This window comes from Paramisgurnus dabryanus, chromosome 2, assembly GCF_030506205.2.
Source record: "Paramisgurnus dabryanus chromosome 2, PD_genome_1.1, whole genome shotgun sequence".
NCBI classification, from domain to species: domain Eukaryota; kingdom Metazoa; phylum Chordata; class Actinopteri; order Cypriniformes; family Cobitidae; genus Paramisgurnus; species Paramisgurnus dabryanus.
Window position 1 is genome coordinate 57576807 of NC_133338.1, and position 72089 is coordinate 57648895.

At 38.1% G+C, this 72089-nt stretch overlaps 1 long non-coding RNA gene across 1 annotated transcript; it reads right to left on the bottom strand.

Moving 5' to 3' along the window:
* Positions 1-24640: 24640 nt before the first annotated feature.
* On the bottom strand, positions 24641-31524 carry LOC135743979 (uncharacterized). Its single transcript, XR_010530634.1, has 4 exons — positions 31405-31524; positions 26200-26241; positions 25985-26014; positions 24641-24791 (listed from the first exon to the last, which is right to left on the bottom strand). It is a non-coding gene; the product is annotated as an uncharacterized lncRNA (long non-coding RNA).
* Positions 31525-72089: the final 40565 nt, after the last annotated feature.

The following is a 72089-nucleotide window of genomic DNA, read 5'->3' on the forward strand; positions in this document are numbered from 1 at the left end:
GCTGCTTGCCTGGATGTTGGTCTTGACTCTCTTTGCAACAGGTGCCTTATCACTGTCAGTAAATCTGTAAATAAATAAATAAATAGTTTCGGTAAATAAATGGTTTCGGACCAATTTTAACATCACAGTTGATATGCGGCCAGGCCTCTGGATTTTTTAGGCTTCTCCACCTTTATATATATTAATTTAATTAAAAGAAACGTTGAGACATTGATAAATTATAAAAGAAAGACGTTTAACCTATCGCACGAGTCCACCACGCACATTTACAATGCACCTGTTGCAACGGTGTTTAGCGTCTCCGCCAGCAGCAGGACCTTCAGCGCATCGGGGAATATGGAGAACTGAATAAAAACCTTAAATACTGTGCATAATCTAATAAAGACTTCTTACGGTAGTCATGTAAAAAATGCGGTGTAAAGCCTTGAATTTTAATTGATGCAAAGCGAATGTGTAAGGTAAGGCAACCTGCATGTTTATTTCGTTTCATGTTTATTTCGTTTTGTTTTGATTTATTATTTTTCTGCACCTCGCCGCGACTGCGAGCAACAGAGCAGTCCCCCTCCGCTTTTTAAAAAACAGTGTGTTGATAATAAACATTTAAACTAACATTGATATATGCTGAAAATATATATATTATATAGACGTTATTGTAGGCAAGTGAATTGTTGATTTGAGAGGCTCATTTGATCAAACAAGTCGTCAACATGACGTTAGCTGTCGGCCGCTATCCGCTTGGTCATTATCAAAAACCTTAATTTAACAAACAAAAAAGGCTCTAAAATAAATAAAAGATATTTTATAATTTTGACAGTTAAAACTGAACTGCTTTAATTGCTGCAATAGTCATACAGCTGTTAGGAATCTGTGTAAGGAGTTATGTTTGTTATTTCTGCGGATTTCTTTTGCAAAATATATGCGGAATTTTGCGGAATTATTTTAAATGTTTTAAAAAGATCTAAGAGAATGGGAGCTGTGGATATTACAAAACAATAAAATATTTGATAATATAGGCCTATAAAATGTATATAATATTATATAAATGGCTGTAAAGTGTAATAAAAATACAGAAGTAAATAGAAGTTCTTCACTAAAAGAATGATCGTATTTTTAATCGTGATCAAAAGTTTGAGCATAAAACAGAAAATCCCGCAAATGTGACTTACCCTGTATGAATGTCCGTCGCATTTATGCAAATGCCCGCTGAAGAGGAGAGTGATGCTGCCACATTCCTACAAGTTTTTAATAATTAATATAATGTATTCTCCACAGTACCAAACTTATAAAGCAATACTAAGGCGGTAAAGCATAGTTGAGATGCGCTGTATATCTTTGTTAACGGGCCATTACCGGACATATTTATGGCTAAACATTAACACATTACATATCTCCGGACACATTTACAGCACATCGATACTGCATCGATACATTTACACCCGAACAGATAGTCGCGTAAACAAGACTTGTTGAGGCATAAACGCTAGTCAAAATATATTCTAAATAGTGATATTGTTTTATGACATATTGTATATTTACATTACACTATACAATCATACTGTTTAACGCATGACATATCTCCGGGCGCATTTACAGCACATCGTTACACCCGAGCAAATAATCATGTAAGAAAGCCTTATTGATAAGTCGGCATGAACAATAGTTATAGTAGTGATATTGCTTTATAACATATTCCCATTACACTAATCAGCATACGGTTTAATGTAAGAACTATCATTTTAATGTATATACAAGTTACGAGACGTTTATATTAAGTCATTATGAATATCTGCTTGCAAATAGTCAGTATACAGTATATAAAAGTTTACATTACACAACATTTCAACAAATGTAGGTAAAACTTACTCTTCAGAAATATCCTCAGCTGGATCAAGTCGCTCTTCAAAATACAAACGTTCATCGTCGGAGTCCTGCTCTTCGTCTGAAGAAACTGTGAACTCTTCCTCGCTGTCCAGGAGCATCTGTAGAGCTTCCTCACCTGTAAAGCGTGTCATTTCATTTTCCCAGCGCATCGATAAGTGAATGAAACTGTCAAAACTTGCTGCTTCTCAAAGCATTGTTTGGGGGCGTTGATCTTGTTTGCATAGCCCGCATCAGGTAATTTCCATATGAATGGCGCGCACGCGGGTAGGTGGGATCACATTAGTGCTAATGAGGTCGAGCAAGAAAAACTGTACCTCTCTTTACTTACATGTCGATTACACAAACAGACAATGAGTTCTTCAGATTTTAATTACATCATGTAAAAGTAGACATTTCAGGCTTTCTTTAGACATATGTATCATGTTCGTGTGACAAGTATTGGCGGAGTTATCAGTTCATGTTTGTAACGTGTTTGAGGAAGATGGTCAACGAGACAGAGATGTCGAAGTGCACTCCCTGTTTATTTTCTTTATTTGCCAAAAGCACACGGTTTTGTTGTTATTATGAAGGCACTCACATTAAAGTAGACACTTCACAGTTTCTAATGATGTATTACATGTATGTGTATGATTATGAATGACGGAGTATTTTAAGTGGATGTCACAGGAAACAGGAATAAATGCGTCAAAACGCGGCCCCGCGTTTTTGGACCCCAGGGGGTTAAGGTACAGTTGATGCTCTCGTAATTTCTCCAAGACAAGGGTAACATGATGCTGATGTTGGGTAAGTTTATTGGAGTAGATCAGGATATCATCCATGTAGACCAGTGGTTTTCAATCTTGTCCTAGGGGACCCACTGCCCTGCACATTTTGCATGTCTCCCTTATCTAACACACCTGATTCAGATCATCAGCTCATTAAGGGAGAGATCCATGAACAGAACTGGGTGTGTCAGTTAAGGGAGACATACAAAATGTGCAGAGCTGTGGGTCCCCTAGGACAAGATTGAAAACCACTGATGTAGACAATGACGGATTTGTTCAGGTACTCACGGAAGATCTTGTTCATGTATCCCTGGAACACAGAGGGGAAGTTGGATAACCCGAAGGGCATGACATGGTATTCATAGTGACCAGAGATGGTCACGAAGGCAGTGTTCCATTTGTCGCCTCAACAGATGTGAATGAGGTTATAAGCACTCCTTAAATCCAGTTTCGAGAATATACGAGCTCCTCTTTGTTGTTCCAGGGCAGCTGGGACCAGAGGAAGGGGGTATCGAAACTTGACAGTTTGAGAATTGAGGTCACTGTTAATCAATACAGAGTCTCAAGCCTCCGTCTTTCTTGGCCACGAAGAAAAAGCTGGGAAAGTAGCAGGGAAGTAGATGGTCGGATGAACTGTTGCTTTAAAGCTTCCTCCACATACTCCTCCATGGCCTTCTTCTCCGGCATGAACAGGGGATAGATGTGTCCTTTGGGTAGTGAAGCTCCAGGGAGCAGGTCGATAGTAAAGTACCATGGCCGATGTGGAGAAAGTTGAGTAGCCAGTTGCTTGCTAAAGACATCCTGGAACGCCTGGTATGCATCCGGTATGTCCACTTCCTTGGAAACAGGAGGACTTTCGACCATCGTGGATCCGACTGGTAGTGAGGACTCAGACTTGGATGATGATGAATGAAGAGGATGGAGATTTCTTTGGATGGGTAAGAGACAGGATTGGAAACATCTCTCACCCCAGCTGACGATTTCTCTGTTGCGCCAGTCGATGGTGGGTAGATGCTTTGAAAGCCAAGGGCGTCCCAGGATGATCTCTGTGGTGGATTCCTCCAGCACCATAAAGGATATTTCCTCCATGAAGACATCCAACACGAAGGGTTAAATTGGTAGTGTAGTACCTGATGCAACCTTTGCCCAACGGTTTACTTTGGATGGTGTGTACAGTTAAGTCTTGCGGGTATCTGCGTCTTCGTATGTTCAGTTTTTGAAAGAAGATTGTGGAAATGAAGTTGTCCACAGATCTCGAGTCGATTAGACCTTTCGCTGGGACACAAATACAAGAAGTTAGCAGGAGTACAGAGGTACGATTAAAATTTTAATGTTCGGGGTAAGTTGATCTGAGCTTACCATTGGGCGAGGAGGTCGAACTGGACAATCGGCGATGACGTGTTTTTCTCCACCACAATACAGACAGAACTTGTTGCGGATACGTTGTTGCCGTTCAGAGAGAGAAAGGCGTGTGGCATCCACTTGCATGGGTTCTGGTGCTGGAGGAAGCGTGGGTGAAATGGGAGGCGGAGGATTTGTAGCGGTAGGCATTTTCATCACAGGCTGTTAGACTGGCACACAGGCAGCATAATTACTCACGGATAATTTTCCTTGGCGTAAATTGAAGAGTGAATCATGGACAGATATATCAGACATAGTTTGGCCAAACACCTCCTTAAAATGCTGGAGAAAACTGGATAGAGATTGGATTACTGCAGAGTTAGAATTCCAAATAGATTGAGCCCAAAGGAGTGCACGTCCATATAATAAGGAAATTATAAATGCAACTCTTGCGGTATCATTGGAAAATAGATGAGATAGCATCTGGAAATATAGCGATACCTGTAGTCGAAAACCGCTGCAATCCTCCACCTCCCCTGAGTATGTCGCTGGTCGGGCCATGGGACTAGCAGAGGCAGCTGGCGATGCAGCAGGGTTAGGTGGAAGCAAATTTAGCCGGGCTGAGTGTAGGATATCTTCGGGTACTGCAGTAGGGTGACTGGGTGGTGATGGTAGTAATGACAGACGGACAGCATGGACCATCTCCGAGAAGGGATTGGAATCGGATTCCCTCTGGTCTCCATGGTGTTTTGCATTTTTGGGGTCTGGTCTTCTGTCACGTTGTGAACCAGGAAGCAGACTGGATGTAAGTAGAAATGACCTTAATTTGATAACACACACGGTATGAAAGTAAACAGGTGAGTAGAAATTTGGTTCAGTTAACAATGTCTTTGTTTGTAGGAAAGGAGGAGGAACAGACTGGCCGGTGTGGAGAAACAAAGGAGAGTCCAGGTAAGTCTAGTGGAGTCTAGTGATTGAGTGATGAGACCAGACAGGGACTGAGTGAGAAGGTGTTTTAAAGAGCTATGGTGATTGGGCACAGGTGGTGGTGATCAGGTCTCAGGGGAATGTGAACGAGTGGGAGGAGTGAATGAAGATGTTGATGGTTGTGGAGATGGGATCCTGACAGTTTATGTTAGCAAAGAAAGAAAAAATACATTGGCTTTGCAACACCTCGCCTGAGCACTAACACTTCTGCAATGCAGACGTGGCCTACATGATGAAGGTCACCGAACACGTTTAAACAAAACTTCATAGTCAGATGGCGCTGAATCTTCATAAAATATTCGCTGAAATACAGAAGAGGAAGAATCAGCGTGCAAAATGAACACTGGAGAAACACAAAAATTTCGAAAAGGCAGTCAGCAGACATTCTTAGATAACCTTACAATACTTTGAATCAAATATAGTCAGTCAGCATTTGAAGTGGATCAAAAAAGTTTATTAAAGTTGTCCTAAAACAAGAACAGTATTGGTTTTAAGGCAACTTTTTTGAAAGGTTTTGATCCACTTCAAATGTTGATTAGTGTTGTTAAAATGTATACTTTTGGCATCACTGCAGTTAGTGGTGTGTGTGATTAAAATCTAAGATATGCAAACCATGTGGAAAAGAAAACAGCTGTCACCACTCGAGCATCTTCTAAAAACTGAAAGCCAATTGACCTTAAAAGCTCTGCAAGGTAAACTTCATTGGCTATTTTCTGCATCTTAAACAAGACACCAGTGTGAAGAGAGCGTACAGTATGTTCAGTTTGACAGCGATACTGCACAATAAGTTGAGATGGAAATTTACTCACTAATCATCGTGCACAATCCTTTACAGTATGAAGTTTGTCTTAAATACGAGTTGTCCAGTGGTTTTATTCAGTCGAATCATAAAACATCAGATAGTGTTGTTAGCCCAATTATAATTGATATCCAAGACACTCTTATTAAGGTTTTTGATAAAAGATTTTGACCTTAATTTTTAGGAGTGTATGCCACACAAAGTACAAAATATAAGAAACAAAATCACAATGAGTCTTCTTGTGACAGGTGCAAGAGACAAAGACTGCACAGATTTTCACATGAAAGGTAAGGTAAGTTTTTTTTTATAAAGTATTATATATTATTTTATAAAGTATTATTTTGATAACGTATTATACTTTATTTATTCCAATATTACATAATCCAATATTACATATCCTTACACTGACTTTATTGAATGCATGGATTGTATTTTATGTAAAATTTCATCAACTAATCTGCTAATCATAATAATTATCAGATTGATACTAATAAAATATTATGAACAATAATAAAAAAAAACATTCACACTTTTAAGATATGTCAGTGCAAGCTGTTTTCAGTTTGGACAGCTCCTACATTTATTTTAGTTAAGGACTAGTTTAATCCCTGTCCGGGAAACCACCTTATAAGGTTAATAAGGTTATTGGACAAGTTTACTGACAGCATAAAGACTTGAAGCTGGCATGACGCTTTTTTCGTGTCGTGTGTAATTCATTTTTCTGATGATGGACGGGCTTTGGTGACTTAATTATGGACTAGTTTAAATTTTTCTGTGAACTATTTTTTTCTAAGTGTTATTGAACAAAGAACAAAATGTGAAGGACCTGGACAAACTAGTTTGCATGGAGATGAGAAAAAATTATCAACAAATGATTATTAGTTAGGTGTACTGTGAATAGAAAAGATACTGTCACGACCGGAACACGGGGAAGACGAGGAAAAAACCCAAATGCAGACTTAAATAAGGAATACTTTAATATACGCAAAAAACACAGAACCAAAACACCCACGAGGGGGTAAAACATACAATAACAGAACACAAAAACTAAACTAACTAACATCAACACTCGTAAACACTAAACTACATAATTTTACACATGAACAGGATAAAACACGAGGAACTTGAGGGAAACGGAGAATAATACCAACGCACGGAGGACAGGACAGAAGGGTATTAACTCATTCACCGCCATTGACGAGTTATCTCGTCAATTATGAGTTAATATTTAACTAATAAATATGCCTTTCTGGACGAATTTCAAAGTGAAAGTGTAATACCGCTTTTATCCACTAGAAACCGAATTTATCAAAAACGGAAGTTAAAAAGATTTAATGATTTATTTTAACTGCCTCTATGTTTGATAGTCATTCTGTGTCTGATCTCTAACATAAATTCCTTTACAAAAACGCAATTTTTTAAGCTTTTTGCTCAAAATGTTGTATTTTTGAAGAGAAATATCCATATTTCAGTGGTTAAATTAAGTGGAAAAAGTAAATATATAATGAAACGTTTTTTCCCCATTTTGTTTGTTTGTTTGTTTGTTTTTTGTTTGTTTAAAAGCAGAAGGTGTGTTCTTTAATTTGATATAATTTGTATGTTTATATATTCATAGAAGATAATTTTTCCTGCAAGGAATTTTGTGAAACTTTTGTTAAAATCACAAAAAAGCAGGTGGGCAACTTTTCTCAAAAAGGCAGGCGGTGAATGAGTTAAATAGGGAATTCTAACAACAAACACCTGGAGCTAATCACACATAAGGGAGCGGGAAACAGTTCACAAACCCTGAGAGAAACGTGGACAGCGGAAGGGCATGTCGCACAACTCTCTCAGGGCAGACACATACTGTCACAACCTAATTTCTCACAACTCGGATAAGACAGAAATGGAGAGATCAGGTCATGACAGATACTGTCCTCCAAAAAATAACGACCTCATAAGTCGTTTGTGCAAGCACCTTATTGCGCTATAAAGTGACGTATTAAGGCCAGAGATGGGGGACTCGAGTCATATGACTTGACTCGAGTCAGACTTAAGTCGCAAATTTGAGACTTGAGACTTGCTTGACAAATATTAAAAAAGACTCGACTTGACTTTGACTTGACATTCATGACATGAGACTTGACTCGGACTTGAGTTACATGACTCGAAATAACTTGTTTTTTTTTTACAAAAAAATTTTGAATGCACGCAAGAGCGAAATCTAACCACGTGACGCAGCAGGCAAGCAGAGGGAGAGCGCGCAATATATCCGATACAACCAGCACGACGTCGAATTTCATTCGCCACTACAAATCACACAAAACACTGTAAGTAACAAAGTCTGTTCCATTGTTTTCAGCTAACGTCTTAGCCATGTTAGAAGTTGTTAAAAATAATCCAATAATCCAAGGCACTCAAATGTTATTGAGAAAAAAATATATGTATTCTACCGGTAGGTATGATAAACTGGTAGAAATGTGTCAACCAGCAGAGATTTTGGACTATAGTCTCTATCGAGATTAAGCGCCTACGTCACTTGCTGTGTGCATGCATGGTCACGAAAACTTAACATTTGTTCACATATTTAAGCACAGCACGCTGTTTCTGTGTGAGAGGAGCGTTCAAGTCGCGCATCCGCTGCTCATTAAGCTCGTGAGTATTTTTGTCGCTTATTGGCCCTATATACACATATGCATCAAAATTCCCTCCTTTGCAAGTATCCTCATAAATATGGCCATTTAGGTCTTAAGAGAAAGTAAACCGCTAAAAGAGAAACGCATGTGTAACAGTAGCTGTATCCCAATTCAAGGGCTGCGACCTTCTAAGCATTAGACCTTGAAAGGTGAGCACTCGGTCTTTCAAGGTGGCAGCCTCAGAAGTTTGCGAAGAGATAACTGAAATGAGACTGTCTAACCTTCGGAGGACCCATAATTGGCGTCACCTGCTGCACGCGCCCACCGCGCCTGTCAGCAGGACACAGCGGAGACGTTTCTGACTTATTAAAATAAATATGGAATCAAAAAAATATCAATTTATTTAAAAACATATATGACACTTTGATGTAGATTTAACTATTCAACAGTATATCAAATTAATCAACCTTAGAAATATACGCAACATAAACAGAATAATATTAACATAAAACAAAACTTATAATACTAAAACAATGACAAGAAAAACATGTTTTCTGATAAATTCACACTTTTATTTAATAAAGTTTTTTTTGTGCTTATTTTAGAATATTCAGCCATTATACAGTTGTTGCAGGCGCGCACCTTTTAATAATTTTTTGTTGCAAATAAAACTCTCATAGTCCATAACTACTGCCCTTACGAAAATTAACCATGGTTATATTGTGGTAAAAGTGTAGTAACCATGGTTTTTTGGTGTATTGATTACTATCAGCAAAACCATGGTTTTACTACACTAACTATGGTTTAACTATGGTTTTTGAAAACCATGATTGTCAAAACCATGGTTATTTTGTAGTTACTATGGTTTTACTACAGTAACCATGGTTTTTTGGTTTTAACTGTAGTAAAACCATGGTTAATTTTCGTAAGGGTGTAGATTTAACTTTGTTTAATATATACATTTAGTTAAATCATCAGACATCTGTATGACTTGTCAGTGACTTGCTTGACTCTGTAACGACTTGACTTGAATTGCTTGACATAAAGCAGTGACTTGACTTGACTTGACTCGACTCTCACAAAAAATCATTCGGACTTGCTTGAGACTTGAAGGTTAAGACTTGAGACTTACTTGTGACTTGCACATGTGTGACTTACTCCCACCTCTGATTAAGGCATTAGTGTCCTCTAGAGGCAGTAGCTTATAAATACAACCTGTTGTTACGTTTTAAAATGTTTGCCTTTTAAACCAAATTAGACACATTTAATTTAAAGAGTAACTAGACCCTAAACCAACTTTTTTTAGTTAATGATCTGTAAGAATGATGCTTTATTAGTGCTGTTTATTGATTCTAGTAACTTTTTTGACATTTAGATATAAAGTGTTTCAATACTGCAATATATGGTGTAAAAACGTCTGAGTGCTGCCCTCTTCAGGTTGAACGGTGGCTATTGCAGTTGAATTTTCCTATTGGATGTTGGGTCCAAGAAATGACTCGTGACATAAGCAGTTTCAAGCTCACCACGCCCTTGTTACGATCTCACCACACACTAAGTTCGTCCCCTCTATCTCTGTTGGGATCTGCCCACTTTTCTTGCATTTTTCAAATATTGCCAGTGGGTGGAGTCAGGCTCTGACCAGGGGTTTAGTTACTCTTTAATAAATTTGTAAATGTAGAAACGTTTTCATAAACATTTATGGTTTTAAAGATATTTTGGAGCAACTAACCCCACCCTCACCCTTACCCTAAACCCAACCACTTCTCAACCATATAAAACACAACACGCAAGTAAAAGTACAGTCAGGTATTTAGCGATTGGTCACGAGACACACGAAAGCCAATGCCTTTTCAAAATCATAGATGACGTATCATCGCTTCTTATGGCGGCATTTTTTGAATCAGTGAACACCGGATCTGATATTTACAGGGGATTGTCATCGCTTTTGCATCTTTTCTTTAAATAAATTGATCGTTTGACCTCGGTACGCTTGAAATATTTTAAGTACATTTTTAAAAACTTGTGACTGTTTTTTATGTTGTGTTTATATCATATAATAAATAAATGGGCATGTTATTTGCTGTAAATGCCTGAATAGTACAATGCGTAATAAAATACAATTAATCCTGGCAGTTTAAATTGAAAATCTTTTCCCAGTACTTGTCATCATTGCAAAATGATACCCCAACCTTCTGTGTTATTATTCATTGTGCCGCCCACCACGGTCCTGTGACATTAGATCAGAAATATCTTGTCTGCAAGTTTTCATTTATCACAAAATACAGTAACGCGATTAACCAACTCATTTAAATTTCAGTAATTGCACCTGCGTTACTTGATTTAAAAAAAATACTTCGTTACATGTTAATTACCGCTAAAAGTATAGTGGAGTTACAGTAACGGAATTACTTTGTAACGCATTACTCCCGTCACTGTTTTAAACACAGCTTGTGTTGTCCCTTTCATTAATTTTAACATGAAATAATGCCTTAAATGGCATGACACACACAATGTGTAAAAAATTAACACATCATTTTTTGCAGTGCTGCTGCCGGTAGAGGCACAAATTTAGTAAAGGTAACACTTTATTTTGATAGTCCACTTTAGACATTTTACTAACTATTAGTAACTTTTCAACTACTTACCAACTACTAATATTTAAAGAATTAGTTGACTGTCTGCTTAATATCTACTAACACTTTATTGTGATGATATCTCAACAGACATTCAGTTGTCTATAAGTATCTTTGCAGGTGCATGTCAACTTATTCGACTAACCCAAACCTCTTCCCTAACCCCAACCCTTACAGTCTACTAATACTCTAATGACAGTTAGTTGACGTATAGTTGCAAATTATTAAAAGTTAGTTGACATGCAGTTGCAAAGTTATTTATAGTTAGTAGAATGTCTAAAGTGGACTATCAAAATAAAGTGTAACTGTTGATAGAAATGTATCACTAGTTTAATGTTCAATATCTGATGTTCAACTTTTAAGACGATATAAAATAATAAGGCCAATACTATCCACAATATTTATTTTAGATAAAAATCTGGATTAATTAAAATCAAGGAAACTGGGAAGTGTAAAAGTGTTTTTATTTTAAATATAGCTTGACACTTTAAATGAAACATAGGCTACAGCAAAGAACAATAATGAAATTATGTAAATAAACAAAGACATCTTCTGGATCTCTCTGGTAGAAAATTTAACAAGAACCTGTGGATGAAATATAAAGATTCAGTAAATTAACATATGCATTTATTTTATATATCCTTTCACACACATAAACAAACATATATATATAATTGATGTAACTGTAAAACAGATACATTTAATGAGTTGTGACTGTATACTTGCCTGTGTTCGGTTGTTTCACCTTCTCTTTATTAGGGAGTTGTTTCCAGGACAGTTTAAAATCAGAGATGTATAATGACAGAGCAGACTGCAGCTGAAATTCATCAATACACAAATACAACATCAACATGTGATATCACTTTTCTCTTAAACACATTTGTTTTTTGAACTTTAAGACTCTCAGACTCTTTTTCTAACCTGAGAGAGGATTTTGTCATTCAGAGCCGCTGCATCAACACTGGAGAGAAATTTCAGTCTCAAAATGCTTTTTTTATAATGACCTAAAACACAAAAAACAACAACAATCATATACAAACAAAAGTGAAACAATTATAAGCACAAGTATTATAAACAAAAGCTTAAGACACGGCATGGTTCAAAACTTTTGGAGACCATTTATTATCCACAAAGCCTCCCACTTTTGCCATATTTTTATACAGTAAAATAAAAAAGACAACATCACACAGGAAACAAAAACTACAGGTTTACACTACACGAGGGACAGTGACCGTTGGCGACTGGGTGGGGCGTGTCCAGCGCAGAATGAGTTCTGTGTTTAACAAAGGTAAACTTATGGTTCATGTTTTGCCCAACAAAGTAATATTTACATATTAAATTCAATTCAATTTTATTTATATAGCGCTTTTCACAATTGTTAATTGTTGCAAAGCAGCTTTACATGAGTAGATGTAGAGGAGAACACTGAAAATCAATACATAGTATAAGAAGTAGAATATAGCGGCTAAGGATAAACCGTACAAACAAGAGTATTAATAATGTAACGTATACAGTAAAGTGCTAAGTTAAGCCATAGTTGGCTGACTCTCCCTGGGACTAAAAAAACCCCTAGGAGAAAACCCAATGGGAAAAACTCATAGAAGGACAAAAACCCTAGGGAGAAATTAATATATATATATATATATATATATATAAATATATATATATATATATATATATATATATATATATATATATATATATATGTATATGTATATGTATATATAGACACGGTAGGGATAGGAAGCGGGTAAGCGGATTAAAGGGATAGTTCGGCCAAAAACGATATTAAACCCATGATTTACTCACCCCCAAGCTTTCCGAGTTGCATATGTCCATCGTTTTTCAGACAAACACATTTTCGGATATTTGAGAAAATATTTTAGATCTTTCTGTTGATTAAATGTAATGTTACGGGGTCCAGCAATAGTCCACGACCTTCAAGTCCAAAAAAGTGCGTCCATCCTTCACAAATTAAATCCAAACGGCTCCAGGATGATAAACAAAGGTCTTCTGTGGGTAATCCGTGCGGTGTTGTTGTAGAAATATCCATATTTAAAATGTTATTAACGTTATAAACTACCTTCCGGTAGCGCCGCCATCTTAGAGTGATGCGCATTCAGGATGAGAGCTTACGCAGCGTACAGAGTTTCTCTGCTGCTGCTCTGTCCCCCCGCCCTCCGAATTCGTCATACGTCACTAAGAAAAGTGCGTACACTACGCTAATACTCTCTCCTGAGTCTAAGATGGCGGCGCTACCGGAAGGTAGTTTATAACGTTAATAACATTTTAAATATGGATATTTCTACAACAACACCGCACAGATTACCCACAGAAGACCTTTGTTTATCATCCTGGAGCCGTTTGGATTTAATTTGTGAAGGATGGACGCACTTTTTTTGGACTTGAAGGTCGTGGACTATTGCTGGACCCCGTAACATTACATTTAATCAACAGAAAGATCTAAAATATTTTCTAAAATATCCGAAAATGTGTTTGTCTGAAAAACGATGGACATATGCAACTCGGACAGCTTGGGGGTGAGTAAATCATGGGTTTAATATCGTTTTTGGCCGAACTATCCCTTTAAACTGGTTCAGCCGGTGGTCGTTGATCGCGCATCGGCTGGGCATCACGTTGAAGGACAGCCAGTAGATCAGTGGTGCGATGACCTTCACAGCAACAGGAACTGGGTCTGTTTGTCTCATTGTCCTCGGGGTTGAGGACGAGACAGGGAGACAAAAACAGAATTCTATTAGCGTAGGGGCCGTTCGCATGTAATGCAAGTGTCATACATTATAGTGGTTTAATTCAGCTCGGTTCCAGACAGGCTAACTATTGCGGCAAGAGTAAATTACCCATATGAGGTATGTGAGTGCTTTGTTCTAGACAAAATAACTACTGCAGGAAAAGTACATTTACTGGACATTCTATGTGAATGCTTTGTTAAAGAAGAATGTCTTAAGTTTAGATTTAAATAGCTCGACTGTGTCTGATACTCGAACATTATTTGGTAAATCATTCCAGAGCTTAGGGGCCAAGTAGGAAAAGGATCTACCACCTTTAGACACTTTTGATATTCTAGGGATAATTAAGTAACCAGAATTTTGTGATCGCAGTTTACGTGGTGGATTGTATTCTGACAGTAGTTCTTTAATATACGAGGGCGCTCGGCCATTTAAGGCTTTGTAGGTGATTAGTAATATTTAAAATTGTATGCGATATTTAACTGGTAGCCAGTGTAAAGATGCCAAAATTGGACTAATGTGGTCAAACTTTTTAAATCGAGTAAGCACTCTTGCGGCGGCGTTTTGAACCAGCTGTAGCTTGTTTACCTGATTTGCATGGCATCCCCCGAGTAATGAGTTACAATAGTCTATTCTAGAGGTCATAAAAGCATGGATAAGCTTTTCTGCGTCTGATGCAGACAGCATGTGGCGTATTTTTGAGATATTTCTTAGATGGAAGAATGCTGTGCGGCAGACGTTGGCGATATGACTATCGAAAGATAGATTGCTGTCAAACATTACGCCTAAATTCTTAACACTCTGGGGTCGACGGTGGCGCGGGCGCCGCAAACTCTTTATTTTTCAATTACTCCGCAAAGAGACTTAAATTACTCTGCTGATTTTTGACATACAGATATGATTTATACATCATTTCAAACGTAAAAGTGTCTAGTTTTTTTCTGTCCACTCCCAATAAAAACAGAATGTTGTGCTTTTCGCAAAATTAAGAAAATAAACATGATGCACGTTCTGTTCTCTCTCCCTCAGTGAAGTCCTTTCAGAAACGCGTCAGAAAAATAAACTGTAACTTAACGAATTCTTGGTGTAGAAACAAAAGATAAATGTCTACATAATGCTTGGAATGTCTCCTTTTAAATGATATAAGTGAAATTGAAAACAGATATTGTCATTCGGTGTAAACTGTATGAGAAGGAGGAGAAGTACCGTATTTCGCCAGTTACCTCATTATCTGTAATGAGATCGGATCGCCACACCCCCGCGCCATTGAAGTGAACGAGCAGAAACATCCATATGCATGACTCCTGCCTCCTGCAGTCAATGGATATGCAATCCACAATCCAGTCTCTCCATTCCTTGTTGTTCCATCCGATTGCACCAAACATGACATAAATCCTTATTTCCTTGCGTATGTGTGTCAGTATCTCCAGACGCGAGTGTTTTCTTTGTTCTTCCGTCAAACAGTTCACGCGATTGGAACACACATACACAAACACGCGAGTCAGGAAACTCGACGCGCTTTTTGGTATTCTTATATAATGCGCGATTCCAAACAGTACAATCCTTATTTAGTTGCGTCTAAGCGCATATCTCGGCACAGCAAGTTTATTAAACACAGGATCACTCGCGTGTGCACACATTCACTGCTTTCATGATCAACACGTGAGGTAATGGCGGCAGCTGTAAACAAACATTGATACGTTTACCACGCGTGTCCCTTGTTGTGTTTCTACTATAATGATTACAAATACACAAATAAGAGTCCAGACAACGATAGGCAGTTGTTCTTTTGAGCTTTTTACTGCACAAAAGTAAACCTCTCGCTGGCCAACCAAACACTAACCCTGGGTTGAAGTGTGTTCATGTTAAGATGGCCAAACAGTATCTTTACCATGATTAAGCTACTATGGTTTTTAAAAGGTAATTTATACTTGTGAAATTAATAGAAAATATTTCAATAGAAATATATATAAATATATATAATGTGTGTGTGTGTGTATTTACATTATATTGAAAAGTAAACCTTATCATGGTTTTACTACAGAGAAAGTTATTCCTGTTGAACATCCACACAAGGCTCATTAGTGGCTCATTATTCAACTCTTTTGTCTCTCAGCTGTCAATCACTGATTATTCAGGAGCTTTCCCGCCTCCATGCATACAGCCTTTCCCAAGCAAAAGTGTCTTAGAAATTGTAAATCAATATCTTGCTTTATGTGATTGAGTAGGCCATATGATTTTCACATCATTTTGAAGAAAAAACTCTAGACTACTAGATCCAGTTTGGAAAGTCTTGGGAAAACATGTTTAGAATGAGTTTTGTGGAGTTATATCAGTGACTTAAAAATTTTGCTTTTTCAAAAACCACGCATAAACATTTTTCTCTCAAAAATACAAACATGTACATACATGTTGATTATATGATATTGTAGCCCAGTTTGTGATGAACACAGTGTTATGAGACTTTTGCCATTAATATGTTTTTAAGCAACTGAAAAAAGCACAAATGTCAGTGCATGTCAAAACTTCCCAAGGGCCCTAAAAACCCCTTAGACCCCAGAGGGTTAACCGTGGAAGATGGCACCACCGTGAAGCCATCTATGGGCAACTTGTAATCTGACATATTATGTTTGGAGCGATTTGGTTCAATAATAAGTATCTCTGTCTTATTGGAGTTTAGCAAAAGTTATGTGCCATCCAGTCCCTAATATCACTAATGCAGTCTGTTAGCTTATCAAACTGGTGGGTTTCGCTAGGATGTGACGAGATGTAAAGCTGGGTATCATCCACATAGCAGTGAAAACTTATGTTATGTTTTCTGATAATGCATATGAATGCAACTTTTATGAATTTTGACGTCTAAATGCATTTTCTAGAAAAAAAAAAAAACTAATTCATGGTGCACTAACTCATGTTACCAGATAAAACTTTAGATTTATGGACAAAATCTGATTTAATCTGACTATGTAAGGTCACACAATGTCCAGGACCATGAATGCTATTTGATAAAGTTAACTTTAAATGACGGAACCAGACTGGCTGACCCTTACACGCTGACTCAATGGATGGACGATGTGACAGGATTATCCCCAGTTAAGTGCCCTGACATCCACTCCTCTCTCCGCACCTCAGAGAAACCACATGTGTACACAGAGGCGGCCTTACCTATGTTTCACCCGTTTCAATTGAAATGGGCCCGCCCTCCAAGGGGGGCCCCAGCGCCAGAACGCTTGAACCGGGGGGCTATGATTCCTGCACTCTCTGACGTTCCTACGTGCTTACAATAGACATTGGATTATTAATATGAAATGAATGTATTTTATTTAATCTAAAATAAAACTGTAGAACTGCAATAATATGTATTATAGGCCATTTAAATTATGTTTTAAATTAAGTCAATTCTTTCATTTTTCATAAATCAATGTAGAATCGTTTACAGCAGTATCACAATGCTTCATAAAAACTCTCAGAAAACGTGCACATGTAGACAATTCTAGAGGTTTAATTATTCTTTAGCATCAGGATCACTAGACGAGAGCTTAATAGCCTTATTTTTGTGAAAACCGACATTTCTTTAATTGTGTTAGCTGTCGTAGTTAGCCTGTGCGCATTCATACTGACCAATTTTCCGTCACAAATGAAGAGAATACCAATTGAAAGTACTCATCCCTATGCCCTATTCATTCCCTTCGAAGATCAGAGCCGTGCAGAGAGTTGCGCAATTGTGTTTCATTGTGTGACCGCTAAAATACACTTGGAGAATAGAGCAATGAAAACAAATTCATTTTCATTTTATCTGGAGTGAAAGTTTAAACGGTGTTCTCTTCCCGAAGTGCCCTTCAAGGGCGCAAAAACGCAGTTTTGAATTCGACCATGCTCTCTCTCATCAGGCTTGGCTGTGCAGGAGCGATTTCTAGGTTTTTAATAATAGGGTTTTTTAAGGGATAATTTCAATGTTTTTTTTTTAATAATATGATTGGATTTTATACTAACCTTAATGCAGTATTTAATTGTATTAAAATATGTGTATAACATCTGTGTGCATTTACTGACTGCCTTTAATATATTTTGTGCATTACTGCATTTCGCTCCCGCATCCCGTCTGGTTTTGCTCCAGTTTCCTCTTTTAAATTTCTGGGCATCCATATTACAGATCAACTTTCATGGACAACTAACACCACTACAGTTGTTAAAAGGGCACAGCAGCGTCTTCACTTTCTGAGGATATTGAAGAAAAACAGCATGAATTTGATGGTGATGGTGTCCTTTTATAAAGCCACCATTGAGAGCGTTTTATCCTACTGTATCTCTGTGTGGTTTGCTGCATGTTCAGCCGCAGACAAAAAGGCTCTACAAAGAATCATAAAGATTGCAGAAAATATCATTGGTTGCCCTCTCCCTTCCCTGTCAGACATTGCACTCAGTTGTACTCTCTCGAGAGCAAAGAACATCACCAAGGACAATACACATCCTGGACACTACCTGTTTCAACTATTGCCCTCTGGTAGGCGATATAGGTCCATACAAACAAGCACCACCAGATTTAAAAACAGTTTCTTCCCAAATGCAATAGTTTCTCTAAACAAAGGTAGTTAGATTAAACAGTCACTTACTATCATTTTTTGAACTGTGATCATTGTTTTATTCTTATTTTATTATTGTATTTTATTACTGCATTTTTATTCTATTCTATTAATTCTTAGTATTTTATGTATTATAATGATTATTGATTATTTATTGTATTTATTGTATACACCATGTGGAGAGCGCTCCGAATTTCGTTGTGCTGTAAAGTACAATGACAATAAAGGCATTCAATTCAATTCAATCACATTATTCAACCAACTTTAAATTATTGTTTTTATAATAGCCTATTGATCAGCTCTCGCTCAGATTTTAATTGAGCACGAGGTAACAAAATCGCTGGACAAAAATGAACTTATCAGGGCATTCTCAGCACTCAAACACAGAAGGGTGGATTTCTAAAAAGGGCTCAGGTGAAATCTAGGCCCGCTGCCAGGTGAGCTGTCGACTGTGCTGAAAAATGCGGAGCCCATCGTTATTTATAAGTTCGGTTCAGTGTCAGTCAGATACTTTTTCTTGTTTGCTTTTGTTAAATAATTCAAGATGAGGGGATGTTTGAGATGTTTTTTTAAGTCAGACCAGACAGCTGAAAATATACTACGCAAATCAATTAAGCGGAGAAGTTAGCTTCCATGAAAGGGCGAGGCTTATTCCAACTATAATTGTATAGTTTTAATTTAAAGATGGGGTCCATTGACTTTTCATAGTAGGACAAAAATATACTATGGTAAGTCAATGGGCCCCATCTATAAAGTTGACTACTCCTTTAAATAAGGTTGGATCATTTCTTTTGAGCTGCCTGTTCGCGAAGCTAAAAGTGCACATAATAAAATAATATACCATTGATGCAAACCAACAGGAATCCTTTCTTTTTTAGCTCTATTATGTTTTATGTAGGTAGGGCCCCTTATTAGTTATTGAAATGGGCCCCCAGATGCTTAAGGCCGCCTCTGTGTGTACAGTAAGGGAAAAAAAAAATTATAATCTAACCTGCACCTACTTACCACTTTATTTCCAAAATATGGCACATAATTGGTAAAACACTAAAGTACACTATATCTTAAAATACTGCAAATGCAGGCAAAAACCTCAAAAAATAGTCACAAAATATTTTATTTATTTATTCGTTTTCATGGATATGATTTTCCTCTTTTTATGTGTCAATGAGCACCAATTTCTATTTAATGTTTTTTGAGAACCTGAGAATTACTTGTTCGTGAGTATGACTTGTTTGTGAGTCATTTTGATTGGTTTTTTTCAATTTTTTTCTTTTTCTAAACTAGAAATTTAGATTTGGGGTTTGGGTTAGGATGTCTGAAAGGCAACAAAGTCGTTCTAACCCCAACTCCAAGAGACAATAGTTTTAAAATAGAAACATTTTCTAGTTCTACCAAAATGTAAAAAATAGGCTGTACAAATTACGTTTTCCATAGACCTCCACCTCACACAGAGAGAGATAATATGTAAGTCCAGTCATGACCACATTCACATAGCGTCCTTCCATGTTATTACACGAGTAACTGATAGTTTGACCATTAAGAAAACCTGAAGTAACAGCACATCTAGACAAAGAGAAAATCAATCAATCAATTAACCAATTTCTAGTAGCGTCAAACATTGAATATATCCACTCACTGGCCACTTTATTAGGTACATCACTTGTTAACAGAAATTGCTAATCAGCCAATCACATTGCAGCAACTTAAGTCATTTAGGCATATAGATGTAGTGAAGCCACTTGCTGATGTTTAAACCAGCATCAGAATGAGGAAGAAAGGGGATTTAAAGTGACTTTGATCATTGTTATTGGTGCAAGATGAGCTGATCTGAGTATTTCAAAAACTGCTAATCTACTAGGATTTTCATGCACAATCATCTCTAGAGTTTACAAATAATGGTCAGAAAAGAGAAAACATCCAGTGAGCGGCAGTCATGTGGATGAAGATACCTTGTTGATGTTAGAGGAGAATGGGTAAAGTTGTTTGAAATTATAGAAAGACAACAGTATCTCAAATAGGGCTGCACGATAATGAGACAATATGCGATAGTTCTGTTGGTGGGTGCGATGGTGATATGCCTTGCGTTTAGAGAAATTATATTTTTATTTGCTTTTATTTTTATCATTAAGATATGTAATGAAATAAACAGGTAATGCATATTCTTAAGACATAATTAAATCTATTTCAGGCAACAACAACAAAAAAAACTATGCTATACATGTGACAAAAAATGTGTAATGTGTGACCATAACGCAGTACTTTGATTTATTGAATATTTGTATTAATTTCATAAATCCAACCATGCCAAACTCTCTTTGCTTTCTCTTTGACATGAACAAAGCTGAATGAACTTGTGAATATGACCCCCTTTAAAGGAGTTTATTAACATTGTGAGAGGTTTAGAAAGACTAACTTTATACAATAAAATGTATAGTATATTAATGATAGACAATGTACGTTTATAGATTATAAATAGGTCTAAAGATTATAAAGTTGATAGGTTTGTGTAGAAGCAGTAAAAGTGATTCTCTCTTTCTATTCCTCTCTTGCAGATTAAAAGATCTTAGGGGTTGTGTACACCAAAACTTTTACGCCCACGGCCGGCGCATGTTTTCAATTGTTTCCAATGGAAGCTCGGCGTTTTTCAAATAAGCCAGCAGCTAGCGTTTTTTTTCCGCGCTGCAAACCGGCGCTCGGCGGTTTTTCCGCGCTCGGCGCTGAGCGTCGAGAGTTGAAAGAGATTCAACTTTGGGAGAAGCTCCGCTCGTCTATGTGAGTTCTCACACGGCCGCCCAATCACAGTGGAGGAGGGGCGGGACATTACCACAGCAACCAACCGGCTCGCAGCTGAAGTATCACAGCTACCAAAGTGCTTAGCTGAAGAAAGCTGGCACTCAGCTGAAAAACAGCTGGCAATCGGCGTCCTCAAGGCGTTTTCAGCCGCGTTTAAAAGTTTTGGTGTGTCCAGCCCCTTAATCCCTCATTATTTCAGATTCATATACTTATGTAGATTCAGCTTATGACTGTTTGAGCTATAATGGCTCGTTCAGTGCAATGGGCTTGACATTAACATTGGTTATTTACTGCTAACATTTTAGATATAAAAGGACGGTTCATTGATAGTAATACTATAAACTTGGGAGAAAGAAAGTGCAGCACGTGGCCGTGACTTTATATAAACAAAAGTCAGTTTTCATCGCCAAAGAAACCGGAAGTACTCTTGACACTGCATATGCGCTATAGTGCGTTAGCGCTGACTGACTCTTCACGACCCGGTACCTGAAGTAATTAAAATGGGACCGACTTGGACCCGATTGACCTTTCAAAATATAGACCCGTGTCCTTCTGTGAAGACTTCTAATGGATACAACAATGATCAAATTCATGAACATGGAAGGATGCAATGTGATACTGAGCTTTGTGTCGCACCCAATTCATCAAGAAACAGAGAGCATGTGAACGCACAACGAACTCATTGGAAAAGACACAACATGCTCGCATGCATAATGTCATTATCCAGGACAAAAAAAGAAAATTTGATGCCAAATATACGTGGGCGGTTGTTGATATACTTGAGAGAGCTGCCCAAACACCTTCTGATCAGTGTAATTTGGACAATCTAAGCATGCAACACACACATGATAGACAAGTAAAATAAATGCAAGTTATTGCAGCGATACATTTTCGATATACCGTACAGCCCTAATCTTAAATAATCATTTGTTATAATCAAGCTATGAAGAATAGAATCTCTGAATGCACAACACCTTCAAGCAGTGGGGTTAAAGCAGCAGAAGACCACACTGGGTGCCACTCCTGTCACTAAACAACAAGAAACTGAAACTACAATTCACACCGGCTCACAAAAATTGGACAATAGAAGATTGGAAATACATTGTCTGATCTGAGTCTTGATTTCAGCTGGACATTCAGATAGTAGGGTCAGAATTTGGCGTAAACAACATGAAAGCATGGATCTATCTAAATGGGCCTCTAATGGGGATCCTAATAAAACAATAAAACAATATCCTGTTGTAATAGTTTGGGATATAATTTCTTGGTATACATTAGGCAAGTGCCGCAGTAAGGACGCACGTGTCATGGCAACATGAAGTTGTTTCAACTCTTTAAAATGAGGGATTTACAACATTCACAACGAGAAATGTCAGCAAACTGAACTGAAGCAGATATCAGGTAAGTTAGCTTGTTACTTACTGCGTTGAAACGGAGATCATTCAGCAGCATAAAAGAATATCGCGTCACATGCTCATTTGAGCTTATAATAAACGAAAATACCCGCGTGTCATCCCAACAAGATATATCATTCAGCTCCTCAAAATGCAGGTTTTAAATGCATATAAACAATCACAATGAGAAAAGTCTGAAAACTGTATTAAAGCAGAGATCAGGGAGCTCGTCAAATATACACTCTGAAGCTGAGATCATTCACCAGCATTAGAAAGGCGCGTCAAAATGCACGTGAGTGGTTTCTGGAGAGAGAAATAATAAAATTTGTAAACTTCAGACCCTGCGTAGAAGAGAGGGCGGGACTTTCAACAGGTCACGTGTTTTTCCTGGACCATCAGATCCCGGGTAATCTTGGCAGTGTGAATGAACAAAAAATCTAACAATCCCAGAAAAATCCAGGATGCCTTTGCCGTGTATTTTACGGAATGTCTGTGTGAAAAGGGCTTTAGTACCAATTGAGCATTGTTTAAGGCGGTGTTCGAACACATTCAACCACATGTGCGTTTACACTACAAAAGCAATCAAATCGAAAGGTTTTCGACTACCTCTGAATGTTGTTGAAAGTGGTCAAAAGTGGACAAGCTCAAAACTTTTTGAACACCGTTTACACCTGGCATTAACATCGTCCACTTGTGATCCGATCGATGAAAACACATGTTAATGTCAAGTGTAAACAGCCTCTTTGGGATGGTGTGGAATGGGAGATTCACATCATGCTGACAACTCTGCAGGAATCTCGGAGGAATGTTTCCGACACCTTGTTTAATCTATATCTTAAATAATTAAAGCAGGTCTGAAGGCAAAAGGGGGTTCAACCTGATTATTGCAAGGTGTACCTAATAAAGTGGCGGGTGACTGTACGTTAATCTGATTATATTAACAACGTTACCTGGGATTGTTGTTTCCATTGTTTTCCAGGGAGTTTCCAATACGAATCTCTGCTCCATTGGTTTGACCATTACAACAGTCGGATCTACTAGTGATGATTACTGTGCCAATCTCATATTTATACTGAAGATCCAACCTCCACCATGGGTCACTTTGATATCCAGTAACACAGCAGTATGGAGCTTCACCTGGTCCATATCTTTTACCATCTATGGCATTCTGAGCTACAAAGGTAGTATATGTGGATGACTGTATAACTGTTCCCCTTAGAGCCACATTCTCTACAAAATAAAATCAAAGACAATGAATCAGTCATTTTGGATCTCATCATAGTATTGTGACAGTGATTCAATAGCAGTACTGTCGAGTCACTCTTGTGATAGTAATATGTTGATTGATCTGCGCAGTGCTGCATTCAATCCAACACACATCATGGCAAAAAAGTGCATCTTATTAAAACAAGCAGAAGTGTTTGTGGTGTCTAGAATGACTTTATGTTGTTGTTTCTATCAAGCCACTCTGTTGTCTTATGTTATAATGTAATTGTTTTAAAACATTATTTCATTATGTGATTCATGGACATGATTTGAGATTCCTGTCTGACTGATTCCAATCAGCAATGGAGATGAAGACGACATCTCCCATCATTTCATGCCACTACACGGCGTGTAGTTTACTGACCTCTAGTGGGAGTGACAGTAACATATTGTGCCTTTAAAATCAATAGTTAAAAAAAAATCTAATATGTCAAATAAAGTAATTTCCCCAGTGCTATCTAATGGTACATAATTGGGTGTCAGTAATCACCTGTATCATAGACCTCAACCTCACAGAGAGAGAGATAAGATGTACGTCCAGTCATGACCAGATTCACATAGCGTCCCACCATTACACCACATGAGTAACTGATAGTTTGACCACCTAGAAAACCTGAAGTTACAGCACATCTAGAATAAGAGATAATCAGTTAATCTCTAGAAGTGTTTAAAATGATATCTATAAACTGATATCATGAATAACTTTACATGGTATTGTTGTTCCCATTGTTTTCAGGGGAGTTTCCAATACGAATCTCTGCTCCATTGGTTTGATCCGTACAACAATCTGATCTAGCAGTGATGACTACTGTACTAATCTCATAATAATCCAAGAGATCCAACCTCCACCATGGACTCAATTCATTTCCAGTAATGGAGCAGTATGGAGCTGTACCTGATCCATATCTTTTACCATCTATGGCATTTTGAGCTACAAAGGTGGAAAGTGTAGATGACTGTGTGACTGTTCCTCTACGTGCTAAATTCTCTAGAAAATTAAGAATCAAGACCATGATCAGTCAATGTGGAGATGTTAACACATAATTGTCACGGTAGGAATACGGAGAGAACCCAAACGCAGACAACTGTAAAATAAACCGAAGGCTACACACACGGGTATATTTAGAAGTTTTATTTAAGATTGTTATGATATTGGGACTATTTGTCCACCCGCTCCTTCAGCTCTGAAGTTCAAATCCGCATGCAGTCCGGTTTTAACAAATGTAAAAGATATGAAACATCACTCAACAGCCATATCAATTAAGTGCAATCCTAAAATATGATTTAAAACATAACCCTTTCATTGTTAAGTATGAGAAATTAAAATGAATTAAATCACGTTTAAACGCCACAGAGATATCTGAGCCAGCAGTCGATTTCTGATGCGCTTGCCGAGGCGAGGCGAGGCTGCGCTGGGCGGGGTGTGAGCACTTAAGCACCGGTGATTTTCTGGAGCTCATATTGAGCTCATATGGAGCTTCGTCCAAAAGTGTCCCAGCACATTTTTAAATAGACGCTATCTTTATTAACCGACCGCATATTTAAACTTTAAGCACATACATTCACGCCTGAACAACTCTTACAATTACATTTTGTGACCAAATAACAGTAATATTTTGAGCATTTTGTTGTCAGGAAACAAAGCTGTCATAACTCCACATATTAACCTGATTTGTCTTAATTAGTTCAGTCAACACTAGCCATTCTGAATGTTGACTGGATTTGAAAATAACCATTCATTTAATGTTTTAAACACAGATTTATCTAGACTTAAAATAATATGTCTTCTCAACTAGCTCAAACTTATATATTTTTGCCCGTCCAACATTTCATTAATTGGATTTTTTACAGTGCATAAAAGCATGGATGACACTCTCAAAATCAGTGAAAGATACAAATGACTTGACTTTAGATAATTGCCTTAACTGATAAAAACACGATTTAACTACCAAATTAATCTGTTTATCTAGTTTAAAGTCACCGTCCATTAAAACACCCAGGTTTTTTACAACGGGCTTCACATATGAAGTTACACTTAAAATTTGTAAACATTCGTAAATAACCATAAAAAAAGAATCTTCACCAGAAGATAAAGATCAGAAATGATTCTGTAATCTAACCAAGAACGTTTTCCAACTTTACATCACTTTACATTTGTGTGAAATATGATAAAAATGTTACCTTCTAAACTTTCTGGAATGGAAATGAGAACTGTTGAAAAAATAAGAGTATTTAATATTTTTGACAATATTTCATATCTGAAAATCAGTTAAATCAAGTTTATTCTAAGTTGTTATTCTGCAGTGATAAAGACTTTAATGAGGAAATACGGCATCTATAATGTTAAGATCTTGTGTTTTAACATCATCATGATGTGTGTGAGCTGCTGTACTCACCACAAACTAAAATCAGATGAATGAGTTTCTCCATCACTCACTCTATAAAGATCAATAAACAGATGAGGGAGAGAGAGTGTGAGAGAGAGAGAGAGAGAGAGAGAGAGTGTGAGTGAGAGAGAGAGTGAGAGAGAGAATTTTTAAATTGAATCTACTTTATTCAACAAATTTTACACAACAAATATACCTCATATTACAAAAACACTTAAAACCCACTCAACAATTAGAATTATTCAACCCACTTTGAACTAGTTCATTATCTATAAAAGTGCACACAGCATCATTATAATTCCACACATCATTAAACCTTCAATATTCTTCATTAATTTTGCACACTAATTTTGTACATAATATAGTAAAAATTCATATTTAGTACTTAATACTTAAGATGTTATTAAGATCATCTAATTGTACTTTACTGTGCTATTTTGAGACACCATAATTATGAATTAAAATGTGCTAAAAGTGTATTTAAATGTATTTAGGTACCACTTGTAGTAAACTTGAACCCATCTTTGTATGAAAGTTGAGTTCAAGTTTAATACAAGTATTAACTAAATACATTTATAATACAGAGATAGAAAAAAGTGCATTTTAGTTCATTGAAGTACACTTAGATCTTAAGAACATCTTAAGAAGTACTGAAGATGATTTTAAGTATATTAACTACAAAATTAGTGTGTGAAAATAAAACACTTTAAGTACACTATGGAAGTGTATTGCTTTTTTACCTGGGGAGAGATAGATTTTTTTTTACTTTCCTCTTTTTTAACATTGTGACATATCATGTTTGTAATACACACACACACACACACACACACACACACACACACACACACACACACAAATATATATATAACCACCATGTTTCCTTAAACCAAACCAGATTATTTGTCACTTTAAAATAAACAAATTTCGCTTTGATGCTTGAGGTCACAAAAGCACATACGATTCTCTCTGGATTTACTTAAGCTTCTTCATTTACTTTTATTCCTTGTTACCCATACTGCCATTTTGGTTTTATCTCTTTTCTGAAGCCTTACCATTTTGTCCATAAATGAAGACATTTACATTGACTCTTCTCCTAATTGTTCAAACCAATTTTCGGTAACACTTTATTTTACGGTGTCTTTGTTTCACATGTTACATGTAATTATTATAGTAATAACAGTTAATCATGCATAGTTACAAGCAATCAACCCTAAACCAAACCCTAATCCTTACCCCAATCCTATAGTAAGTACATGTTGTTAATGATTATTACTTAGAACTTAAATGTATAATTACACTGTAACAATAAAATAAAGTACACTGTAACTGCCGTAAAATAAAGTGTGACACAATTTTCTTATATCTGAAATAGACCTCTCAATATATAACACGATAAAAAAAGAATATCAATTTATTCCCCTGAATTACAAAGGGACATTTCTTTTCTGCAGTGGGATTGATATGTGCTACGTGTCTATTTGTAGCTATTGCCCAATGAATAATTCTCCGCTGCAAATCTGCAGTTTGTTTTTTAATGGGACATTTATACAATGACCTCCAGATTTTCTAGGAGAAGAGTTTAGCATCAACACATCTGACCACTTTGTTGCTCTACAGTTCTTCAGAACAGATTGCAGAGTAACGTCAAATACAATGGTTTTTTAAAGTCTCTTTGAAGCCGTGTAATTTTGGAGTTCTGAAAGAGAGAATTGAATTCTCTTGTGGTTGTTCACACCCCGCGGTGGTGTGCACCTCACAAATTATGAAAAATATAAAGTACAATCTCGCCTAGTGAGATGTCTTCAGGTTCGTGTTAACGCAAACAGCCAGCAGACGCGAGGTTAGCACTAATTTGCAAGGGAAGGCAACTGATATCAGTGATGACCCGCTGGCTTGGGGGCGGAACAATGAGAAAAGATATTGGCTGTTTCTCAATCCGAAGACTGTAGCCTCCGGATGTCGAATTTGCAAGCTGAATACGTCATCAAGACATATAAAATTAACAATTATAAAGTTGACTATTATTCTTTGTTAATAATACATTGTTGTAATATGCTTATGACTTGCAAATGTCTAAAAATAATAAACCAGGCTTGATGACATATACAGCCGCGACCTCCGGAGGCTGCAGTCTTCAGATTGAGAAACGGCTGTTCTCTCTTGGTCACGAAAAAGTATCAATCTGCGCTACCAGTACACCATCAGAACGCGTTTGCAGCGCAGCTGGAAACATTATAACCCCAAAAAGGTTTCTCACTTGTTATTTCATGAGTAGAAGTGCTACAATAAACACGCAGATATCCGCCGATCCCCAGTGTGCTCAAGGGGCTCGGCTTGAGCAGCCACCCAAATTGCCAAGCACATCCGCACAGTTGCTTCACGTGACCGCGCCGCTTTCCTCCTCTTCAAAACGCGTGGGCGCTTCAGAGCGTCTTTCGATGCTAAGTAACCTAAGCATTGCTTGATGCTGTGACAAGCACCCAGCGGTGGAGAAAGAATTTGGCGCCCATAAATATGCATGTTTGTTAAGAACTATATATCTGATCATCGTTTACATTATTATATTTCAAAATATATGTATGATTCATGTCTAAGACCTATATACATCAATGTGGACGTGCAGGACATTCATTTTGTGTCACAGTGCCAGTGCTGCTAGATTATTTCCCCTATAGGACAGCTTTATTTGCACCTACCGCCACTTTTATAACAGGCTACACATCTTTCCACCATTCCTTCCAAATGATTAATCTTAAAAGCTTTGTCCCTAAATAAACTAAACATTGCAATGCCTCTTTTCTCCACTTAACACCACCTGGGAGCACTGGTGGATTTTTTTACCCTTTGCCCACAATGGAACAACTCACACTCTTTCCAGCTCATTCTTGCATTTCAAAGTTTTTTTTAAACCAGACACATCTCTCTCATTTTTAATGAGACTTTCTAAAGTTTCATTAAGGTTTTAATCTATTGGAAAGACACTTTGACATAATTTTATAGTCCGTGCATAAAACAGCCACTGGCCTACAATTTTTCAACATACCCAGATCACTTTTTTGTAATAAAGATAAAATAGATAATTGTTGTTATTATTATTAATATTATTATATTTATTAATATAATTACAATATGTTATTACTATTATTTATTATTATTTTTATCTTGATAACAAAAATTAAAAACAACTAAACAGTTGTCTTTTAGTAGTTTCCAAAACTACTAGAGGACAGAGTCACCTGTTTATCAGAAAGTTTCATTAAGTATTATGTATCTCCTCCATGCATTTGACATCACATTGCTCTTCTACAAATGAGTCTATATAAATGTCTAAAACATTTTTTTTCTTTCATTTCATTTGGATCTGAAATTACATTCAAATTCATATCTTTCAAATGCAGCATATTTGCCCCTTTTCTTTCTGCTCTAGATTAAAAAAAAAGAAACTTGGTGCATCCATATCTCTAAATAAAAATGTAAAGCGAGCTCTTAAGCAGATAAGGGATAGGGTTCCTCTCCATTTTTGTCTAGAGTAGGGCTGTGCAAAAAATTACCTGGGATTCTCATGCGTGTTCCATCAGTAAAGCCGTTTCCATGATTAGAAGTAAATCACCATCAGCTGCTTTCAGATGGAGCAGCATTTAGTACACAGAGCCGTAGTTCACAGAGAAGCTTGGCAAATAGATTTAATATTACTCTAGGAACCGGCTTTACTGATGAAATACGCATGAGAATCCCAGGTAATTTTTTGGACAGCCCTAGTCTTAAGTGAAATTTAGTGTACAATTCCAATCACCCCCTAAAACCGACAAAACATCTATATTACACTTTTGTTTTAAAAACTAATGTAAAAAACATGTATCCTCTTCACTCCAGTATTAGGTGCATAAATATTAATATGTCTCTTCAAATTTTACATCAATATTCTTACTTTGTATATATTATTTTAAACTTTTACTATCTCTTACCCAATTTTATTAATGGATTCTATTCTAAAGCTCTCCATAAAAAATAAAAGATTAGAAAAAAGAGAGAAGAAGATGACAGACAATGCAAGACACATATTTCACCCATTGTTGTTCCTTCATGACTAATCCACAAGGATTGTTCACACTTTTTTTCTGAAAATTTTTACTTTTCAATCAAAGTCTTTTTCTTCTACGTTACTCTTCATAACTGACTTTTGTATCTTAATAACACAAGCCAAAAACTTCTTAAAATCAGGAAAACATCCTTCAGCTTTTCTTCCAAAGGTTACCCACAAGAAATCATTCATCTCTTTTACAGTGTACAGCTGATTTTCATCTTACATTCTTCCCCGCCACCGAAAACTACCACAGGTTTATCAGTTCCATCAAAAGTATTATTTTGTTTATATAACAAAAACAATCAGATGAGTGCCATGGCTATATACATTTATCCTTTACATATTTATTGTCTTCTATCTAGTTTTCCTGACTTGGGTACCTGCCGTTTAAGACATTTATTCTTCTCTCTCTCTCCCTGCAATGTCTAATGACCCTGCGCATTCTCAAGAACGTTTTTAAGTTGGTTGATTTCACGCAAAGCTGCTAGACCTTGGAAGATAAAGCACATGGTGTCAAAAAGATTAACATGTCGTGCAAATGAGTGGAATGAAACACTCACTTTGGGTCAGTGCACACGCACCAACAGGCACAATGGCACAGAGACCTTTATCCCATTTGTGTCTGGGCTCAACCCCTGCCCACCTAAACCCTAAGTATCATTAAAATACCTGAACATGCTTGGACAGGTTTGATGATGAGTTTTTTAAGATGCAAAGTTGTCACTTAAACATGGTCAGGGTCATAAAAATTGAATTAAGGGTCTGCATCATCTGGCGCCTGTCTCGTCTGCATACATGGTTTGTGAGTTTAGCGCATGGCAACACATGGTTTAAGGCCTTGTTTTTGCTTCCGAGTGGAGTTTATGTCATTCCACTTACGATTTTTCCCAACCTTTGCAGGTTGTTTCACCAAGGGTGAAACAATAAAAAAACTCCACTTACCTAAACACTGCTCCAATTAGTTTACACAAAACTTTGATCCTACAAAAAAATACCTTGGCTTTGTTCATCCTTGATGCGGATACAATATTTATAAATCCTATCTGTTCTTCATTCGTCACTAGCACGTCTCTGACCATTGCATGTGTAACACTATGAGTTTCCTATGGGTTATGATGATAATAACATACCTGTGTAGAGTTAGATATGAAGGTTTCACTCAGTATCTCTCCTTATTCTCTTCTTTACTCTTCAATCAATCCTCTGTCTGCATGAATTTCATTCTCCTCACAACCTCACGGATAGTTTCTTGAGTTCATTTCACATTACTGCACCTGCAGCAAAACTTTCCCCAGCACCTCCAGGTGTCATTTTAAGTCTTAGTTTACAAATCAAATCAGGTAAAAATGCAAAACTGCAAAAAACTTTAAACTGTACCCGTTTAAGTTCCAGACTTGATTTCTAAAGTTAATGGAAAAGATCATCAGGTGTCTGTATGGTTGTTTATTTATGTCAAAAATACAAAACAACGTGCAAACATAAATAAACATAAATCACCTGATTGAAAAAGTCACAATGTAGACACTGATTATTCAGTTCAAGAGTAATATAAATGTAATACATGTACATGAAATGCAGGGATGGGCAGTATTCATGTATTTAAAATACGTATTTGAAATACAAAGAACTATGTTGTGTTTTGCATTTTAAAGCTTTTGGAAAAAAATCACTTGTATTTTGTATTTAAATACACTAAAGATGAGTTTGTGCCAGTCGACCTCTTTATCAGGGAGCTGATATTGTGCATCAGGTAGTCCAAACACAACCTACTTCCCCAACCTGTCATTCATGCACATGAGCTGCCGCTGTCCTCAGATCTCAGAATTGGATCAGCAACTTTACAGGAATAAGGTTAGGATGTCATTTTAAATTTTACTTGTTGATTAAAGTTAAAATAGTGTCTAATTCAGACCTGCCTTCAGTTAACATGAAAAAAGAAAGAGTTGGTAACAAGTGGAAACACAAAAAGACAACCTTAGATAACCTTACAATACTTTGAATGAAATAGTGAGATTGATACTTTTGGCGTTGCTGCAGTAAGTGGTGTGTGCAATTCAAATCTAAGACATGCAAACTGTGTGGAAAAGAAAACAGCTGTCATTACTTGAACATCTTTTAAGAACGTTCTAAGAACCTTGTGGTAATTTTCTCTAAAACCAATCAACCAAGCTCGCAAAGTAAACTTCATTGGTTATTTCAGCATCTTTAAAAAGTCACCAGTGTGAAGAGAGTGTAGAGTATGTTCAGTTTGACAGCGATACTGCACAATAAGTGAAAAGGGAAATTTACCAAAATATAGATAGGGTCTTTGATGGAATATATTGACTTTGTGTTGTTATTGAGCAGAACTTCCTTCACTGTGGGCGAGGCCAAGGAGGAAACCTCTCCTAAGCATTTTTTTTGGGGGGGGGGGGGCAGTAGGCAACAGGCTCCATGTGCTGGAGTGCCAAACCAGTCAACGATGCCTATGTGCACTACACTAACTCTGTCTAGCCCTGTCTTTACAACACCCAAACCAGTTCAAGATGGCCGCCACCATGCCTGAACCAGTTCCCAATATGGCCACCACCATGCCTGTATATTTTACCCAGAATGGCTTCCATGCATGCAACTGTTCACAAGATGGCTGCCACACATGCACCTGTTTCCAAGATGGCCACAGCTCATACACCTGAGCAGAGGCGATTCTAGGGTTAGAGCTTTAGGGGTGCTGAGCACCCAATGAGCTCCGCTGCCACCACCCGCTCTTTTTTCCTACAGAAACCAATAATATGTCTATTGTTAAATAGCTATCATTTTAACATTGGTTCAACTAACTCCAAAATAAAGATTTTTTTGGAGACCTTTCAGGCATAAAAATGGGTCAGGGGTGAAAAAGATGAGAAGAATATTACCCCTCTAGGGTCCGGGAGCATGCTCCCCCTTAGAATTTTTTTAAAATTATATATTTTAAAGCATCAATCTGATGAGTTTTCAAATGAATTTTTTTGCCAACCTTTTTATTTCTAATTAGTGGCGAGCTAGCACATTTTTGCCATTAATGCCATATTAAAGTCTCAGGACAAAAGGTGGGCTACACCAGCAGTGTGGGTATGGTTTTATGTGAATATACAGTGTATCGTTTTAAGCCTTTGTCAAAATGACAAATCTCCTAATTTATAACTTTTATGCCTACAACATATGGTAGGTTTATTAATAGTTTGTTAATTTGCAGCTTTTCTTTTAACAGTCCTTTAATTGAACCATTACCTTTACTATATGTCTAAAACGAAACACTTGTGACTCCTGCACTAAGGGTTAAAAACGTTTTCATGACGACTGACCAGAAAAGACGCACGTGATGTCATGTTTACATGACTCCCGATTGTTAAAATAAGTCTCAAATTAACTATAAATCATACAATAAACTTTAACAACGGAGACACACGCATGCAACTACCCACTGAGACGCACAGCATGCGTCTTGCGGAAGAACATTGTAACCGGCGCTACTTCTCTCCGTTTAAGTCTATGGACGAGTCACCCAGGTACTTTGCTACTCCGCAGCGCGCGGGTACCTGCCGGACTAAAATAATCCGAAAATAAACACTTATTATACGTGTACCATGGTGATTCATTATAAGACAAAAACACGGCTTGAAAGATTGATTCGTGATGTACTCGCTCATTATAAACATAACGTAAACATTTTGTAAGATATGTTTTGGACATTATTTAACCTGGTCAAAGACGAACGAACATTTTAGAATAATTTAATTTCTTGCCCCAAGTTTTAGGGGTGCTGAGCTCATTTTTAGGGGTGCTGAAGCACCCCTAAAAAGGGGCTAGGCTCGCCCATGCACCTGAGCCACTTCACAAGTAGGTTGCCACACCCGAGCCACTTCATAAGATGAACGCAGACATCCCAACCTGCAAAAAGTCATTTCAGGGAGGTATCCCGAAGCCCCCCCCCCCGAAAAAAATAAAAAATAAAGGAGGAAAACTATATGACATTTCAAGATATAAAAGCATAATATTAATTTCTAGAGGCCTATGCAATTATTGGTAACACATTACTAGGTCTCATTTGTTAACATTAGTTAATGTATTAACTAACATGAACTAACCATGAGCAGTACATTTGTTACTGTATTTGCTAATCTTTGTTAACGTTAGTTAATAAAAATACAGCTGTTCATGGTTTGTTCGTGTTAGTTCACAGTGCATTAACTAATGTTAACATGATTTGAATAATGTATTAGTAAATGTTTAAATTAACATTAACAAAGATAAAAAATGCTTTATAAATGCAGTTCATTATTATATGTTAACTAATGTAGTAAACTAATGTTAGCTAATGAACCTTATTTTAAAGTGTTACCCAATTATTTGTTAATTATTTTACAATATGTAGATTACTTTTACTATTTATATAAGCTGCTTATAATATTTATAACTGTTTTATTTATATTCTATTGCAACTTTAAACAGGTCTAAGGAGTTTGCTGTTTTCATGTAGCCTTGGCAACTAGTAGCCAGCCTGAAAAATATGCACATGATATTAAACTTGTTGAACTCACCTCAATGTCAGTTCGGGAGAAGAGATAAAAGCCCGCCCACACTGACAATTGATTGGTTGATTTACCGGAGCAGGCCAATCAGGATGCTCCCTGTCTTACATGCGCTTAATGAGGCACACTAGCACACACACGCAAGGTCTCCCCCTCCCTCTCTGCCGTGCGCGTGCTACTCTTTCTTGCTCGCTCTAGATTCCGGGAGATTTTAACTCATTTGCGGGCATCAGGGAGCCGCTATCAAAATGCGGGAGACTCCCGGAACTTCCGGGAGACTTGGGATGTCTGTGAACGACTCCCAAAGACTCTCTGCCATGACCAATATGGCTGTTTCAGAGTTCCCAGGTATCTCTGTCCCATCCAAAATGACCATTCCTGAGTTCCCTAGTCTCTGTCCTGTCCAAGATGGCCGATCCCGAGCTACCTAAACTCTCTGCCTTGCCCAAGATGGCTGATCCCGAGCTCTTTGAATGCTCTGTCATGCCTAAGATGGCTGATCTCACTGTACTCTCTAATCTGGCTGTAAGGCCTTCTGTATATGCTCGCTCTCTGTTCCTGTCTCTACCCAGAGACAGGTTCCTGACACCACCTAAGCCACAGTGGTTTCTGGCTCCACCCTGGCCTTTGGTTCTGCCTGTGGCTCTACCCTGCCCCCAGTTCTGTATTCTTTGTTTTCTGTATTTTTTTATCTCTGCCTGTTCCTTGGATTATTCTGCATCTGTTTTGCCCTTGTCTGCCTAGTTTGCCTATGTTTGGATTGCTCTCCTGTGTATGACCTTTTGCCTGTACTACTGAATTTATGATTGTGGATTACCCTTCCAATAAAACATGCATTTTGCATTTGGATCCTCAACCCTTTGTGTCTCGGAGAAGTCATTATCATATTATTCTAATTTGATTGAATGTAATTTTCATAGTGTTCAAACTGTTTAGAAAATGTTGGGGAAAAAACAATTCAAGTTTGTACTGTCCAGTTGCTTTTGAAACATTTAATGAAACAAGACATTTAAAATGAAAATGTAGAGATGCAGTGGCATAGGCTTTTTTAATTGGTTGCTATGGTACCTCTGTTTGGTTGCTAGGGAGTTTATTGGCATCCACCAGTAACTATAGTATAAGCCACAAGGGAAACAATACACTTCATTTGTCTCTACAATGTTTTGATGCAAAGATACAGGCTTTTTAACTGTTGCTGCCAACAGAGGGGATAGTCACACGCTCACACACTCAGTTGCACAAATGCTGCTTTTAAAAACTTTTCATGTCTTAATTAGTTCCCTAGCTCCCTTGATCACACTGTGACGTCACGCTAAACAGATCGTGCATCGTAGCTCCGTCGAGTTCATCATCTAAAATCCTTTTTTTTACCATCTTATTCCTATTTATATAATATAACTTATTAGTTTTACATAGGAATACTTTACTGTGACGATTATTGAGCAGTACTACCACGTGAAACTATTTATCACTTATAAACACCCAGTGTTAGCATATAGCCCGCTAGCATCCACAAACGGTGGAGGCTGAAGCTAGCATTTTCCGATCTAATGGCGGATTCATCTGATATATGCTTTTCTGACCTGTCCTCACCTGAGCGGGAAGCTGTGGAGGAGTTCTTTCCCGGTCTTAGCAGATCCAACGCGAGGTACAGCGCCCACTTCACCCTGCCTTCCTACATCCACAAGCGAATGAGGCGCGCAACAAACGAGCATTCCACGCGATGCAGCTTCACGGACCGTGAACGACTGAACGGAGACTCCATCGCCCAACATGAAAGCGATCGGGAAGCTGTGGAGGAACCGCTGCCCGGCCTTCGCAGATTCAGCAAGCCCTACATCACCCCTGGCCCCAGACGTTCGCAGGCGACCGAGGCGTGTCACAACCGAACACCCCACGCGATGCAGCTCCGGGGACCGCGTTCGGGTAAACGAAAACACCATCGCCCAGCATGAAAGCGGTAAGACTCCGCTTGTTATTGTAACATGTACTACTTGCCACATGTATAGTTTAGCTTCTGCTGTTAGCATAGAGGGGTTTACATGCACTAAGTGTATTGAAGTATTAAGGTTAACTGAGAAGGTTGCTGAACTAGAATCGCGCATCCGAACGCTAGTTGAGGATAGCAAAACCGCTAATGTTACTGTTGCAAATAATCTATCGAGCGAAAAGACTAATGGCTCGGTTCTGACATCAGATGCAAATGTAAATATTACAAATACTATATCGAGCGCGCATAGTGTTTATCAAAATACACATGGCTAGGTTCCGACATCAGAGTCAAGTCGGCGGTCAAACTGGGTGACTGTCAGGCGGCATAGTCATATAAGGCGTCCTTCTAAGACCCATAACGTTACGGCAATTTCTAACAGATTCGATCCCCTAAGGAGTACACCAGCTGAAACACCTTTTAAAAGTGCCCTGGTCATTGGAGATTCTATACTCAGGAACACTAACATCAAGGCACCAAACACCATAGTCGACTGTATACCGGGAGCCAGAACGTCTGACATTAGATCCAAAAGTGCTGGCTAATGCTAAGTGGAAGTTTTCTAAGATTGTTATTCACGCCGGCACGAATGACACCAGGCTCCGCCAGTCGGAAATCACCAAAGATACTATTAAGGAGATGTGTGAAATTGCAAAAACAATGTCAGACAATGTAATATGCTCTGGTCCCCTCCCCGCCTACCGGGGAGATGAAACACATAGTAGATTAGTGTCTCTCAATGGATGGATGTCAAAGTGGTGCCCTCAGCATAACGTAGGGTTTATAGACAATTGGAAGCATTTCTGGGGAAGACCATTCCTCCTAACCCGAGATGGCCTTCATCCGTCATCGGAAGGAAGTGCTATACTCACTAGAAATCTGATCAATAGTCTTAATTCTGATATAGTCTGACTATCCAGGGCCCAGGTCAGGAAACAGACGGATCGGCTTAACCGTCCGTCTGTTAGCTGCCGTGATATGTCAAGACCACTTATATCCCAGCACTTCGAGATAACTTACCGAAATATCAGCACATTTCAACTGAATCTGTTCCCCGAACCAATAAATACAGGGCACCGCTTGTTACTTCAGGTACAAATCTGATTAATATAAAATTAGAAAACAATACATTAACAGATGAATCTCGAATGTTAAAATTCGGCCTTCTTAACATTAGATCGCTTACCAATAAAGAACCTATTGTCAATGAAATAATTACAGACCAAAACTTAGATGTACTCTGTTTAACAGAAACCTGGCTTAAAGCAGACGACTACATTAGTTTAAATGAATCCACCCCACAAGACTATTATTATAAACACGAACCTCGATTAAAGGGGAGAGGGGGTGGTGTAGCTACAATATACAACACAATTTTTAAAGTAAACCAAAAATCTGAGCTAAAATTTTAATCATTTAAACTAATGTTGTTAAATATGGAATAACTGATCGTAACCACAAACAGCTTTCTTTTGCCTTAGCGACAATCTATAGACCACCGGGCCACCATGCAGATTTCCTTAAAGAAATAGCAGATTTCCTGTCTGAGCTTGTAGTCACTGTAGATAAAGCTCTTATCATTGGTGATTTTAATGTCCATGTGGATAACCCAAAAGACGCATTAGGACGTGCGTTTATAGATGTTCTAAATTCTCTCAATATTAGACAAAACGTGACAGGGCCAACGCATACTCGTAAGCACACATTAGACTTAATTCTGTCACCCGGACTCAATATTAATGACGTCGAAATATCACCTCAGAGTGATGCAGTTTCTGACCATTACCTTGTGTCATACACTGTACTTCTAGATAGGATCACTCAATCCACAACATGCTACCGACTAGCCAGAACAATAATTTCCACCACTAAAGATAGCTTTATTAGCACTCTTCCAGACCTGTCCCAAATGAAACATGTAGCAGATAACTGTGACGATCTAGATATTGTAATAGAAAACCTAAACAATGTCTGTTCTAACACATTGGATGCCGTTGCTCCCATTCGAAAAAAGAGATTCAAAGAAAAAACGCCAGCTCCCTGGTATGACCATCACACCGCAGCCCTTAAAAAGGCAGCTAGAAAAATGGAAAGAAATTATAGAAGCACAAAGTTAGAAGTATGGCGTGCAGCATGGAAAGAGAGTGTTAAACACTACAGACAGGCTATTAAAACCGCCAGATCTACATATCTTAGCAAGCTTATAAATGAGAATCATAATAACCCTAGTTTCCTCTTTAGCACAGTTGCGAAACTGACTAGAAACAAATAACAAACAGAAACCAATAGTAAACATCAACACAATAGTAACGACTTCATGAACTTCTTTTCTAACAAAATTTCGGCTATTAGGGAAAACATCGTAGCTACCCAGGCAGCCACCACTCTACCCATTAGTTCACTTAACATTAGACTACCATACGAACATCTTGATTCATTTAAACCTACTACAATAGATGAGCTCTCTAAACTAGTCACATCATCCAAATCATCGTCCTGTATATTAGACCCAGTTCCCACAAAACTACTTAAAGAGGTATTCCCTGTAGTGTCAACCCCGGCTCTAAATATCTTTAACTCATCGCTAGAAATAGGATACGTTCCAACAGCTTTCAAACTAGCAGTTATTAAACCGCTGATTAAAAAACCACAGCTTGACCAAGGAGAACTTAATAATAACTTTAGACCAATCTCAAATCTCCCTTTTCTTTCGAAAATATTAGAAAAGGTAGTGGCAAGCCAGTTACGCACATTCTTGACAAATAATAGTACATATGAAAAGTTCCAATCAGGATTCAGGCCGCACCATAGCACAGAGACAGCATTGCTTGGAGTTACAAATGACCTCCTATTAACATCCGATCGTGGTGAAATCTCAATTCTTATATTACTAGACCTTAGTGCAGCCTTTGACACAATAGATCACACAATCTTACTCAATAGACTAGAAAACTATGTTGGTATCAGTGGTCAGGCGCTAGCCTGGTTTAGGTCATATCTAACCAATCGCTATCACTTTGTTTATGTAAATGAGGAAGAGTCAGATCACTCCCTGGTTAAATACGGTGTACCGCAGGGATCAGTTTTAGGTCCTATCCTGTTCTCGTTATACATGTTACCCCTAGGAGACATTATCAGGAAACATAACATAAGCTTTCACTGCTATGCGGACGATACCCAGCTTTACATCTCCTCGCATCCCAGCGAAACACACGCGTTTTCTAAGCTAAAAGACTGCATTAGCGATGTTAGTGACTGGATGGCACATATCTTTCTTAAGCTCAACTCCAATAAGACAGAGATACTTATTATTGAACCAAATCGCTACAAACATAATATGTCAGATTACAAATTGCACATAGATGACTGTACTGTGGTGCCATCCAGGGCCGGCCTGTCACGGTAGGAAATCCACTGTTTCCTCCATGTCATGTTTTGTGTTTGTGTTTGTACTCACGTTGTCTCCATGTGCTCGTTTAGTTGATGGTTGTCACCTGTGCGTTGATTGTCTCGCTCCAGCTGATCCTCATCTACACTCAGCTACAAATACTCACTCATCTCTCTTCCTGTTGTCAGATCCTCATTCATGTTCCAGCCACTGCACTTGGATTATCGTCTCTCGTCTTCGTGTGTTTGGATTAGTGTTTCGTGTCGTCGTCTCCGTGTGAGTGTTCGGGTCCATTTCTGGTTTCATCCACTGGCCGTCATCACACTCATCACCGACTTCACTCTGCTACTTTCCTCAAACCACCGTAGACCTTCGATCACCATTGCCATCATCCTGGACAGTCATTTACTCTGTTGTTTCATTGTGTTTATCATCTTTTACAATAAACCTGTTCTGATCGCCTGCACTTGCTTTCTCCTCTCAATTGTATCGTAACAGAAGGATCTGACCATCATGGAAGCAGCGGGCGATCGCTCCCCATCTCATCTAGAAGAGTTCTTACAGCGAACGGTGAGCCGTATGGATCGTCAGGACAAGGCTATAGATGAGATGGGTCGAGCCTTTCAAACAATGGTGACGAAGGTTTCCGAGCTCGCTCTTCAGGCACAACAACCTCTTCTATCGCCACCCACTGCGCCCCCCACGCCACCCACACCGCCGATCGCCACCGGGGGTATTCCCCAGTCCGAACCACGCCTTCCGATTCCAGAGAAATATGCGGGGGAGCCAAAATTTTGTCGAGCTTTTCTCTCTCATTGTTCTTTGCATTTCGCATTGCAGCCCTGCACGTTCACCACCGAGGAGATGAAGGTGGCGTTTGTACTCTCCTTGCTCACGGGGAAGGCTGCCCTCTGGGGGACGGCGGTGTGGGAGAACCAAGACAGCTGCTGTGCTTCGTTCCACGCCCTTTCGGAGGAGATGAGACGGGTCTTCGACCGCTCCTTCGCCGGGAGGGAGGCGGCCAGACTGTTAGCGGACCTGCGTCAGGAGGAGAGGTCCGTGTCAGATTACTCCATCGAGTTCCGCACCCTGGCGGCGGAGTGTAAGTGGAACGAAGAGGCGCAGTGGGATCATTTCCTGCATGGGTTGGCTGACCGCATCCAACAGGAGATTCGCGCCGTCTAATTACCCACTTCATTAAATGGTTTGATCGATCTTACTATCCGTATAGACAACCGACTCGACCAAGCTGCCAGACGGAGGGGGAGAACCACTCGCACGGCCGGTTCGGAGGTTCAGCACCTGCGGTCGGAGGTTGCGGTCAGCCCACCTGGAGATCTGGAACCCATGCAGGTGGGGCGAGCTCGGCTCTCCCGGGAGGAGAGGATCAGGCGGAGATCCCTGGGACTGTGTTTATACTGTGGCAGCCCAGACCATCACACCCAGCACTGTCCAGTAAAAGACCAAGCCCGATAGTAAATCTGAGGCTACTATCGGGTGGGATCTCTGCCAGGAAGACCTCATCTACATCGACACTCCTTCCGGTGAGACTACGGTGGTCCAACCACGCACTGGATCAGCACGCTTTGGTGGATTCTGGGGCCGAGGGTAGTTTTATGGACATCGACTTTGCAAGTAAGAACAACATTCCTCTCACACCCCTCAGACACCCCATTGCACCCTTTGCACTTGATGGACACAAGTTACCAGTCATTACTCAGACCACCATCCCTGTTTCCCTCATCACATCTGGTAATCACACGGAGAGGATTTCATTTCTCATTACAGACTCACCTCAGACTCCCATTGTTCTCGGTCACACTTGGCTCCATAAACACAACCCCAGGATCGATTGGCGTCTCGGATCAGTTGTCAGCTGGAGCGAGGAGTGTCATTTGTCTTGTCTTTTAACATTCCGATGCGTTCCGTTTCGAATAAGCTTGCTCCCAAATTTATTGGCCCGTTTTCAGTTACCAAAATCATTAATCCGGTAACAGTGCGTCTTAGCCTTCCACCGGCGTACAGGAGGGTTCACCCCGTGTTCCATTTGTCCAAAATTAAACCGGTGATTTTTTCCCGTCTTAGTCCGCCTGCCCCGGTTCCTCCCCCGCCTCGTATCGTTAATGGGGAGACCACATATTTGGTTAATCGTATTCTGAACTCTAGACGGAGGGGACGCGGTTTTCAGTACTTGGTGGATTGGGAAGGTTACGGTCTGGAGGAGAGAAGGTGGGTTCCTGCTCGGGACATACTGGATCACCGCCTTATTGATGATTACAATCTTCAGGTAAAGCAGGCTGGGAACGCCAAGGGGCGTTCCTAGGGGAGAGGGTACTGTCACGGTAGGAAATCCACTGTTTCCTCCGTGTCATGTTTTGTGTTTGTGTTTGTACTCACGTTGTCTCCATGTGCTCGTTTAGTTGATGGTTGTCACCTGTGCGTTGATTGTCTCGCTCCAGCTGATCCTCATCTACACTCAGCTACAAATACTAACTCATCTCTCTTCCTGTTGTCAGATCCTCATTCATGTTCCAGCCACTGCACTTGGATTATCGTCTCTCGTCTTCGTGTGTTTGGATTAGTGTTTCGTGTCGTCGTCTCCGTGTGAGTGTTCGGGTCCATTTCTGATTTCATCCACTGGCCGTCATCACACTCATCACCGACTTCACTCTGCTACTTTCCTCAAACCACCGTAGACCTTCGATCACCATTGCCATCATCCTGGACAGTCATTTACTCTGTTGTTTCATTGTGTTTATCATCTTTTACAATAAACCTGTTCTGATCGCCTGCACTTGCTTCCTCCTCTCAATTGTATCGTAACACGGCCCTGGGCATAGGCGGAATAGGAAAATGCTAAGGGCGCCACCGACCCCTTGGGGCGTCCGTGCGCCCAAATTATTATTTTTTTAATATATGTATATAAACATTTAACTATAAATATTTATATATTTTATAATATAAATATTTTGCACAAGAAAACAGCAGTTATTAATGAATATTATTAGTAGCATAGTATCTTGGAAGATCGTGCTTGTTAAATAGCTCTGTGGCTATACTGCACTGAAGCGGCAGTTTAAAATATAAACCCAGAATTCAGCGAATGTCAAGAACAAGAAAACGGAAACAACAATCAGACAGAGACACGGAATTAACATAATGTTACATAGACCATGTTTAAATTTCAATGTTTCTGCACAGAAATTTGTTCACTTTGTTTAGTATTAATAAGCTGCGCATTGGAGTGCTGGCCGCGGTGCTGAAGACGCGCTCGGACGGAGTACTGGTGGCAGCACAGATATTTACGTGCAACCTATTGGAAACTATTATTCATTATTATATAATTATTATTCGTTATTTTACTTTATTACTTCCACTTAAGAAGAGTTCTGCACTTTTTATTTCAATATTTCTCTTTATATAAATACTATTTTGTACTTAAATCTATAATTTCATTATTTTACTAACCCAACTAACTCATCTGGGCTTTCCGATAGGTTGCACGTAAGGGGAAAAGTATAGCTTTCTTCCCCTTGATAGGAGTTCTGCACTTTTAAACTTAAAAAAATATATCTCTTTACAAAAAAAACTTTTTTCTTCTATTTAAAAGCTGTAATTTCGTTATTTTACTAACCCAACTGACTCCTCCACTTTCCGATAGATTGCACGTATATCTGTGTATATGTGCCATCGCGTCTTCAGCACCGCGGGGAGCAGCCAGCACTCCAATGTGCAGCTTATTAATACCAGACAAAGTTGGTATTTCTGTCCAGAAACATTGACATTTATTCATGGTCCGTGTAACGTAATTTAAATCCCGCGTCTTGGCCTTATTGTTTTTTTCTTGTTCTTGACGTTCGCTGAATTCTGGGTTTATATTTTAAACTGCCGCTTCAGTGCAGTATAGCCACAAAGCTATTTAACAATGAGCACTATCTCCCGAGACACTACAACATGCTACTAATAATTCATTAATAAGAGCTGTTTTCTTGAACACAATTAAATATTTTAAGTTAAATGTACAGTGTTAAAACATCTAAAAAAGACAAGATTTTAACAATGTCAAGATCAAATGCCTGAGTAATAGGGTATTGTGTGTATGTGTTAGTGTGCGTGTGTTTGTGTTTGTGTGTCTTTCAAAAATATTTTCAAAATAAAGAAAAACAAGACAAATTGTATGTTTATATATTTAAAGAAGAACATTTTCTGGAAGGCATTAAACTTTGGTGAAAATCATGAAAAACGCTGCCGCTGGCTGGCAACTTTTTTTAAAAACGCTGGCGGTGAAAGAGTTAAAGATCGGAAGGTGACCCTTATTTACCATATATACCCTCGCATTGGGCCCCCAATTTGCTAAATTCTTAACTGTGGATAATATAATTATGCCGCAATAGTTAGTCTGTCTGGAACTAAGCTGAGTTAAACCACATCACTGTGTGACACTTCAATACATATGAACGGCCGCTACGCTAACACGATTTTGTTTTTCTCTCCCTGTCTCGTCCTCGACCCGAGGACAACGAGACAAACAGACCCAGTCCCGGTAGATGTGAAAGTCGGCACACCTCTGATCTACTGGCCGTCCTTCAACCTGATGCCCAGCTGATGCCTGACCAACGATCACCGGTAGAACCGCTTAATCTCTGCTTAATCTCCTTATCCGTTCTCCCAAGGGTTTTTCCCTCCTAGGACTTATTTTTCCTCGGATAAAAGCCCGGGGTTTTTTTTCTCCTAGGGGGTTTTTCACCCCGGGGAGGCAGCCTTTTTGGGCTTTACTTAGCTTCCTCTTCTAGACGTTGCTTTAGTAATACGTGCACTTATAATATTGAGTCATAGCCGCAGCAAATTTAACTGCTCATGCTATCATGTATTTTGTTGTGCTATCTGTTGTTTTTCTGTGCTTTTCACTGCTTCTATTTATGTAAAGCTGCTTTGAAACAATTGACTTTTGTGAAAAGCGCTATATAAATAAAATTGAATTGAATTGAATTGAATCATGAATCAGTGGGTTTTTGAGGGAGTTGCGAGATTGTGTTTAGCTTGTCCATTTAAAATAAACTTGGCTAAGGGAGCAATTAAAAACAATAACTTTCGCTCTAGCTGGAGAGACAGTGCTCTAGTTCAGCATTAGGTTAACTCTTTCCCCGCCATTGACAAGTTATCTCATTGATTAAGTGAAAACATTTCCCTGCCAATGACGCTTTTCTGGCAAGTTTTTACGGTAATCTGTAATTCCCCTATTATCCACCAGACGGCTTACCAATTTATAAAAAAACTGAAGCAAAAATAAATGTAATTAAGTTTAAACTCTGTGTATGTTTTGATAATCATTCTGAATCTGATCTCTAACAAAAGTCCTTTACAAAAATGCAATTATTTCCGATTTTTGTTATATGTAAACTTTATTGGGCACTGAGAGTGCAACATTTTGTTTTTGTTTATTTTATTAATAAAGGCAACAGTAGCAGCAACACCGATTCCCATCCTCTTCCTTGCACCCTGAACTTTAAACTTATTACATTGAAGTAATTGGGAAAAATAGTTTGCATTGGGATGAAAAAAGTATATCCGAGATAAAATAAATCTAAAAATTTATGATGATTATTAGTTAGGTGTAGTGTATACTTTAACTAGTGTTGTAGTTCTCGAGACCGGTCATTTTTATGCAGTGCACATCACAACTTTATTTTTTATCATTAATTTTATGCAGTTTATTCAGGTTATGATGTCAATCAATCAGTCAATCAATCAACAAAATTTATTTCGGTCCTCACACATAATTTCCAAAACAAACAAAATGTATACATACATATCAACCGAAAAAGGTGCAGGCTGAAGCTTATGCTTATTTTGCCTACCCTTTATACATACGCAATAAGCAAAACTGGTACATTCAAAATAATCATACAGTTACATAAGACAATTTATGAAGATATAAATACAAAGGTACACAAAGAGAAAACAAATAGAAAAAAATAAAAAAATAATAATAAAAAATATATATAAATTATATCGTACTTAATTATTCATATAGTTTTTTGTAGTTATTTATTACCTTATTCTTAAACATTTTCTTAAATGTAGTGAGTGATGTACACAATTTTAATTCCTTGTCACAATTATTCCATAGTTTAACTCCTTTAACAGATATACATCTGTTTTTTGTATTGGTTCTTGCCCTTACTTTTATAAACATATACATTCCTCTAAGATTATAATGACTTTCTCTTATTTTGAACATCCTCTGTACACAATTTGGAAGTAAATTCTTATAAACTTTATACATGACCTGTGCAGTATAAAGGTTAACTAAATCAACAAATTTTAAAGCTTGTAAATGTATAAATAATTTATTTGTTGGTTCATAATAGTCAGCCCGTTTTACAATCCTTATTGCTTTCTTTTGTAACATATATATTGGTTTTGTATTAGTTTTATATGCATGTCCCCACACCACCACACAATAAGTAATGTATGGAACTATGAGAGAACAATACAATGTATATAATGTTTTTTCATTTAAAATATGTTTTATTCTATTTAATATCGCAATGGATTTAGACATTTTTGTTTTTACATGGTTTATATGTGATTTCCAGCTTAATTTATGGTCTATTGTAACACCCAAAAATTTATATTCATATACTCTTTCTATTTCCGTCTTACAAATCATAATTTTAGCTTTGATATTACTTTGTCGATTGCTGAATATTATGAACTTTGTTTTAATCAAATTCAATGAAAGTCGATTATCATCAAACCAACTTTTTAAAGCCATCAATTCAATTTTAACTGTTTTCAGGAGATGCTCCAAATTTTTCCCCGAACAGTATAAATTTGTGTCATCAGCAAACAATACCATTTTTAATTTTTTAGACACTTTACAAATATCATCTATATACAATACAAACAATTTGGGACCTAACACCGAACCTTGTGGAACACCACATGTAACTTTCATTAGATCCGATTTAATATTCTTTATTTGTACAAACTGATATCTATCCTCAAGGTAACTGCTTAACCAAGAAAAGGCTTTTCCTCTTATACCATATCTCTCCAATTTCCTCATTAATAAACTGTGATCAATAGTGTCGAAAGCTTTTTTTAAATCTAAGAACACCCCTACAGTATATTCATTGTTATCCATAGAAGTGGAAATCTCCTCTACCAGTTCCATCACTGCCATTGTGGTCGACCTATTTGCTCTAAAGCCATACTGATGTTCACTCAATATTTTATGTTTGTCTATAAAATTATCAAGCCTGCACACAAATAATTTCTCTAAGATTTTTGAAAATTGGGAGAGCAGAGAAATGTTGGCAATGTTGGCATTGGTTCAGCATTGTTTAAGTTTCTCCCAATGACAGTTTTTCAAATTGTATTACTAAAAAGACCTGCATTGTGTTAAGTGGATGGCAAGCCATGGAAAGACAGTTCAGAATAAATGGTTAAGTTGATTTCAGCTCTTTAGTGTTTGTTCACTTTTATTTGCTTATAGACAAAGATGAATTCCCACATATCTGCAATGCCTTTAATTATTTTATCAACTTCTCTGATGGCACACAGACACAGACAAGAAATGCCTAATCATATGCATATTCCACATTTTATCATAAGTGATTTAATGCAGTGACTTGCAATGGTCTTGGTCTTGACTTGGTCTCGGCCTGTCTTGGTCTTGGTCATGACTTGGTCTCGGTTTAGGTGGTCTTGACTACAACACTAACTTTAACCACTGAAATGATAGCTGAAAATTAGATAATCTTTGTTACTTTAGCTCAATATGTACATGTTTTAAGTAATTACTGTGTAGTTTTGTCATGGCAGGCACACAAAGGAGACGATGACTATGATGAATATAGACTTTAATTAGAATAACATAACAAACTTAATTGACGAGCAGAGTAACACACATTGATAACATTCACAAGACAAGACGAGATCAACAGAGACAAAGGAAGAACACAGGGTTTAAATACATGAGTACGGCTGACAAGAGACAGGTGAAGACAATAATTAACCCAATGAACACCAGGTGATGAAGACGAGGATTAAACTAAAAATTTAACTTTGACAAGTTTTGACTGTTCTGTATTTTTAAGATCTATTATGTACAGCAGGATGGTTTAATGTTTATCTTAGGTTATTAACTGTATATTTTTGTTCAGTAAATAGGATCTAATTAAATGAAGAACAGAGAATCAGGGCAAACTTAGAAAATAAACTGCCTCCGCCCAAATATAGTTCACATTGTTTCGTTGCAACATGATCTCACAAAGTTCCATGGGATAGTCACGGAATTTTTTGCTCATTTTTCTGTGGCATTCTCACGGATCTCCGCATATTTCACGGACTTTCTTTTCCGTGGCATTCTCACAGATTGGTTACTCAACTGCTTTTTCCTATTTTCAAACCATTGTAGCTTCGGTTTAGGGTTAGATTTGGTGTTTGCGTTAGTTTGTCACTTTAAGTATTGGTTTATACTATTTTTTCTGATTTATTATTTATATTTTCTAAACTTTAATCAATTGTCGCCTGGCATTGTGGTTAGAGTTGGGTTTGGGTAGGGATGTAATTTTCTGTAAATCTAACCCTAAACCGAAGCGACAATGGTAAGAAAATAGGACAAAACAGTTGAGTAACCAATCCGTGAGAATGCCACGGAAATATATCGTCCAATAATCGATATCGGATGATAAAAGCAATTTTTCACACTGTTGGCCGATAGTTTAAAAACAGCCGATAGTCAGATTTGATCTCTGTGTATAGAAAATGTAAAAAAAGAACATCACCAGTTTAATGTTCAATATCTGATGTTTGACTTTTAATACAATATGAAATGATTAGGAAAAAAAATAAACACAATATTTATTTCAGATAAACAACTGGATTGTGTAAAATCAAGGAAACTGGAAAGTGTAAAACACTTATATATATTTTAAATATAGCTAGACACTTTAAATGAAACATACAGCAAGAGCAGTAATGCAAATATGTAAATAAAAAGACATCTTCTGTATCTCTCAGGTAACATTTTTAACACAAGAACCTGTGGATGAAATATAAGGATTCAGAAAATTATAGTTTACACACACACACACACACACACACACACACACACACACACACACACACACACACACACACACACACACACACACACACACACACACACACATTCTGGTTTCCATGTTTTGTGGGGACATTCCATAGACGTAATGCATTTTATTCTGTAAAAACTGTATATTCTATTCCCCTTACCTGCCCCATTCCCTAACCCCAACCATCACAGGAAACTGTCTGATACCTTAGATTTTCAAGAAACATCATTCTGTTTGATTTATTAGCTTGTTTCCTCATGGGGGACACAAGGTCACAAAAATACTGGTATTCCTATCTTTGTGGGGACAATTGGTCCCCCCAACGTGATAATTACCCGGCCGCACGCACACACACACACACACACACACACACACACACACACACACACACACACACACACACACACACACACACACACACACACATATATATATATTAGGGATGCTCTGATTCTATATTTGTAGAATACAATTCTGGATTGAGTATCAGTGACATGGGATCGGCTCAGTCTGAGCTCACATTTCTATGCACACCTTCAAAACAATCAGTTTATAAAGATTTAAATATTGATATTTTTATGGAATACATTGTAAACAAAGTGAAAAGTTGGTTCACCTTTAAAAGTTACTTTAATTGTTAATACCTAAAAAAGTTTATTCTATAAAGTGAATAAATAAGAATAAAGGTGTTACCAATTGAAGTAACTTTTTCCCCGGAATTGACAAATTATCTCATCAATTAAGAGAAAACATTTCCCTTCCAATGGTGCTTTCCTGATGAGTTTTTACAGTAGTCTTTCAATCTGCTATAAATGGCTTCTTACCCAATTTATAAAAAAACTAATTAATTTTAAACTGTGATAATCCTTCTGAATCTGATCTCTAACAAAAGTCCTTTACAAAAATGCAATTATTTCAGCGTTTTGCTCAAAATTTTGTATTTTTGAAGAAATCCACCCATATTTAAAAGGTGATAAAAAGACAAATGAAGATAGCACGAAATGTTTTCCTGTTTTTTTGGTTTGAAAGCAGAGGGTCTGTTCTTTCATTTGATATATTTGTATGTTTATTTATATTTATTTTCCTGGAAGGCATTTTATGAAACTTTTGTGAAAATTACAAAAATGCTGGCGGGGAACTTTTCAAATAAAGGCTGACAGGTTAAAGGAGCATTTCACCCGTAGAAACATTCATCTTTATTGAAAGTGTGTCATATTTGTAGTCGAAATGTAACATACATTTCGAATTTGGTGCCTATTTGACCGAGAAAAAGGGTGTTTGTAGTCTCACCCCCTCAACAAAGACATTGCACTTCCTTCTTTCAATGATGCAAAATGATGATTTTTACATCATTGAAAGAAGGAAGTGCAACACTGAAATCTGTATTTCTTCTGTCTCAGCGGCAACTGAGAAAATGATGCATGACCATTCAAAAACATGACTGGGGTTCTAACTATTCAAAGCTTTATGCAAATGGATGAAGTGTCCCTTTAAGTAGGTCCAACTTTTCACTTTTTACTTCTGTGAAGGATGGATGCACTATTTGGGCTTGAAAGTCATGGACCTTGTTTTCTAGCGTTATAAAGCTTGGAAGAGGGACAGCACATTTACTTAAATAAATCAAGTTGTGTTTATCTGAAAGATTACAAAATATCTTGAAGGTGAGTACATTTTGATTTTCACCGGACAATCGGACACAAAAGCTGTTTGTTTATGTTGTTGCTGCTGAAAGGGTTTTTAAAGGTGACATAGAATGATTGAACGGGGTATTTATCCTTGTTCTGTGATGTGACATGTAGACAATTTTTTTTTGTTTGGGTCTGTTATGCCTTAGAAGGTTCCTAAAAACCTCTCTCAGATAGCTCTATTAGGGTGGGGGATTTTAAACAAGTGGTTTTGCACCTATTTGGCTCCCCCTACTGGCTTAACTTGCGATCTCATTACTGATTGGCTGACTTTGCTGCCACTCAAAAAATGTAGCCAATTATTTTAAAGTGGAGGGGCAGTTAGATGCCTGTGATGTCATAAGCATCAGTTTTTCAGACTGGGCCGTTTTCTGGCTGAAATTTCTAAAAGAGGAATTTCTATGAGACTGAGATGTTTAGTATGTTTACCACTTTTGGTATGTTTGTGAATGCGGGTAGACTACCATTATTTAACAAAGACAAGGTAAAAATGTTTTTTCATTCTCTGTCCCCTTTAAGAATTAAGGTTTTGTAGACTTGCGATCATCTGTTTCGGCTGTATAGGACGGACCGCACCTCAGTACTTTAGAGTCGCTCAGTTTAATGTACAGCTGTGACAAACTCTTAATAATTTATTTAACTTTATACTTGCCTGTCTTCGGTCGTTTCACTTTCTCTTTATAAGGGCGTTGTGTCCAGGACAGTTTAAAATCAGAGATGTATAATGACAGAGCAGACTGCAGCTAAAATTCATCAATAAACACATACAACATACTTATCACATGTGATATATCACTTCTTTCTAAAATAACACATTTATTTTTTAAACTTTAAGACTCTCAAACTCTTTTTCTAACCTGAGAGAGGATTTTGTCACTCAGAGCCGCTGCATCAACACTGGAGAGAAAATTCAGCCTAAAAATTCCTTTTCTATAATGACCTGAAACACAAAACTCAACAATCATATACAAACAAAAAAATTGATATTTAAGGAAAATATACGAAGAGACCAAAATGCACAATTTAAAGTCCAGCAAAGTCCTCAAGAGTCTGAAGCTAAATTAAAAGTGCAGAAACTCAGGATTAAACAAATATGAGCACAATAAGTATTACAAACTTTAACCTGAAGACTAAAAAAATCATGTAAGAGATCTCATAATCAATGGTAGTAAAAGTATTCATTATTGTTTGCTTTAATACACAGTCAACGCAACCATGAACCAAAATTACTGCTGTGTTGTGCCAGGGAAAACTGAGGATGTTAAAGCCCCTGCAGATTGTGTGTTGCAGCCTAGATTATCCAATTCTGCAACTTTGCTCAAAGTGGATAGTTTAATGACCCATCTGTCGAGTTTGCAGCAGAGTGAGTTCATTAAAATAGTCTTCAAATTTCCATCTTTATTTAAAGATACTCCATCACGTACCCATTTAATCGAGCACAATGTGGATGTAAGTGATGCCTTGCCAATTCGTCAACGTTTTTATTGTGGGCCAATTAAACAGCTATGGGCGTTAGAGGCTGAAGTTCAGAATCTACTGTATAATGACTTGGCGAAACCATATAATGACTGGGCCTCTCTGCGCTTACTGGTAAAAAATCTGATATCTCTAACCGACTCTGTACAGATTACCGTAAAGTAAATCAAATCACTCTGTCACTTTATTGTTTGTTTTTGTATTTGGTTTCTGACAAGTACTGATATTTTAAATTGTGGAAAAGAAAAAAATGGGGGGGATGTTAGGTCCCAGTAAGTGGTGGGAATGTGGTTTTTTTTTTAGTTTTATGCTGCGTTCCAGACAGGTTTTTGAGCCCGTGAATTACGACTTCAAAACCACGACTCACGACTCTATGCATTCCAGGCAGCCTGTAACCCGTGTTTTTACAACCTTCTACCTGTGAAAGTTCACTGGAACGGCAGTCAAACCCGTGACTTCCCACCCTTGAACTCGTACTAGATCGATGTACTCCCAGTTCAGAGTTGTGAGTCGTAGTTTTTAAGTCGTGAATTATGGGTTACAGGTTGCCTGGAACGCAGCATTGGGTATGTTGTTAGTGGGGGTGTGGTCTTTCCACCTGCTGCTCATCATCGGGCCTATACAGTAAGAGCTCCAGCGCTGTGGTTTGCGGGGTGCACAACAATGTGACTGCACTTGACCGAGTGGCTTCCTTCGTTTTTCTGTTATTATTTGTGTTAACATTCATGCAGACCTTCAGCTAGTCCTCTTCCATGCATTCTTCACTAGTGATGTCCATATACTGATTACTAATTATTTGGTTATCTTTTGTTAAATATATTATTTGTTAAATAAAACTTCTCTTTTTCCTGCTTGCTTGTCTGTGTTGCCTCTCGTTAATATTGCATCATCTGTCTGGCTTTCACTGTAGGCCTATTTGTTTAACTAGCTAGTTATTACTACCATAGGCAAATGTTATAAAAACACAGAAGAAGTTTAGAAGATTGCCCACTCACTCAAATATAAAATAACGTGATCATCATCAAACATTAAACAGGGTGTAAATCAAAAACCCGCTTAATATTATCAAGGGGACCACCTGTCCCGCATTTGTGTGCATAATGTTAAAGATGTGACTGAAGTAAATTGTAAACTCTTTAAGGGATCCCTGTATTTACATAAAATGGTCTGGGCTAAGCCCCGGATGTCCTTCAATGCTAGAAATAGCTGGAAATAGCTAGCCTGGCTCCTCCCTCATACGTGCTACCCCTTAATTTTTATTTAGCTTCAGTACAACGTCTGGGACTGCTGTGTAGAGTTTCGTTTTCTCCGGCAAAAATCTGCGGGTCCAATTAGCGAACAGATGGGGGTGGCTAAGAACGATGACGTTGAGGTCGTGCGTCAGTTTGAGTTGTAGTTCAGTAATGGCAGCGGAGAAAGACGTGAGAAAAGCTATTCGGTCCATTGTTGCAAAACTGCCGAATATACAGAAGTTAAAGCCGCAGCAAGAACTAGGTTTTCTAAGTTTTGTTGGTCTGATCATTCGGACTTGTTGTTTCTGGCCAGTTTCGGCGCATGATATACATCACGACCACACGTTGGCGATTGCCTATGGCAGATCCTGAGTGACTCTGGGCAGATCCAATAGTTTTAAATTTCAACAGAGGAAGTAACGCTTTGCAATGGAGCGTGGCCAGACTCTCTGTACAAATGAAATGAATGTACGAGAGTCTGGTTAGACCAGGCTAGGAAATAGCCTCCATACAGTAAGTCTGCAATAGTGCACTGTTCTCTGCAGCCTTACATTTCATTGTATTTTTCAAATATATCATTTCCAATTCAGTGCAAATACAGTAGCCTAAACAATTATGATGTTTGCCATAATCGTGCTATTTTTAGTGAGCAAATTATGTAATGTCTAATCTAAAATTTCCTAGTTCTACAAAAATGTATATAAAAAAAAGGTTTACAAATTACGTTTTCCATAAACCTCCACTTCACATAGAGAGAGACGATCCCACTGTCCAGTCAGGACCATATAGCGTCCCTCCATCCCACTACACGAGTAACTGAAAGTTTGACCAACTTGAAAACCTGAAGTTATAGCACATCTAGACAAAGAAAAATCAATCAATCAATAAATCAAATAAAAATCAATCAATCTTTGATACATTGTTGAACATTATATATACATGTTAAGTTTAATGTTCCCATCTGCAGTCTGTAGACCTCTCATGACCCCTCCCTTCTGGGTTTCTTCTAAAGCGACGTCGACCGGCTCTGCTGGGAGAAGCATTTACCTCAGACGATCGGAGAGGAAGGAGCGCGGTGCATGTAGTAACATCATGTCACAATCACATGTAATAATACACCTAACTTCATCACTATGAATATAAACAAATACGATGGCTTTTAGTACTCATTATTAAACTAGCATATTGATACTGGTAAAGTTTAAAATATATTTTGTTTGATTTGGTAACGAACAAGCTAGTTATATTTATAAGACAAATCTAAAAACAGGTTGCATTGATACAAGTTTTTTCATTACCATCAGTTACACTGTGATGAAGGTGAAGTTCGTGGAAGATTCTTAACATACACGGGGTTTTGCATGTAAGAGTTTCTGTGATGATTGCTCTTTCTCTGCCGTATTTTTGCTCTTCGTTGGCTGCGTCCGAAAACTCAAGGCAGTGACTCGTTGCCTCACTGCCTCATGAGGAAATGACTTCGGAGGCATGAAGGCAGCTCAGAGAAAGGCTTTCAGACACATGTTTGAAATATAAACAGAGAGCGCCTTTGTGAAAACTAACCACATATTTGAAAACTACAATGCTAATTTCTCGCTAGAAATGCATTTAAAAGTTGTAAAAAGTGATAATCTACCTTTATTTACACTAAATTTGTACTCCAGTTGCTTCCTTGGCCGCCATTTATTTTTTCGAACTCGACCAGGCTCGACCAGTCACATTCTTCTTGTACGCCCACGCATAGGTATCTCAGGAGACAGGAAGTAAACCTAACATTGAATTCGGACATGCCTTGATGCCTTCCTGCCTTGGAAAGCTGCCGTAAAAAGCAGCAATTTAGAGTTTTTGGACGCAGCCCTACAGTAGAGTGCCTTGTGCACTCTCAAATCAATTGGATGTGCGCATGTGTGGGCAGATCCTGTAGCAACAGGGGTGGTAGCCATGGTCACGAGAGAGAGTGACAGTGGCACAAGCCAATCATTTCTTTCGTCCCGAATGGAAATAATTAGCTGTTTTTAAAACAGTCATGAGAGGTCTACAGACACTCAAGTTTTAAACTCTCTTTTTCAGAGTACTTACATTTGACTTATGTTTTGGTATATAAAGACAGTTTAAACAAATTTGGAAAAAAGTTTTTTAGGCAATTCTTGCCTATCCTGCCTTTAATCTTGTTAATATTAAAAGTATTTGGTAACGTTACCTGGGATTGTTGTTCCCGTTGTTTGCCAGGGAGTTTCCAATCCGAATGTCTACTCTATTGGTTTGATCAGGATAACTGTCTGATCTAGTAGTGATGATTACTGTGCCAATTTCATATTTATACTGAAGATCCAACCTCCACCATATGTTATTTTGAATTTCTGTAACGGCGCAGTTTGCAGCTTCACCTGATCCATATCTTTTACCATCTACAGCCCTTTGAGCTATATGGTTTTTATATGTGGATGACTGTATAGCTGTTCCACTAAGAGCCACATTCTCTACAAGATTAAATCAAAGACAGCGAATCAGTCATTTTGGAGCTCATCAAAGTATCAAGACAGTGATTGAAAAGTAGTACTGTCTAGTCACCATAGGCATAGCTTAGGTTATAGATATAATCACATCAGGTTATAGAAATGCATTTATTAATGTTAATACATTACTGTAATGGCAACTCAGACATTCTAATTGTTTATACTGTTATAAATTAATTGCTTCTCCCATTCAAGAAAAGAAAAAGAGGGAAATAAAAAACACAACACGGATACATAAGGAAGAATTATAACTTAATACTAGTATAACGAACAACAGGTTTCGGTTAGGTGGTGTCGGAGTTGGAGGAGGGAGTTTAAATAGCAGCAGCGATGCGCCACAAAGCAGCTCAATGAATGGGAAGTTAAATGATCGGTTGTTACGGGTGTCATAACTGCATTGGTAAACGTCATGAACAGCTGATTAAAGGAATATTCAATTTTCTTAAAAGAAAAATCCAGATCATTTACTCACCACTATGTCATCCAAAATGTTGATGTCTTTCTTTGTTCAGTCGAGAAGAAATTATGTTTTTTGAGGAAAACATTGCAGGATTTTTCTCATTTTAATGGACTTTAATAGAGCCCAACATTGAATACTTAACTCAACACTTAACAGTTTTTTTCAACGGAGTTTCAAAGGACTCTAAACGATCCCAAACGAGGCATAAGGGTCTTATCTAGCAAAACGATTGTCATTTTTGATAAGAAAGGTTATAAATATACACTTTTAAACCACAACTTCTCGTCTAGATCAGGTCGTGATTCGTGATGTGACCCCACGCAATACGTCATGACGTCAAGAGGTCACACAGGACGAACGCGAAACTCCGCCCCAGTGTTTACAAGTGTTGAGAACGAGGACCGTTCCTACGTTGTTGTATGTCAACTGATACTAATTAATGTCTTTGTGGCAGTTTATTGTTTAAAATGGTCCGCAAATTTGCGTTTTATATATGTAACACGTGACCTCCCTACGTCACTACGCATTTACGTTAGGTCGCGCTGGACCGTATTTAGATGAGAAGTTGTGGAATAAAAGGGTATATTTGTTATTTTTCTTGTCAAAAATGACAATCGTATTTCTAGATAAGACCCTTATGCCTCGTTTGGGAAACCCCGTTGAAAAAACTGTTAAGTGTTGAGTTAAGTATTAAATGTTGGGCTCTATTAAAGTCTATTAAAATGAGAAAAATCCTGCAATGTTTTCCTCAAAAAACATAATTTCTTCTTAACTGAACAAAGAAAGACATCAACATTTTGGATGACATGGTGGTGAGTAAATTATCTGGATTTTTTTTAAGAAAATTGAATATTCCTTTAAAGGCTGATGCATTCTTGACTGCAGGGCCACATTAATGCATGGGTTTACCTGGGCTTAAGCTGGAAGGGACCCAGTGATGCCGGAAAAAAATAACAACCGCATTTTATAAGAAGTTGATTGTGCCTTTAAATTTATGCTTAATCGCTTTGCTTTGAATGTCTGTGTGTGAATGCAGTTTTTGCGCAAGAAAATCTCTCACTTACTGTAGGCTACCCTGCAATCATTAGTGAGCTTTATTTACATTTCTGTCTGAAATCCAATAAAAATATCCATTTCCTGAAGGCAACACAAGGACAACTTTCTAATAAAGTGACCAAAGACATAACTGAGGACGCATTTTTATCTTGTTTAAGTTAATTTGAAAGGCAATGTGTATAAACATTCATTAAATGATTCCTCATTACATTTTAAAGCCACGACTGAACAGCACACAAAGATATTACACAAAACATTTTTGATAACTAAACCTAATAAATAACAAACGTGATCATGCCTGGGAAGCCCCGGCTAAGTTCAGCGATCTTATTTCATTTTGAGATTTAGCGTGGCAAGGAAGTAAATTAAAAAAAAATGCATATTACTGTATGTGTTACTTTAGATGATAAAAATAAGCTTTATATACAATTATTTAAACGTTAATTTAAAACAAGAAAAAATACTTAAATTAATTATTTTGCACAGAAATACAATTTAAATCTGTTTTTTGATGTTTAGTTTGATGAACATGCAGAGCACCTAGCACGTTCAGCTTAATTGAATGCAGTGGTGGACAGTAACGAAGTAAATGTAATTCGTTACTGTACTTAAGTAGTTTTTTCGCGTATCTGTACTTGACTCAAGTACTTTTATTTTGGGAGACTTTTACTTCTACTTTACTACATTTTAAAGTCAAATATCTTACTTTTTACTCCACTACATTTTAAAAAATCGGTCGTTCCTTTTTATTTATCAGTGGATAAAAAACATAACTGGGCAAACTAAAGCTGCACAAAAAAAACTAAGATGCACACGTGATGCGTCAAACCACCAATCAGGGTACAGCATGCGCTTCATTTTAAACTTGTTTTGGTTGCCGCGCTGTTTTACGTAAGCTACGCGAGTCACGCGAGTGCAGCAGCCAGCCAATGCATCGTTTGGAAAATGAAACTGCATTCAAAAACAACGGAGGAGATAACTGACCCGTCACAACAACAATGGCCTTATTAACGCGAGTTTTTTTTAAGTCCTTAATAAAAGAACGAGTCATTCGTGTCTTCTCTGCCTGCCTTGAAACTGTGCTATTTTGTTTTAAAATAATACTCTTTCAAATCTAAGGAAACGTGTAGAGGTAAGCCATTTTTATTCTGGTTATATTTTTAAATGAGCAATCTTAACAGTAGCTTGCAGAAAACTGTTAATTGTGTTGCTAAAATATATACGACGTTATCATGAATGAACTTTAAGCTATGCAGGCTGAAGCTATTTTTAGCCGTATAAGTTAGTTAACTGTTTCACTTAAGTTCATTGTATTTGAAGCTCAGTGCTCTGTTATTTTGAAATGACAATTAATCACTATCAACACTGTTGTAAAATATAAATGACATTATAGCCATGCAGTGTATGATGCTTAAACAGGCAGGTGGATTGGAGTGCTCCCTATTAACTGAGATTGTTAATATTTTCAAAAGTTTTGCTTCCAAAATATATAAATACATTTAATTATGTATTACAGTATACATATGACATGCTAAACCACATGAAACGTTTCTGAAATTATATTCTGTAAGGCTTGTTTTATTTGTCAAAGAGAGGGAGACTGATTTCTAGATAACGTTATGTATATGTTTTGAAAACTATTGTGAACCTGTGCTTAAGTCAAGTTTTTATTACACTTAAACTGATAAATTATTTAACAAATAAATCTTGAAATGAGACTTACTGCTCTCAAATCCTATTATTTCATTTGATGCTAAAGGAAATTTTTTGTTTTTAAGGTTTTAGGCTTATGATAATTTTAATAGACATCAGTGTCTGATTTATTAATGTCCTTTTATTAATTGATTGGTTAGCCAAGAGAGTTATTTCACATAATTTGAGTTTTGTGACAAAAATGATACGGCCATAATAAATCACAGTACTTTTGTACTTAAGTACATTTTGAGGCAGATACTTTTGTACTTTTAGTCAAGTAAAAATTTTAAGCAAGTACTTATACTTTTACTTGAGTAATATTTTACCCTGGGTATCTTTACTTTTACTCAAGTACACGATTTGTGTAATTCGTCCACCACTGATTGAATGTGACAGCATGCACCAGCGCGACATCGACACAACGAAAAGCAATCCAACATTAACAGACTTAAATTAGATCAGAATTTACCTTTATAATAAATAAAAACAAAATGAAGTCAGAATCAAGGTGCAGAACGAACATGGATGCAAAATGCTTAAATGCGCAGGGGAATACAACACAAGCCACAAATAGTTTAATCAGATAACACTGATCTTTACACTTTATTTATTTATAGAGTAACCTATAAATAAAATTACAGTGTTGTAATGTAACGATGTAAAAATACTTTGTTACTGTACTTAAGTAGAAATTTCACGTATCTGTACTTTACTTCGCTATTTAAATTTATGTCAACTTTCACTTTTACTCCACTACAATTTCTAGATAAAATGTATACTTTTACTCCGATACATTTTCACTAAGCATATTCGTTACTCGTTACTACAAAATAAAATCAGAAGAAATGTGTGCGACCTCAATAAGGGAGTTTTTGGCGAATCAGTGCTTCTAGATTGCATTACGCACGCTCCGCACACTCTATTTCACGTACACTCTGTTTTAGCGTAGTGTTGCCAAAGGATAAGGAAGCACAACTGTAACTGCAATGAAAGCAACTACTGGAGGACCTCCCGTTATCGTAATTGACCACCCCGACGATGAACAGGGTGAGAAAGCTAACGTTATACACCCGTGGCTGTATTTGTAAGAAATGTTTTTGTACATTGGAAAAGTGCCTCTTATGCCTACCGAAAATCACTTACATTTTGTCATTTAAAAACTCCCCGTCCAACCTGAAGAATCACATCAAAATACGTTAAAATAATAGTTATTAAGTAAAGCCACAATGTCAATGTGATTCAACATTAGTTATCATAAGCCGTATCAGATAATTATCTGTCTAATGTGATGGCCAGGCGCACATGTTTAATAAACGTCAACGTTAACGTTACACCGCTGATTTTCCCATGGATTTATTTAATTCACAGAGAACTCTCAACTGAAACACGTTTAACTGTTTATGGTAACATTATAGCATAACTGCCGGCCGAATATTCCCTCCGCTAGGCTAATGTTAGATTGAGAAATATTTTTTAAAACTGCCATGTTAATCAGTGGCAGGTTTGAAAGAAAGTGTTAAGGACTGTTTTCACGTCTTCAAAAGCATCCTACGTTTTGTCAAACTTGAGATTTCCTTTTATGTTAATTAACTCAAAACTCAGTGGTTAAAGGATAATGTTGTGCTAATGTTATACATTATGAATGTACGCTTGCATTGTTGATCAAAGTCACAGTACTTTCATTGCCACACAACGAGTTGGCATTTTTTCTTAGTAGAGCAGCTAACTTAAAGGGATACTCCACTTTTTTCAAAAATATGCTCATGTTTTGAAAGAAATAAGTTATTATTTATTTTTCATTTTTACCTGAAGTTCATACAAAAGTGAAATTTCTGCTCTTTTATTTAATGTCAGCTCAAAAAATATGCTGTTTGCTCTTTGAACTTAAGAGAATTGTGCCTGAAAAGTCCTGGGAAAAAACTGATTTTTATTTTATGATTGAGATTAAGAAGATAATGGGAACCCTGAATATGCTTCACTATAAGAAAGCCACAATAAAGTTCACAATCAAAGTTCTAACCGCTTGCTTTAAAAAAAAAAACTTTTTACTTTTACTTCAAATACTTAAGTACATTAAATATCAGAAAACTACTTTTGATACTTAAGTACAGTATATATCAGATACTATAAGACTTTTACTTGAGTAATATTTTAAAAGACAACTTTCACTTCTACCAAAGTCTTTTTCTAGTACAATACTTGTACTTTTACTCAAGTATTGCTTTCTAGTACTTTATACAACACTGTAAAATTAAAAAACAAATAAATTATTAAAATAACGAAAGTACAGCCAGAATTGCCAGTTTTGTCTTTTTAACTGCAGAAACAAAGAGACTTTGCAATGGTTTCTGGACATGTAGCCCTGTCATGGGATTTATTCATGGACTTTAAAAATATTTATTGAAAGCTACTTTTTCCACATATCATTTACTTAACATTATCATAATAGGCTGTATATTTATATATTGGGAGAAAGCTGTTATATGTGAAGTCAGAAAATGTGCACTCTAATACAGCCAAAATTTCATAATCCTCATTTTATAAAACATCTGCAATGATTCGACTGTGAGATTGGTAGTCGAATCAGGCTTCTCCTGTCAAAGCATCGAATTTTCGACTATTTGGGTCACCCCTAGCTAGGACTATGTGCATATGTTGTTCAATGATATTTGTGTATATTGTAAGCATTCAGATCACTTATGGTTTCAATATTTTGTTATTGCATTTATTCTAGCAAAGTAAAAGGCTGACAACTGGCACTTATAAAACTGGGTTGATCAATTTTATTCTAATATCTGAATGTATGCGGGAAGAAAATCCCTTTTCCAAAAGCTATAAAGTATAATAAAGTTAGTACATTTTCTTTTACTTAGGTTAAAGATGTTAATGAGCATATCCACTGGACATGAGTTATTTTCATCTTTGATAGCTCCTAAAGGTTTCATGTATGAAAACAGCACCATGTCAGCATAGAGTATACAGAACAGGACGCAATCTACTATGTTTAACAGGAGTGTGGAAGTAAGTTGCTCTGGAAGAGTAGTTTTATAATGTTTTAAAACACACACACACACACACACACACACACACACACAGTGGCCCTCATTTATCATTCTTGCGTAGAAACGGGCGTATATGTTGGCGTAAGATTATGCTTACACTCCTCTCACCGCCTGATTTATGAAACTGTGCGTACCGTTGATATTCAGGTGTACGCAATATCTGCCCTTCATAAATGCCGCGGCCGAAAACGAGCGTCATTAGAATAACAAGCCCATATAAATTCAAGTCTCCGCCTCCCCCACGCCCTTATTTTACGCCATTGACATACGAAAGACGGCAAAGAAGAGAATCCGGGGAAGTGAAAAGAAACAAAATTGTTTTATTTGGCAGTTTAAAGAGTGGGATTAAAGACACATTAATAATTGGATGACAATTTGTAATATTCTTATTATTATTTTTATTATTATTGATATTTAGAAGAATAATTATTTATTATTATTATTATTATTTACTGTTGCCTACATCTAAATTCTATGTCTGCTTAATGGTTCAGTTAATTTTTTTTTATATAATATTTTAAAATGATGTAGTAACTTTTGTAGTGTGTTGTTCTGTATTTACATACAGTTGTTTGTTAGCTGTATCTTAGATCCAGTTTGATACGGAGCTCCGGATATAATTCAAATTAACAATTTGTTTCCACGACATCCACATGTTTTAGCTAAGCTAATTCATAATTTGAAGTAATAATAATTGTAATAGTAATTACGAAATATTCTAAATATTATAATAATTAATTCCAAGGAACAAACTGTTGAATATTGGGAACAAATTCTAAATTTATGGCCATACTTTAGACTAAATAAGAAAAAGAAGTGTCCATAGCATAAAAAATTATTCGTGGCCATAATTTTGTCCGCATGTCATCATGATCGGATTTACGGCTGCATTCAACACAAGCATTTTACCTTACCTCATCTGTATTTATTTATCATCGAATGGCTTACCTTTTATTGCATTACCATGTTTTCGTAGCACATCCTTGTGCTTTCTTGCAATGTGCCGCTTCAGATTCCAGGAAGAATATTTGCTAACTCTTTACAGTCTCTCCGCAGTCCCTTTAAATTTTTTCTTCCTGCTCAATCTTAACTTTGATTTTTACTTTACATTTATGTATAAGGCTTGAATTCCATAACTTATTGCTAGACGTTTTTACAGATTCTCGAACTAGCAAATTATCAAAGGGCGTTCTGGGTTCAAGGAGCGGTGCTGAGGGAGCGGAATTTTCGGAAAGGCGCTTTGATGGTAATATTACCGCACCGCTCAAAGCTCCGCTCCCACTAAGCTCCGTTCACATGCTCGCTCTGAAACATCAGGTAAAGCGCACAGGCTCTCAACTGAAGGAATACATATGCATACAAATCAAATGCTTTGGTAAAGTCTCACAAATTAAACATTGAACATTGTTGCATAAAAATAAACACTGAAGTTTATAATTACTATGTTTTTTACAGTGGGTCATAATATATCATATATTTTAGTTTGTCAGTACGTTTTGTGGTGTAAGGAAGTTTTTGCGCATTTCTGCACTAACTCAAAATGTGCGTACACCACCTCCTGAGCTGGCGTAGGATTTGAGCGTGCCGTACGCCAACGTCCATATTGATAAATCTCAAAGTCACCGTGGTTTTGGGTGTACGCAAGGTGTACGCTGGAAATTTGGTGTACGCACTTTTGATAAATGAGGGCCAATGTGTGCTAGCTAATGCTTCCCATAATCTCTTGCCAAGCCACCTTATATACACAGATGACACAATCATAAAAGTCCCAAATCAGCATTTGGTTGGTCAGGTTCTCGTGACCTCCAGAGGCGCGGGAAGATATTTTCGGTAGGGGGTGCTGGGGTGCGGATGCGGCGGTGGGGGGGTGTATAGAGTTATAGAATTCTAAAGTTGTTCACAAGCTTTATATTCTGCAGACCACTTTTCTTTTAAAAACTCACTCACACCTCCCATCCATAATGTACAGCTGAGCTGACGGTGCATACAAACTATATAGCCTATTGCAACATAGTAGAGTTTAGATTCTCTGCAGCCAGGGTCGTTATTTTCTGCTACTATTCTCTGGCCGGGCCGGACCGTTGATTAAGCATATTTTTTTATCATTACTTTATTATCCTCATTGGGTGGGGAGAGAACTATGCCATATAATCAGAAATATTATATATAGACTATATTTAGGCCAAAGTAACAAATGTGTCCAAAAAGTTACACAAATTACAAAATGATTTGTAAAAGTTACAAAATGCAACGCGAGTCATGTGCGGAGTCTCCTCTGGCACCCATCACGCACCGGGTCTGCTGTTCTGTATGATGTAGCTTAAGTGCAACACGGAGTTTGAAGATGTAAAGAAAAAAAGAAAAACAGGAGAATTAACTTTAAGCAAGTTTGGAAGAAAGTCGGAGGTATGGAACCAGTTATACATTATCACTCGTGCCAGTAGCCTACGCCGGCTTTGTTTTCCTTTGCTTTTTTTTTAATATTTATAATTTCTAACATGGAAACTTTATTGACATCACTCGAGTTAAGGCGATTAGTGGACCTTTCAATTCACGGGTTTCATTTAATTCAATTTTTAAACGTAAATGTAATATTTTTTTCTTAAGTTTTGTTTCAGTTTGCAATGCCTCCTGCGCAGCGGTGTAAAAATAAGATATTTTTCGACTTTAAAATTCAAACATCATATCCTAAATTGTCGGAATATATTCCATATGTATTAATTTGGATTTATAGATGTTTAACATTAAAATCGATGCATGAGAATAATTTACATTAATTTTTGAAATGCCCACCACTCTTAAATGCGTTCCTTATTGTACATCGAGGCTTTACAATTTAGTTCCTTTCATGTCGTTTTAATAATTTAATTCAATCTTTTTTATTTTAAATGTTTACTTTAAATGTTCTGTTACATTTACATGTGCGTTAAATAGTTTTTGAAAAGATTACCTTTTTCTGATATGCAGGATAAGGAGTTATTTGGAGAAATAACGCTAGTCCTCGGGACTTTTGGGCTGTGTGATTGAAAAAAAATCAAAAATTCTCTTCTGAGACATTGCGAAGCTGATAGATACAGATAGCCTAGTAATTCGTTCTATGTGGCTGTGAGTGTGCGTGCTTGTGTGTTATGCTTATACGTAGCCTACACAGCTTATCGGCTGAATCGCAATCACGTCGTCAAAACAAATCTGATTGGCTAATACACACTGAAATAAATTAAATAATTTTAAAATTACTAAATTAATAATTCTCTCTTCATCACACAGCCCAAACATGACATACAAAATGTCTTGGAACAGTAACAAACAACAATCAGAGATATTTATAAGCTATCATTTTATGGCCATTGCAGTTTTAAATCTTTGCCACCAGGGGGTGCTGCAGCACCTGCAGCACCCCCACTTCCCGCGCCCATGGTGACCTCGAACCAATGGGATTTTAACCATGTGTAATCTAGATCTCTTCAAGAGAAGACACCTCTAGCAGGAGTGCAGATTAAGCATTACGTTCTAAACTTTGATATCCAGTTATTTGGAATTTGGGAGATGAAGACAGAGAGGTTGAGTCCTGGTTATCAGCACCACCTGGGGATTTTATTGCTTCATAGGCATCTCCACAAGCAAACCCAATGCAGATCGCTTGAACACCTGTCTTACAATATTAACTTCTATGTTGTTGTTCCTTAGTAAGGGCAGGATGTTCCAGCTGATCAGTGTCGTATATGTCCCGCCTCTCCTTTATCGTGATTGGATGGATGTATTAAAGAGACGTTACCGCAACATTTTGATAAATACAGATATACTTACCAAATAAACTGTTTTACGAAGTAGCATTTTAAAATGTATAAGAATTTAAATTAATATGTATATTTGTTGTCGAATATAATATATTTTATAAAAATCCTTTTATCCAATGGGGGAAAGCCCCCATCAGTCCCCCACAAGCTCCCACTATGCTAATGACTAGTATTGTCATACTTTGATTTAAAGGGGACAGAGAATGAAAAAACATTTTTTCCTTGTCTTTGTTGAATAATGGTAGTCTACCCGCATTTACAAACATACAAAAAGTGCTAGACATGCTAAACATCTCAGTCTCATAGAAATTCCTCTTTTAGAAATTTCAGCCAGAAAACGGCCCAGTCTGAAAAACTGATGCTTATGACATCACAGGCATCTCACTGCCCCTCCACTTTAAAATAATTGGCTACATTTTTTGAGTGGCAGCAAAGTCAGCCAATCAGTAATGAGATTGCAAGTTAAGCCAGTAGGGGGAGCCAAATAGATGCAAAACCACTTGTTTAAAATCCCCCACCCTAATAGAGCTATCTGAGAGAGGTTTTAGGAACCTTCTAAGGCATTACAGACCCAAACAAAAAAAAATTGTCTACATGTCACATCACAGAACAAGGATAAATACCCCGTTCAATCATTCTATGTCACCTTTAATATGTTGATTGATCTCCGCAGCCCTAAATGCAATCCAACACACCTCATGGCAAAAATCTTATTAAAACATGCACAAGTGTTTCTAGTATCTAGCATGCCATTATGTTGTTGTTTCCTTTTTTTTTATGGTTAATGACCTCTAGTGGCAGTGAAAATAACATATTGTGCCTTTAAATTCAAAAGTTAAAAAATCTAATCACTCAAATAAATGTGATTTCCTTAGTGCTAGCTAATGGTACAGAATAAAGTATCAATACTCACCAGTTTCATATACCTCAACCTCACAGAGAGAGAAAATAGCTGTACGTCCAGTCATGACCACATTTATATAACGTCCCACCATTACACCACATGAGTAACTGATAGTTTGACCAGCTTGAAAACCTGAAGTAACAGCACATCTAGAATGAGAGATAATCAGTTAATCTCTAGAAGTGTTTAAAATGATATCTATAAACTGATGTCATTAATAACTTCACATGGTATTGTTGTTTCCATTGTTTTCAGTGGAGTTTCCAATCCGAATCTCTGCTCCGTTGGTTTGATCAAAGTAACCATCTGATCTAGCAGTGATGACTACTGTACTAATCTCATAATAATCCAAGAGATCCAACCTCCACCATGGATTTAACTGATATTCAGTAATGCAGCAGTTTGCAGCTGCACCTGATCCATATCTTACACCATCTATAGCATGTTGAGCTATCCATGGGAAATATGTGGATGACTGTGTAGCTGTTCCTCTACGTGCTAAATTTTCTAGAAAATAAATAATCAAAGACAGTCGATCAGAGATATAAACACATCTGTGATAATCTACTTATAACATCTGAATCTCATCAACCCTCATGATCAGTTTGAAGTTGGACAGACCCACAGCCCTTCTGAACAGCTAAAAAAACTTCTCGGTTACGGATGTAACCTTGCTCCCTTAAGGAAGGGAACGGAGACGTCAAGTCGTGACAGACAAATCGGGAACGTGAGCATACGAGTCCCAGATATACAGCCCACAGCTCACGACAATTGATGTGCCAGTGCAGTTGGGGTGCTATCCACACCCCTGTCATCCGTGGCTGCTCACCCCATGTTGGGGGCATCTGTGTGTGCTACAGCATGCTAGGAGACCTGTCTCAGGGGCATACCTGCCCTCAGAAACACTGGGTCTGACCATGGGGTGAAATTGAGACGACACGCAGGTGTAATGGTTACACAGTGTATGCCGGTGCGCCACGTTCTCCTCGGGACTCGATCGAGAAGCCAACGCTAAAGCGGTCTCATATGGAGCAGCCCGAGCGGTGTCACAGCCGCAGCTGCAACCATATGCCTCAGGAGCTTCTGAAATTGTTTTTAGCGGGACCGCGCTCTTGCCCCGAAATGTATTCAGGCCAGTCATGATTGTCTGGACATGCGCTTTTGTTAAATGTGCCGATAAATCGATCGATTCCAGTTCCCCACCGAGAAAAGAGATTCTCTGTACGGGGCAAAGTTTGCTCTTTTCCCAGTTGACTCGAAGACTCAAATGAGTGAGATGCCGAAGCAATAAGTCTCTGTGTTCGCGCATTGTCTGCAGAGAAAAGCCAATCGTCGATATAAGCCACAATGCGAACACCGCTCTATCTTGGGGGTTTTAACGGCGTCTCTAATACTTTCGTGGAGACATGGGGAGAGAGACAGCCCGAATGGAAGTACTTTGTACTGATATGCCCTCCCCTCGAACGCAAAGCGGAGAAACGGCCTGTGGCGAGGGAGGATGGACACATGAAAGTACGCGTCTTTCAGGTCTATGGCTGCAAACCGATCTTGGGGGCGAATACATTGAAATATGTGCTTCGGCGTTATCATCCTGAAGGATCTCATTTGGAGAGCCCGGTTTAGTGCACGTAAATCCAAGATCGGTCGTAACCCGCCGCCTATTTGGGTACTATGAGATAAGGGCTGGAAAACCCTGTCATCATCTCAGTAGGAGGGACCGGCTCGATCGCGTCCTTCGCCAGCAGGACAACGACTTCTGCACGCAGTACATGTGCATCGGACACTTTCACCGTGGTGAAACGAATGCCCGGAAATTTTGGAGTATGCCGGTTGAATTGAATTTCGTACTGAGGCGGATTGTGCGCAGTAACCAACGGGACGGGCTGGGAAGCTGTTGCCAGGCACCCACAGACCGCGCAAGTGAAATTAACGGCACTACCGATGTCCACGCGGTGGGTCAGCCGAACGGAACAGGTGTGACTGCCGATGTGTGTGCCGTGGGAGCACAAACATCTACAATGTGTGGTGTGACACTAACCTGAGACCATTGAAAGGTGAGATGGTCGTCTGGCCTCCGAGACGAAGTGTGCCTGGAGGAACGATAATAGCCGTAACAGGGCGCCCTCAGCGAGGAGCCGGCTGAGGTGGGGCCGTAGATGGACCGGAAGGGGGCAGCTGGCTTCCGACGCGGCATGATGGCCTCAGTCTGCTGGCAGTCGAGTACTGCTATAAAGCACTCTACCACATCGCCGAAAAGGCCAGTCTGGACAATCAGGAGACGATTCTTATCGACCTCATTCATGTCTGCGAGACACAGCCTGAGATGGTGTTCCTGGACCAGTAGTGTGGACATCACACAACCAACAGCCTGGCGGTGACCTAGGACGCAAGGAACGTCAGGTCAGTAGCCGCATGTAGGTCTGAAAAACGGCTGAGTCGTGACCTCCCTCGTGAAGATCTATCAGAGCCTTAACCTGACGTACCTGCGGCAACGCCGTGTAGTGTAGAGGCCGCCTCTCCACGAACCTGATTTGCAGACGCCGTTTAGTGCAGACGACTGCTACCGGTCAGTGAGGAAAGGACAGGCTGTCTCGGAGGCCGGGGTGGCTGGACGCAGCTGTGCCTCAACCAACCCCTCCAGAGCCCGGACATCACAATACCTTTAGTGGCCCGTCAATCGAGAGAGGTGTCTGAGTACCAACCGTAAAGGGCAGGACAGTTCGGGTGGGGGAGACTCAACGCTACTGTCACCGCCGCCCGATTGAGCATGGCCACCATCACTGGGTCGAACTCGGGGTGCGCTACCCAGCCCAAAGGGGGAAGCGGATCCGAGTCATCCTCAGAGACAGACGGCCCATCTTCATTGCTGCGACAGGGATGGGGGGATCAACAGATAGCGGCGGTCTCGTAGAACACAAGCCAACCGTTCTCCATTGGAACCGCTGCTTGCTGCGGATCAGCACTGAGAGCCAGAGGACGTACCTGTTGACCGATTCAGTACTGTGATGCAGAGAACATCTTTCCAAAAAACAAATTCCCATGGCACTTTTAAAGGGATAGTTCACCCAAAAAGGAAAATTATGTCATCATTTGCTCACGCTCATGTTGTTACAAACCTGAATAAATGTCTTTGTTCTGATGAACACAAAGGGAGATAGTTTGAGAAATGTTTGTAACCAACCCGTTGGTAGACCCCATTTACTTCTATAGTATTCTTTTTTCCTATTATGGAAGTGAATGGGGTTCACGAACAGTTTGGTTACAAACATTTCTCACAATATCTTCTTTCGTGTTTATCAGAACAAAGAAATGTATGCGGGTTTGTAACAACATGAGAGTGTGTAAATGATGATAGAATTTTCATTTTTGGGTGAACTATCCCTTTAACCAAGTTCCGCAACAGAAGAGGCGGGGCATTTCCGGAGGAACGTAACCCTGTCCGCATATCCGCGAGGGCATGCTCTCGCAGTGTAAACATGAACACCCCACAAATGCTGTGCTGAATGCCCAACACGAGAGACGGAGACTTGTGACCATCTTTGAACCCATACATTTGCCGCATCCGGAACTGCACAGACGAAATGACGTCTTTAAAAAGATGCACTCCGCTGTGACACGAGAGAATGGCTGTCTTTAAAAAGACACAAATTCTACCTGTGCTGCTCTTTTTAAGGAAAAACACTTTTAGCTGTGCTGAGTTGATGAAAGCGTGCAGGGAGAGGCAACCCACACACTCATAATCAAGTTCAAACTGAGAAAAGAGAGGTGAAGATCCGCAAGCTTCCACTGCAAAGTGCTGAATCAGAAATAGTCAATCAACTACGAGCCAGCAGCATCTTCCCGAGCAGGTAGGAGAGCTTCTCAATAGCAGTAGATCTACTGGCTTTCGAAGCGAAAATAGCTAATTTCGTATCTTGCACGTGCTGCTTATACGCACCTGGCGGGGCGGCGCCGGCATTGTGCAAATACCTCAATGCCAAGTTCATTGGCGTTTTAGTAGTTACTCGAAGCAGATTGGTCTCTCTAAGCGAGTTCCCAATTCGTACTGAAAGGGAACTTCAAATTTAATTATCTGTCTGATACTTCATGAAGAACTTTATGATCTTCATGACATAAGTTTAATACAAACTTTTTATAAACAAAATATAAAGTTCTTAATAATTGAAGCTTTAAACAGAGAGAAGTTTTAAATGATGATTCAAATCATAAATCTTTTTGAATGATTTATTCAAGTTTCACAAATCGTGGGCGGCAGTGGCTCAGTGGTTGATTGTTGTCTGAAAACTGAAAAGTTGGTGGTTCAATCCCCGGCTTCACATGACCAAGTGACCCCAGCTGCTCCCGACGAGATGGATGGCGCCTTGCATGTCTGACGCCGCTGTCGGTGTATGAAAGTGTGAGTGAATGTGAGGCAACTTTGAATGTAAAGCACTTTGGATGGCCATGGGTCTGTTGAAAGCTCTATATAAATGCAGTCCATTTACCATTTCAAGAAATCTATATTTTAAAATAAAGCAAATAATATCAATATTCAAAAAAATATGAATACCGTAAAACTTCAAATAATAGCCCAGGCTTTTATTTTCCAAAACCTATCGTCACACCAGGCGTCTAAAAGAGACATGCTTTTAATTTAATTGTTCGAGCATGAGAGCAGGAGGTTACCACATATTACGTTTTATTTATAATTTGAATGTGTCAGAACAGTATTAAATTATTGGCAGCATAAATAAAGCAAACGAGGATATGCTTTTTTATTGGTTGTTAGGTGAAATCTTACCCAGATACAACAGTGCTATTTTCTGATTGGCTATTGTGTAGCCTCTTTTTTTTTTTTTTATTGGCTCGCTCGACTAGAACTCCAGGGGAGACGGGCTTGATAGAGAGAGCAGTGCGGCCAGAT